The 72,089-nt window shown below is 47.2% G+C and overlaps 1 long non-coding RNA gene across 2 annotated transcripts; it reads right to left on the bottom strand.

Annotated features, from left to right (window-relative positions):
• Nucleotides 1-15,980: 15,980 nt before the first annotated feature.
• LOC141217695 (uncharacterized) lies at nt 15,981-60,488 on the bottom strand. Of its 2 annotated transcripts, none has more exons than XR_012286495.1 (6): nt 60,380-60,488; nt 17,224-17,354; nt 16,949-17,013; nt 16,548-16,733; nt 16,143-16,204; nt 15,981-16,062 (listed from the first exon to the last, which is right to left on the bottom strand). It is a non-coding gene; the product is annotated as an uncharacterized lncRNA (long non-coding RNA). The 2 variants fall into 2 exon arrangements; XR_012286494.1 differs by lacking the exon at nt 60,380-60,488 and adding an exon at nt 42,865-42,933.
• Nucleotides 60,489-72,089: the final 11,601 nt, after the last annotated feature.

Below are 72,089 nucleotides of genomic sequence, written 5' to 3' on the forward strand. Positions count from 1 at the left end.
AGACGTGGAGGTCCCAGTAGCTTAACAAGACGGTTTGAATGCCCCTTGGAAGAGACGTTGAGGTCCCAGTAGCTTAAAAAGACGGTTTTAATGCCCCTCGGAAAAGTGGTAGAGGTCACAGTAGCTTAACACGTCGCTTCTAATGCCCCTCAGAAGACAAGTGGAGGTCCCAGTAGCTTAACAAGACGGTTTGAATGCCCCTTGGAAGAGACGTGGAGGTCCCAGTAGCTTAACAAGACTGTTTTAATGCCCCTCGGAAAAGTGGTGGAGGTCGGAGTAGCTTAACAAGACGGTTTGAATGCCCCTTGGAAGAGACGTTTAGGTCTCAGTAGCTTAACAAGACGGTTTGAATGCCCCTTTGAAGAGACGTGGAGGTCCCAGTAGCTTAACAAGTCGGTTTTAATGCCCCTTGCCAAAGTGGTGGAGGTCGCAGTAGCTTAGCAAGACGGTCAGAATGCCCCTTGGAAGAGACGTGGAGGTCACAGTAGCTTAACAAAATGGTTTTAATGCTCCTCGGAAAAGTGGTGGAGGTCCCAGTAGCTTAACAAGATGGTTTTAATGCTCTTCGGAAAAGTGGTGGAGGTCCCAGTAGCTTAACAAGATGCTTTTAATGCCCCTCGGAAAAGAGGTGGAGGTCCCAGTAGCTTAACATGACGCTTTGAATGCCCCTTGGAAGAGACGTGGAGGTCCCAGTAGCTTAACAAGACTGTTTGAATGACCCTTGGAAGAGACGTGGAGGTCCCAGTAGCTTAACAAGACGGTTTGAATGCCCCTCGGAAAAGTGGTGGAGGTCACAGTAGCTTAACAAGATGCTATTAATGTCCTCAGAAGAGACGTGGAGGTCTAAGTAGCTTAACAAGACTGTTTGAATGCCCCTTGGAAGAGACGTGGAGGTCCCAGGAGCTTAACAAGACGGCTTGAATGCCCCTTGGAAGAGACGTGGAGGTCCCAGTAGCTTAACAAGACGGTTTTAATGCTTCTCGGAAAAGTGGTGGAGGACCCAGTAGCTTAATAAGACGCTTTTACTGCCCCTCGAAAAAGTGGTGGAGGTCGCAGTAGCTTAACAAGACGGTTTGAATGCCCCTTGGTAGAGACATGGAGGTCCCAGTAGCTTAACAAGACGGTTTGAATGCCCCTTGGAAGAGACGTTGAGGTCCCAGTAGCTTAACAAGACTGTTTTAATGCCCCTCGGAAAAGTGGTGGAGGTCACAGTAGCTTAACACGTCGCTTTTAATGCCCCTCAGAAGAGAAGTGGAGGTCCCAGTAGCTTAACAAGACGGTTTGAATGCCCCTTGGAAGAGACGTGGAGGTCCCAGTAGCTTAACAAGACTGTTTTAATGTCCCTCGGAAAAGTGGTGGAGGTCCCAGTAGCTTAACAAGACGGTTTTAATGCCCCTTTGAATAGTGGTGGAGGTCGCAGTAGCTTAACAAGACGGTTTGAATGCCCCTTGGAAGAGACGTTTAGGTCCCAGTAGCTTAACAAGACGGTTTGAATGCCCCTTTGAAGAGACGTGGAGGTCCCAGTAGCTTAACAAGTCGGTTTTAATGCCCCTCGCCAAAGTGGTGGAGGTCGCAGTAGCTTAGCAAGACGGTCAGAATGCTCCTTGGAAGAGAAGTGGAGGTCACAGTAGCTTAACAAGATGGTTTTAATGCTCCTCGGAAAAGTGGTGGAGGTCCCAGTAGCTTAACAAGATGGTTTTAATGCTCCTCGGAAAAGTGGTGGAGGTCCCAGTAGCTTAACAAGATGCTTTTAATGCCCCTCGGAAAAGTGGTGGAGGTCCCAGTAGCTTAACATGACGCTTTGAATGCCCCTTGGAAGAGACGTGGAGGTCCCAGTAGCTTAACAAGACTGTTTGAATGCCCCTTGGAAGAGACGTGGAGGTCCCAGTAGCTTAACAAGACAGTTTGAATGCCCCTCGGAAAAGTGGTGGAGGTCACAGTAGCTTAACAAGACGCTATTAATGTCCTCAGAAGAGACGTGGAGGTCTAAGTAGCTTAACAAGACTGTTTGAATGCCCCTTGGAAGAGACGTGGAGGTCCCAGTAGCTTAACAAGACGGTTTTAATGCTCCTCAGAAAAGTGGTGGAGGTCCCAATAGCTTAACAAGATGCTTTTAATGCCCCTCGGAAAAGTGGTGGAGGTCCCAGTAGCTTAACAAGACGGTTTTAATGCCCCTTGGAAAAGTGGTGGAGTTCGCAGTAGCTTAACAAGACTGTTTGAATGCCCCTTGGAAAAGTGCTGCAGGTCCCAGTAGCTTAACAAGACGGTTTGAATGCCCCTTGGAAGAGACGTGGAGGTACCAGTACCTTAAAAAGACGCTTTTAATGCCCCTTGGAAGAGACGTGGAGGTCCCAGTAGTTTAGCATGACGGTTTTAATGCTTCTCGGAAAAGTGGTGGAGGTCCCAGTAGCTTAATAAGACGCTTTTAATGCCACTCGAAAAAGAGGTGGAGGTCGCAGTAGCTTACCAAGACGGTTTGAATGCCCCTTGGAAGAGACGTGGATGTCCCAGTAGCTTAACAAGACAGTTTGAATTCCCCTTGGAAGAGACGTGGAGGTCCAACTAGCTTAACAAGACGTTTTTAATGCCCCTCGGAAAAGTGGTTGAGATCGCAGTAGCTTAACAAGACGGTTTGAATGCCCCTTGGAAGAGACGTGGAAGTCCCAGTAGATTAACAAGACGGTTTTAATGCTCCTCGGAAAAGTGGTGGACGTTCCAGTAGCTTAAGACGCTTTTAATGGCCCTCGGAAAAGTGGTGGAGGTCACAGTAGCTTAACAAGATGCTTTTCATGCTCCTCGGAATAGTGGTGGAGGTCGCAGTAGCTTAACAAGACGCTTTTAATGCCCCTTACAAGAGCCATACAGTACAGCATTTTAAATATATTATTCCCATTATTGGGGAGTGGGTCTCCCACAGTCTTTGCTTATGCCTTCCAAGCAAAAGCTGACAAAAATAAGGACTGAGGAACTTTCAATAATGGCAACACGGACCACGGTCACCCTGGTGGTATAGTGGTGGTGGAGGCTGAGGATAAGGAGAAGAACATAAAACAGCCGAAATGAGGAAGCGTATACCCATGTGTGGGTGTGAAGTGGTGCATTTGAATACACCTCCCGAAATAACACAGTGGATTTGACTTTATGTTACTCTGCTGTCATTTGGTGGTGATGAGAAGTCTGGCCCAATCCAGCTCTTGTTCATTTTGATAAGGGTCAGCTTGTCAGCATTGTCAGTTGACAGGCGAGTGCGCTTATCAGTTATAATTACCCCAGCAGCACTAAAAACACGCTCCGATAACACGCTAGCGGCAGGGCAGGCCAGGACCTCCAAGGTGTACAAAGTGATTTCATTCCAAGTGTCCAGCTTGGATACCCAATAATTAAAAGGCACAGAGGAATCACGGAGGACGCTGGTACGGTCGGCAAGGTACTCCCTCACCATCTTTTGAAACTTTCCACTCCTTGTGAGAGTACCCCGCGCCTCAGGGCCTGTAAGCTGGGCAGGTCTCAGAAAACTGTCCCAGAATGTTGACAGTGTTCCCCTGCCTCTGCTGGATTGGAGTTGCCTCTCTCTCGCTTGTACGCCTTGGTTGGTCAACGAACTCTGACCTCTGCCGCTAGTGTCTTCAGATGGGAATTTTTTTTTAACAGTTCTGCAGCAAGGGCCTTCTGGTACTGCCCCATTTTTGTAGACCTCTCCACCTCAGGAATAAGAGAGTGAACGTTCTCCTTGTAGCGGGGGTCTAAAAGTGTCACCAACCAGTAATGACTGTCACCCAACATTTTGACAACGCGAGGGTCACGGTTAAGGCAGAGTAAGAAAGTCAGCCATGCGCGCCAGACTGGTAACGGGCAAGACTTCCGTGTCCACACCAAGATGACGAATGACCATGCTCTCCTCCTCCTCCTCCCCCCTGTCCTCAGGCCACCCACGCTGAACCGACGGTATGACAGTTGTACAGGTACTACCGCCTACAGCGCATGATACAAGCTCCTGTTCTTCCTCCTCCTGCTCTCCCTCATTGTCCCCCAATGCACGTTGGGATGAGATGAGGCTGGGCTGTGTGTAATCGACCGCTACGGCTTCTTGATCCATCTCATCATACTCTGGCTGCAATGCCTCCTCTTTAATTCTCTGCAGAGAGCATTGCAAAAGACAGACAAGTGGAATGCTGACGCTAATGATGGAGTCATCGCCACTCACCATCTTGGTGGACTCCTCAAAGTTGGTCAAGATGGTACATACAGTACAGACCAAAAGTTTGGACACACCTTCTCATTTAAAGATTTTTCTGTATTTTCATGACTATGAAAATTGTACATTCACACTGAAGGCATCAAAACTATGAATTAACACATGTGGAATTATATACTTAACAAAAAAGTGTGAAACAACTGAAAATATGTCTTATATTCTAGATTCTTCAAAGTAGCCACCTTTTGCTTTGATGACTGCTTTGCACACACTTGAGAGACTGCCATAAAGACTGAGAGGAGGGGGCATCTTTGCATGCAGTATGGACAGGGGATTGCCATGCACACACAACAGGTGACACCTGCTGACACTGGTCGTGGACCCTGGGGTTCGCCCCACAAAGTCGGGTGCTTTACTGCCATGTGCCTGATCATGCTGGTGGTGGTCAGGCTGGTAGTTTTGTCACCCCTGCTGATGCTGGCATGGCAGGTGGTACAAATGGCCTTTTTGGGGTTATCAGCAGAGTCTTTAAAAAAATTCCAGACTCTGGAAGACCCACAGGTTGTACTGGCAACGTCCCTCGTGTTGGTGTTACGGGGAACTGTTGCCGGCCTTCTGTGTGCGGCCACCACACTGCTTCTTCCTGCCTGTTGGGGTACTCTGTCTCCCTCACCCGGTCTGCTGCTGGCCTTGCTCTGCATGTCCTCCTGCCACGTTGGGTCAGTTACTAGATCATCCACCACCTCCTCCTCTTCCACTTGCGCACCATGATCCTCCTCCTCACTTCTTGGCAATTGTGTTTCGTCATCGTCAACCTCTTGTGACAAATTGCCAGCGTTGACTTCCTGTGGCCGTGGCTGTTCAAATATTTGGGCATCTCTACATGGGATCTCCTCTTCCACCACTTCAAGCGGAGCAGGCGAGGGGCACAAATCTGGAAATGGACCAGTGAACAGCTCTTCAGAGTGTCCAAGTGTGGGATCAGTTGCTGTCTGACGATACTCGGCATGGTGGGAGGAAGGAGCATCAGGGTGAGGAGGAGTATGCGGTCGAGACTCACGGCTACTAAGAGTTGACCGTGTGGAAGACAGACCGGAAGTGGTGGTCTGCTATCCAATTAATAACCTGTTCACACTGATCAGTTCGCAATACTGGTGTTGTTCTGTGCTTCCCTAGTAATTCGGTCAAGAAGTGGGAGCGAGAAGATATGGCTGTTGGTTGTGGCACATTTTCACCTTGGCCACGGCCCCGTCCTCTGCATGTACCATCACCAGAACGTCCACTTCCATGTCCCTTGCCACGCGCCTTGCCCATTGTAAAGTAAGTAAAATAGCTTACACTCGCACTATCAATGGAAAAAGGGTAATAAAGTAGATTAGAACCGTGGAAGAGGAAAATCACAGTTCTATTTCTCTGGCCTACACCCGACTCTTTTAAACAATCAGAACAATCAGGGAGAAACTATTACTGTTTTTCTTTACGGAAAAAATACCAAAAGGTGAATAATAGAGATTTTTACCGTGGAATGGCAAAACCACAGTTATTGTTTACTGGGGTATACCAGAAAATTTTGAATAGATATATTTGCGGCTGAACAATGAGCGACACACTCAAACTGTTTATTTTTAGGTAAAAATGGCCCAAAAGTGGATAATACAAAGATTTGACCCGTGGAACTGCAAAACCACACTTGTATTTCTCGGGCCCACACCAGACTATTTTCAACAGATATATTTGTGTCTGAAAAATCAGGGAGACACTATTAGTTTTTTTTTACGGCAAAAAATGCCAAGATCAGGATAATAGAGAGTTTTACCGTGGAACAGCAAAACCACAGTTATAATTTAGTGGTGTATACCAGACTATTTTCAACAGATATATTTGTGTCTGAACAATCAGGAGACTCTATTAGTTTTTTTTTTAAGGTGACACATATTACTATAACTTGCACCCATAGTGCAAAAAAAAAAAAAACCCTAAAAAAACACAATGGGTTCAACCGTACTCAAATTGTTAACTAGGAGCAATGATTATTGTGAATAATATAATATTTTGATTGGAGATGATCCACCCTCTGGTTCCACCACTGATCCTGAGAATGAAGGAATGGGGAACCTATCAGCTTTTTTTTTCCTGCACAGCTGTGCTCCCAACCACCCACAGTGCAAAAAAAAACCCTAAAAAAACAATAGGTATAACCGTACTCAAATTGATAATTGGGAGCAACGATTAGTGTGAAGGATATAATATTGTGATTGGCGATGTTCCATCCACTGATTCTGAGAATGAAGAAATGGGGAACCTATCAGCTTTTTTTCCTGCACAGTTGTGCTCCCACCCATTGAGCAAAAGTACCCTAAAAAAAATACCCTAAAAAAATGCACGTACTCAAATTGTTAATTGTGAGCAATGATGAGTGTGAAGGGATATAATATCTTGATTGGCGATGGTCCGACCTGTGGTTCCACCACCGATCCCAAGAATGAAGGAATTGAGAACCTATAAGCTTTTTTTTTCCTGCACAGCTGTGCTCCCAACCACCCACCCATAGTGCAAAAAATAAAAAAACAATAGATCCAACTGTACTCAAATTGTTAAATTGGGAGCGCGAAAAAAATAATGCATCCACTTCTTTCTAAATTAGGCTGTCAGACCCCCAAGAATGACATCCTAGTAATATGCCATGACTTATACCTCTTTAAATGTATGCAAAGGATAAACCTGGATATCCAGGTATACGTTCTATTGATTGATTTCTATAAGGGCCTATTTACACATGTAAATGTGTATCTGCTACGGACATGAATGATCGGCTGCAGCCCTTCCACTTGGCCAGTCAATGGATCCGCAAATCACAACAAGTAATTCAAGGAAATGGAAAAGTAAAAAAAAAAATTCTAGTAACATTGCATAGCGTACCGGTGATTGCGCTATTTAACTTGCCATCAGTGATTGACGGCATATAAATGGTTAAACAGCAGTGATTGACGCTCCGCTCTGGCCGCTGCTGTTACAGCAAGATGTCAGCTGTGTAGGATGGGGGCTCTGCTCCTGAGCCCACCCGAAACAGCAATCCAATGGACGGTTTCACACACCACATTATCCAGTGGTGTTTAATTTGCTTTCCTATTTAGGAAACAAAACCGTTTTAATAACGTTTTCCTTCTCTGGTATCTAGGAGCCATTTCAGCTATTTGTAAAGGGAATCTGTCAGCAGGTTTTTCTTGGCTATTCTGAGAGCAGCATGATGGGGTGAGCGCCACACTAGGAGTAGGACCACCGAGCCCAGAGCTATTGCAAGACGTGCAGACAATATATACCAGGTATGAATGAATCCAATACAACATTATTGTTACTTGGGAATGAACCTACTTGGATATAATACATCCCTTGATATGTATATACCAAAAGGTCATTATCTTGGGAATGCCTATATTGGCTTTTATTATTTGGGATTATATCCTTTTACTATGTGACCTAGGATATACTATCAGTATGCATTAGCACAATTGGAGCTACTACTATTTAGCCCTGGTGTCTCTGCAATTCAAATATTTACATTATACCTCCTCACTATTATATGGTATTACTATATATATGTGTGTGTGTGCTCTTTTCTTTCCCGCCATGTACCCAAATTGTTATAATAAAGGTCTTTTTTAACACATTGACCCCTTGTCGGATGTACTATATATTGGTTGTTGTTGAGAGCAGCATGATGTAGAGACAAAGACCCTGATTCTAGGGACGTCTCACTTACAGGGCTGCTTGTTGTAGTTTTGATAAAAATCACACTTTTATTAGCAGAAGATTATCACTAGAGGACTAGTAAACCTGCAGCCAGGTAGTCCAACCACGCCCCCCACCACTGATTGGCAGTTTAAATACAGTGTACACAGAAAGCTGCCAATCAGTGGTGTGGGTGGGGTTATTATACAGAGCTCAGCATTCAAAGATCTGCATGAGAAAAAAAAAACTGCAATTTTATCAAAATAACACCAAGCAGCCCAGTAAGTGATACATCGTTGGAATCAGGGCCTCGGATTATGCTGCTCTCAAATGGGATAGCAAAAGCCTGCTGACATATTCCATTTAAAGGGGCAGCTGCTACTAAATCCAGACATGGTGCAAAATGTAAATTCTGCTGCAGATTTACTGCTGTAGATTTTTAATTCCTAAAAATCCCTGTAGATTCAGAGGATCTCAACCTTTTCAATGCAAATTATTTTCAAGACTTATTCACAGATATTATGAAATATTACAGTAGAAATAAAAAAAAAAAAAGCACAATACCTAAACCCCCTCCTTGGGAAAAACATACGGCAAGTATAAGAAAGACAAAAATTTATTCTGGAGTCATATTGAAGTCTAAATAGAATTGTAACCATACAATGTAAACAGCAGCGAATGTAAGTAGGATCCACTGGATCTATATAAGAGGAACGTTTTCCAAAGCTGATCTTCTGAGCCCACCGCTATGCTGGCTGGACCGGCATTGGTATCGTCAGCACCTGGAATATACGTCACGTTTTACTGCAGCTCATAGAACCAAATGATAAGACGCAGAGCAGTGCGAGGCTTGTGACTCGCTATACACAAAATATACGACATGTTTGATGAATGGCATAAAGGAAAGCCGATGCATTCAGATGTCTCTGGGCAACTATATGTTGTGATAGATAAGTTCCTGTCAGGGTGAGGGGCAGCATCCTATCTGCTCACTCATCATGACAGGTTTACAACATGTTGAGTCATGGACGTGATCAGTCAGTCAATCAATGACATAGATGCACGTTCTTGATTCCGACAGGTAGGTCAGAGAAGTCCGTCTCAAACAGTTTACCTTCACCCATCTAGGATGGATGGCTGCTGACATCGCTGGCCATTATGTCCATACGCAATTATTATCCCCTAATTGTGATGTACAGTACAAATTTATATTGTGGTACCGTGTTAGCCAGAAAATTTGATGGAAATAATTTTATGCCCAAAAATGGCAAAAGTATTTCTCAGAGTGATACCTTTATTGGCTAACTAGAAAAAAAAATATATATATGCAAACTTACAGAGCACAAAGGCTCCTTCTTCAGGCAAGAATTCATGTGTAATATTGCCTGAAGAAGGAGCCTCTGTGCTCTGAAAGCTTGCATATATATTTTTTTCTGGTTAGCCAATAAAGGTATCACTCCGAGAATACTTTTGCCATTTTTGGGCATAAAAGTATTCACATAGAATTATCCACTAATTAAAAGAATTTATTTTTGCTAAATAAATGTATACATTTTTTAAAATTTTATTTTATACATTTTCTCAGAGAACCTCTTTAAGAAGGAGATTTCAGAATGGGCTATAAGACATGTCCAGCTTTGCTTAATTGTCTCACCTTACTGTCCTTGTTGAACTGAGCTCCACTTTGTTCTTGGATGATATTGTAAGGAATGAAGACGTCTAGATGATACAAATCGGGACGTCTGACTATTCTGTCTTCACCCAAGTCCAACACAAGAGATCTAGCAGAAGACTGTAAAGAGAAGACCAGCGTGGTAACAACGCTTATGTCGCTGAATGCTTCTGTACGGGAAAGAAAGTTGTAACCAACAAGTGCACAAAAATCTAAACTTTTATCTTGATACGTGGCCAACTAGAAGTTACTGCGTAGCTCCACACGTCTCATACATTAAATCTGACACGTGGAGGAACTGCTCACAGAAAATGCTGAAAAATATTTTTTAGGATTCACACTGCATTAAAAGGGGTTGTCCACCACTTTAATACTAATGGAATATCCTTAGGATAGGTCATCAATATTAAAGTGCCAGGCAACCCCTTTAAGTGAGGCATAATGAATGGTACCAGAATTTCAGATAATGTAGCCTTCATTAGGCAGAAGGCCCACTCGGTTATATGAAGAAATCTGGGGTCCCCAAAAGCAAACCCCGTAATCACCAGATTCCCGTGTGGTGACTACTTAATCTGCTTTTTGGGAAGACCAGAACTGACCCCTATATTTAACCAAGTGGGTCCCCTCAAGCTACATTATCCTGTCTGATGAGGGACTTGCTTGCAGTTAGCTGGGAGGGTCTGTAGGAAAAAAATAAAGAACATAAAGGCATAATAGTTAAAACAAAAAAAAAAAAAACATGTCCACATTGTTCTTGCACCATAACAAGCCATTCTGCAACTTCCGCCATCTGTTGGGTATAACCCATCACCACGAGGAGTGGCGCTCCCCCATCTGTTGGGTATAACCCATCACCTCAAGGAGTGGCGCTCCCCCATCTGTTGGGTGTAACCCATCACCACAAGGAGTGGAGCTCCCCCATCTGTTGGGTGTAACCCATCACCACGAGGAGTGGCGCTCCCCCATCTGTTGGGTATAACCCATCACCACGAGTAGTGGCGCTGCTCCATCTGTTGGGTATAACCTATCACCAGGAGGAGTGGCGCTCGTCATACTTTGTGTCCCTAGGGCAAATGTGGTATTATAAGACATTCAATCAATTGAATGGCCGACCATGTACTGCATGGATGAGCGAGGAACATCAGAGAAGAAGCCGCCGATGCTCAACAGCAGCCTACTCTGTCGTCTTTTACAGACTGTATGTCATAGACTTGTACCTTAGAGTTGGGACTTACCCCATTATGTCCATTTCCTGAATCATCGGTTTTGATTTGGTTCTGATATTCTGTTCAAAAATGGATCCCAGGAACTTCCGATTTTTCAGCATTTTTCACTCTGAAGGGAAACCATAGATGATAAACAGGGTCGGACTGGAACTGAAACTCAGCCCTGGCATGTGAGAACACGCAGGCCCGCCCGACGCGCGTTGAATGTAAAATATTTTCGTGAATGATATGGGTATATGTCACAATAAAAATTGCTGCAAACTGCACTTTATCATCGATAGACAAAAACTGACATAATGTAAAATATAAACTTCCCTCCAGGAAAATGTTAATTTCTTTCAACTGGGGGGGTGGACATATTTGTAATATAGAGCTCCAAGTTCCCAAAAACGCTATGTTTGATAGTACCAGGAAAAGTGAATCCTTGCAGATTTGAAGCAGTTTCATGTCTATTCTTTCAGTATTTTTGCAGCGTTTCTAAAGAACGGGAAAAAAAAATCTCAAAAAACGCAATATCAAGGGGATTTTCCTGCCGAGCGACACGTTTTTTGTGCAGAAATGTTCTTCCCTTTCTTTTTTGTTTATATTTTGTGTTATACACCAGTGGCCAAAATTGAGGCAACACTTTCAGTTTTTCACCATCACCAATATTTAATGGAGGATTTCACTGACCTACTTACTTGTACACACGCCCTCTTCTGCGATATGTATTCTATGTTGGTTTATAGTGACCTGGGTGTGATTTAAGACAGATATTGTGCGATTAAAATGCGGTTTTTATATTTTAATGCCAGTTTGTCATCAGAAGGTAAGCAATTACATGTTTTCGTTCTCAAAGTGTGTAAGCGGTTTCAAGAGACTGGTTCGATAAAGAATAAAGCAGGTAGAGAAAGGAAGAAGGCTACAACTCCTCAGACTGATAGAAGAATTGTTAGAATCGCCCTAAATAACAGGAAATAAACGGCTGTTAACATCAACAAGGAGCTTGTCAACACCGGAGTGACAGTGTCCGATCGGACGGTTCGACGACGACTGGTAAACGCGGGGTTAAGAGCCAGAATACCAGGTAAAAAGCCATTTCTGAATGTCTCACAGCGTCAGAAACGTCTGCAGGGGCCAAAGAACATTGTAAATGGACCATTGAACAATGGAGAAATGTTGTATGGAGCGATGAGACACGCATATCCATCTTTGGCAGCGACGGTGTCTGCTACGTTCGACGACGACCTGGAGAGGACTGGTTGCCAGAGGGTACAGTACCCACCATGAAGCCTCCTCTGAGTGTTATGGTGGGGGGCTGCGTGTCCAGAGATGCAGGTGGTCGGCTGCAGGTAATTGAAGAAACAGTTAATGCTGAAAAGTACATCAAGGAAGTCCTTCAGCCTAAACTCATTCCTTCGGCACACGATGTATTTGGTGAAGGGACACCGTTTATTTTAAGATGGAGCCCCATGCCATACAGCTAAAAAATGTCTCTCTTGGTTCAAGGACAAAAATGTCCAGCTATTGAATTGGCCAGGAAACAGCCCAGATCTCAATCCTATTGAGAATCTCTGGGCTCGGCTCAAAAGAGCGGTGTCAAAACAGCGGGCTTCACACAAGCAGGAACTCATTGCAGCCATCATCACATCATGGCTTCATATCATCACACCATCTGATTTACACAAACTGGTAGATAGCATGCCAAGTAGATGCCAGGCAGTCATCAAGGCCGAGGGCTATCCAACTGAGCATTAACATTTAGTGTTAGATATGAAAATAGGACAAATCAATGGCTTCATATCATCACGCCATCTGATTTACACAAACTGGTAGATAGCATGCCAAGTAGATGCCAGGCAGTCATCAAGGCCGAGGGCTGTCCAACTGAGTATTAACATTTAGTGTTAGATATGAAAATAGGACAAATCAATGGCTTTTCTCCCACAGTCATCTGAGTGACAATAGTGTCCAATTTGTTGACAAATGAACAAATTTCCAGCAAATATTGAGTTTCTATATGAGATTTTATTTCTACTGAAAAACTTTACTGTGAAATCAAAAACATTCATGAAATTTGTATTTGTATTGGCAAAATGCTAAAAATTCATAAATCTTGGGGGTGTTGCCTCAATTTTGGCCACTAGTGTATAGAGTTCCTCAGTATATTTATATGTTGTCCCCCGTCACCTTTTTCATCTCTCCTTACAAGTATGCCTTGTATCTTAACTTAAACATGGTAGTAAGTAGCATATTAAACCCTTTTATAATGGGTAGTGTAGAATCGCTGCATATTTCAGGGTTATGCGCTCCTGAGGACTCATTAGTGCTGCGCTCCTCAGGCGAAACCTGGTTGTGATCTCGTATAATATGGGGCTAGCCGGTCTCACCTACCAGTTTGGGTCACAAACCCTTTTTCGTTTGCTTTGATGTTTTACTCATTGTTTATTACGTTTACACCCCAAATCTCTCCTAATCCTGGAGATCAAACCTATGAAAGCAATTTATGAATGATCGTAACACCTCTATAAAGGGTAATTATCATCTCCTTCATAAATATACATTTATATGTATAAATACATATGTGGTCAATGCATAGTACTGGCACATGACTTATCACTCTCCAGGACCTTACAAAGCACCAGGAACATTCATAACAAGCGGAGGTGAAGCGATTCTGGCAAATTAATAGGAAAGGATTCTTTACAGTTAGAGCAGTCAGACTGTGGAATGCCAACCACAAGATATAGTAATGGCAGATAGTATAACAGCATTTATAGAAGGGCTGGATACTTTTTTAACAAAACATGACATTGTGGGTTATAAATAATCTAGTAATAGAAAATGTATAACTTTGGAGATAGACCAAGGACATTAAAGTTAAAACTTTTTCAACCTATGTAACTATGCAAGTATGCAGAATGCACATTAGGAAAATGCTTGAAATGCAATTCCCTATAATATTATTTTACAAGTAATTTCCTCTTAATTTTCCGCTTTGTAAAGTGCTAGTTATAAGCCCAATCTATGGATCTAAAAAGTGCAAAACACTCCTGAAACACTTGTACGTATGTTCTATAATCTTTATTTCTTATGGTGCCTAAGGGAAGCCGTAATGATAAGACTCCTGCTTGGTAACAAGTGCAGTTATTTGCCTCCATAATGAAAGTGAATTACCAATGATGAAAGGGTTAATACTTGGACCCTGCATCAGTAATAGCCCTTGTAGTAACCATGACAACTATTGTGAGGGCATAAACAAGTGTCATAAAGAAGATTCCATAAAAGAATGCCGCGCTGCCATGATCAGCGCCATTACTGATGATGCGCCTGAGGACCTTGAGCTTGACCACCCCACGTAATGTGCCAATGTTGGTGTAATTTGGAGGTTCTAGCAGGGAAAGGGGTTGTCTTCTTAGACACCCCGGGGGGAAGGGAAGGTAACAGAGGGGGGGTCCCCAAAACAGGATCCCCTTCTGTTACTATGTACAAAGAGCTGCTCTTCTTTGGGAGTTCATGGATGGATCCTTGACTTTAATGGGTGATAAATTGGGAGGGGGAGGGGATACTCATCCTATTAGGGGTTATCCATAATGAGCAACCCCTGTAACCAAGTACCCAACATCTTGAGAGACGGAGCTGGATCTGTAAGGGAGAAGTGGTAGATCCACCTGGGAAATCAGATCAACTAAATTCGTTCCAGCAATAAATGTGGTGACAGATATCGCAGCCAGATCTCTCCCACATCCAGTTTATCACATTAATAGTCTATATTTGTTATGTCGTTCTCTGTAAATATGTAGAAATTCTAAAACTCCGTCATATATCGGCACTAACTCTCTAAGCCCAAGGGAAGGGCAGCCCTCCAGCCATGGTTCCCTAGAGGTTTCCTCCACAGGGGGTTTTCCTCTCCTGAGCGCTGGAGGGTGACTCTTCGTGAGTCGAGGGTTGTGCCATTTTCGGTGTCATGTAAATTTAAATAAAGTTGAGAACGTTTGACACCTAATTGCAATGATTTGTGTATTTATTTTGTATGTGTCTGATTCATTTTGTTTGGGAGTCGGGGTCCATCACACATCACTGAGTCATACATCTGGACATCTGTCGCCAGAAGCTTTGCTCCAGGGGTTGCCCCTGCTCTGGGGAGTTTGATGGAGCAGAGAAGACAAGAATTACAGAACTCATCCTCAGAATAAGGACTTCTATTACAGTACTACAAGCAGCTTCCTCGCCTCATTCACACAGTGAGTATTTTGGGCACTAATTTACATCAGTATTTGTAAGCTGAAAACCAGAGGGGAACAAACACAGTGAAAAATAGTAACTGAAACACTTTCACCTCTTCTGTTTTGGATCCACTCCTGGCGTCTGCTAACAAATACTGATGCAAAATATCGCCATGGAAGTTCCCTAAATTCTTACTGACTGATTTGACTGTTTGAGTAGCAGTCAAGCAACAGAGGTTGCAAGCGTTAAAGGAGTTTTCTGGTATCAAAAACCCCTGTCCCCCTTGCCATTTTTCTCTATCCTGAACCTGTGCTTCCTGCCCTGATCTCAGACTGTCTGACCTAGTCCTTGTCTTCGCTCTCCTGAGTCTGGTACCCTGGTACCTCCGGAATGCTGCTGCAGTCCCGGGAACTGCACTGAAGTGGTACCTGGTGTCTACCGGCGGCCCAGTCTATCCTCACCACCAGAGGTTCTAGTGGAGACCAGTAGACGCCTAGTCACAACCCTCCCGTGGGGCAGTGGGTCCATATCCACCAGGGTTACACCCACATAGCAAATGTGGTACCAATATTCAAGAAGGGGATAACATCTGAGCCTGGAATTTATAGGTCCGTAAGTTTAACTTGTACTGTGGGCAACAACTTTGAGGGTTTTCTAAGAGATACTAACCTGGAGCACCCCAATAAGAATAACCTAAACATATGATTATGAGGGATCTGTCCTGCAAACTAATCTGAAAAGATTCTATGGGGAGGTAAGTTCAGGTTGGACCAGGGAAACTTAGTGGATGTTGTCTATCTGGACTTTTCAAAGGCATTTGATACGGTGCCATACAACAGGCTGGTACATAAAAATGTTCAATATATTATATGGTAAACTTGCTCCACGAAAGAACAAGTCCTTGTGTGGTCGATGGAAAAATCAAGGAAAAGATCAGTGATGCGGTCGTTACCTCTTGACAGCTCCATTTCGTACTTGTTCTCTAGTCCCTCCATGGCCACGGTGATAAAAAATTCCCTGAAAAGCTCATTATTCTAATAAAAAAATACAAAGTAAGGAGCTGACACAAAGGAGAGCAGACAGCTCGTATGTCGGAATAAGCAATTGCAGTTACCGTAATTTTCTCAAAGAAGGTGCCATTAATCACTATGTCGTACGCCGAGCAGCCGCCTCCACCTGTAGGACAAAGTGCACCAGGACTTAGATACTTTGCGGTGCCGACTCAATCCATTGACCTTAGTAGGGCTGCTATGAATAAGTGGTATAAGTTCTTAAAGGGGAATCCAAGTAGTGGACAATCCCTCTAAGTCCCAAATCTAAACCAAAAAAGTTCAAAAGTCAACAACAAGATGTCAAACTTTTGTCCGCAGACTGGAAGTGGACCTACCAGAACCTGTGGAGATGGCACCTTTGACCATTGAGGATTAGTAAGTTGTAATACTTGCTATTTTAACCCCTTTAAGGATATCTCTGGACTATCCCTTTAAAAAGAGAAGCACTGTATTAAAAAAAAACGTACTATTATCAACTTCAACGTGGGGCTCTCCAAGGCTCATGGGGACTCGATAGCCGGAGGGATCATCAGATTCCAGGATGCTGACTAACTCCTGCTCCGTCAGGTCCGGGGCCGCTGGGATCTAGTTCGACTTGCAGATGTTAATAAAGATTTTGGTATTTTTGGATGTGCGAGTTTTAATGCTGAAACCTAACACAGAAATAAAAACAAAAAGTGAACAAAAACACAATAAAATCGGCAAAAGCCAAGCAGCATTTACATGTAATCAACTGCATAAGAAATTATGTGACCCCCCACGTTGGTTGCATCATGTGACCGTTGCAGTCAATAAGACCCCACTGTGGTATCTGTCACATAATATGCACAAAGTAATCTGGATAATAATCAGAGGACGCCCATCTCACCCGGCTGGGGTCTGATCTCTGCTTTCTGGTAAGTTCGGTATTCTGCTCTGCATCTCCTGTTTGGCCTGAAATGAGGCAACAAGTGAGAATCAGTGAGTAACATGAACAGGATGGTTCTGCAAACTGATTTTTCCTGCACCAAAATAGTACAACTGTGAGGGGTCTAAAGCCAACAATACACATTAGGTAAATGTTGGAGACTGCCGCGCCCCCAGCGGCTGACGGAGGAGACATTCACCCGGTGATTGCTGGCCTCTCCAATTCATCTTTCGTACCTTCATCAGCATCTGTTCATACAGCGCTTCCTCCATGTTTGTGTTCATTTCTGCAGACAGCAGCGACTTGTCAGACGCCATTTTTTCGGTCAAAGACAGAAGCTCATGAATCTTGTTTTATAAGAGAAAACCTGAAAAATGAAAATATGTATTAATCTTCTCCACAGACGACAAGGGGAGAGTGCGGGAGCCTGACAGCCGACGACATGAGGGGGTGCGGGAGCCTGACAGCCCTCGACACGAGGGGGTGCGGGAGCCTGGCAGCCCACGACAAGAGGGGGTGCGGGAGCCTGGCAGCCCACGACACGAGGGGGGGAGGCGCGGGAGCCCGACAGCCCACGGCACGAGGGGGTGCGGGAGCCTGGCAGCCCACGACAAGAGGGGGTGCGGGAGCCTGGCAGCCCACGACAAGAGGGGGTGCGGGAGCCTGGCAGCCCACGACAAGAGGGGGTGCGGGAGCCTGACAGCCCACGACACGAGGGGGTGCGGGAGCCTGACAGCCCACGACAAGACGGGGGGCGGGAGCCTGACAGCCCTCGACGCGAGGGGGTGCGGGAGCCTGGCAGCCCACGACACGAGGGGGTGCGGGAGCATGGCAGCCCACGACACGAGGGGGTGCGGGAGCCTGACAGCCCACGACACGAGGGGGTGCGGGAGCCCGACAGCCCACGACAGGAGGGGGTGCGGGAGCCTGGCAGCCCACGACACGAGGGGGTGCGGGACCCTGACAGGCCACGACACGAGGGGGTGCGGGAGCCTGGCAGCCCACGACACGAGGGGGTGCGGGAGCCTGAAAGCCCTCGACACGAGGGGGTGCGGGAGCCTGACAGCCCACGACACGAAGGGGTGCGGGAGCCTGGCAGCCCACGACACGAGGGGGTGCGGGAGCCTGCAGCCCACGACACCAGGGGGTGCGGGAGCCTGACAGCCCACGACACGAGGGGATGCGGGAGCCTGGCAGCCCACGACACGAGGGGGTGCGGGAGCCTGGCAGCCCACGACACGAGGGGGTGCGGGAGCCTGGCAGCCCACGACACGAGGGGGTGCGGGAGCCTGACAGCCCACGACATGAAGGGTGCGGGAGCCTGACAGCCCACGACACGAGGGGGCGCGGGAGCCCGACAGCCCACGACACGAGGGGTGCGGGAGCCAGACAGCCCACGACACGAGGGGGTGCGGGAGCCTGACAGCCCACGACATGAAGGGGTGCGGGAGCCTGACAGCCCACGACACGAGGGGGTGCGAGACCCTGACAATATTGGGAGTGGGATTCTGCACACCTACAGCTAGCTACTTATTGTACTGAATGTAGTAATCACCTTGGCACATTCCCATCTTCTTACCTGTAGTACAGACGCCAAACACCACTACTCTGACTGCAATCACCCAGCTACAGGGTCACCACGCCCCAGCAACAAGGGAGTGTCTAGATTGGAGTTGATTTCTTGAGGGGGAGGAGTGATTTCATGGAATCATGACGTCACCGGAAGGGGCGGGGCCTTCTCAGTCCAGTGGACACTATTCCACCTGCTGCTGCAGCAGTGCGCACATTGTGCCGGGACAGGAGGACTGGTGATGAGGAGCTCGTGTTCTGCGTTGTGCTGTGAGGACTGAGGCGGGGAGAACACAATATTAATTATAATAATTTTTTTAGGCTGTGTGCCCACTATGCTTTTTTTAAGCGTTTCCGTGGTGGCAATTCCGCTGCAGAAACGCTTAAAAACGCTTGATAGAAGGCCTGCCATGTTCCCCAATGATAATCCGCATGTGCTGTGCACATGCTGTGTAAATTTCCGCTGCGGATTATCATTGCGGAAAAATCCGCTGCACTACCAATTATTTTGCGGAAGCACGGCGCTTTCGCCGCCATTGACTTGCATTAGAACACATGGAATCCGAATCACTGCATCTGTACATGCAGAATCCATGCGCTTCAATGTGCGGATGGTACCCGGGTTTGGAGAAGAGGAGACTGTCCTCCGGACTCGGGTACCATAGAACCTGTAAAAAAAGAATAAAATAAAAAATAAATATTATACTTACCTTCTGATGGCCCCCGGTGTCTTTATCCGATGCGTCCTGGCTTGCCGGCAGCTCGCGATGGTCTGAAAAGGACCTGCCGTGACGTCATTTAGTCATGTGACGGGTCACGCGACCGCTGACGTCGGCAGGCCATCAGAATGTAATTATATATTTATTTTTTACCATTCTTTTATGGTCACACTATATAAATCCATGCCGGTTGCATGTATTTATATAGTGTGACCAAGTTGTCAAGCACTTTCCAAGTGATGCTAAAATCGCTTGGAAAGCGCTTGTCAACCCGCATGCGGAAATGCAAGTGAAGAACGCTTCACATCAGCAAGTCCCAGGCAGGAAAAAAGCATGTACAATCCGCATGCGTTTTTTCTGCCAGGTAGATGCGGAAACGCTCAAAAAAAATCCGGAGCATTTCTGCATCGTGGGCACATAGCCTTACATTAATTGCATGACTCAATATTGAGCACACGTAACCATCTATACACAGCTGGAGGCCGCACGTAGCCATCTATACACAGCAGGAGGCCGCACGTAGCCATCTATACACAGCGGGAGGCCGCGCGTGTAATGGGTCTGGGAGGCGGAACCTCTGAGCTACTATACAAGGGGGCGGTCCTTGTAAGGGAGCGGGTGGCGACCAGGGTAGACGGGCAGGCAGTCACAGCAGGTGACTGGGACAGTCTCTGAATGAACGGACAGGAGGTCACGGCAAGTGACCGGGGCAGTCTCTGGATGAACGGGCAGGAAGTCACGGCAAGTGACCGGGGCAGTCTCTGGGTAAAGGATTGGTATGACCTGTGGCGGCAGATGATAGACGTGAGCTCCCAGGTGAGCAGGCGAGAGTCACTGGATAATCGGGTGGTCACAGCATGTGACGGCGGAGCCTCCAGGAAGACCAACAGACAGGTAGCAGATGAGCGCTCCCAGGTGAGCGGGCAGGAGTCTCTGGACAGGCGGGTGGTCACAGCACGTGACGGCAGAGCCTCCTGGTAGGCTAGCAGACAGGCAGCAGATGAGCGCTCCCAGGTGAGCGGGCAAGCTGGTCCTTAGACAGACTGACAGGAGTTGGAAGGCAGACCGTCGGACCTCAGGCAAGCAGGCAGGTAGAAGATGTGCGCTCCCAGGTGAGCGGGCAAGCTGGTCCTTAGACAGACTGACAGAAGTTGGAAGGCAGACCGTCGGACCTCAGGCTAGCAGGCAGGTAGCAGGATATCAGGCAGGAATTAGACAGCAGACTGGCAGGAATCTGGCAGGTATCTGGCAGGTAACTGGCAACGGGACCTGAGGGCTGAAGCAGAGTAGTGAACAGTGCTACAACATTGCTCGGGCACCTCCATTTTGGAGGAGGTGCCTTATATATGGGAGGTCCTCCGGCAATTGGCCGGGGACTCCTTAGGACGGCGCGTGCGGTCCCTTTAAGAGAAGGGGAGCGCGCGCGCCCTAAGCACACTGCCGGGGAAGGAGCGCGTGCCGGAAGCAGCGGGGAGAGCAGCGCTGGAGGATGCCGCGCCAGGAGCGGGGAGGTGAGAGGGACGGCGTCTCTGCCTAGAACGGGGCAGAGACGCCGATGCTACAGTACCCCCCCCTTTAGGCCCCCTCTTTTTTTGGCCAGAAAGAAATTTCTCAAGGAGAAGCGGGGCGTTGATGTTCTCCCTGGGTTCCCAAGTTCTCTCCTCAGGACCAAACCCCTTCCAATCTACCAGAAAAAAGGTTTTTCCTCTTACCCTCTTGGAGGCCAGAATACTCTCTACCTCAAAGATGTCATCAGCGGAAACCGGAGCAGGAGGGGCACCTGGATTTTTGGAAAAAAAGTTAAAGACAACGGGTTTGAGGAGAGATACGTGGAAGGAGTTGGGGATCCGTAGGGTGGCCGGGAGTTTTAATTTGTAGGCCACAGGGTTAATTTGCCTGAGGACTTCGAAGGGGCCAATGAATCGAGGACCCAACTTGTAGGAGGGTACTTTGAGCCGCACATGTTTGGATGAGAGCCAAACCTTGTCTCCCGGACGGAATTGGGGCGGATCCAGACGTCTCTTATCAGCATATCTCTTCATCCGCTCAGAGGAGAGAAGAAGAGCGGACCTGGTGCTCTCCCAAATAGTAGAAAATTCGCTGACAAGAGACTCCGCAGCAGGGTTGTCCACAGAAACGGAGACAGGAAGTGGAATCCGGGGATGTTGGCCACCGACTATAAAGAACGGGGATTTGGAAGAGGACTCGCTCTCATGGTTGTTATAAGAGAACTCGGCCCATGGTAGGAGATCCACCCAGTCCGAGTGGTGAGCATCAACGAAGTGCCGGAGGTAGCTGGACAAGATCTGATTGATCCGCTCCACTTGACCATTGGACTGAGGGTGGTAAGCGGAGGAGAAATCCAGGGTAATGTCCAGCAGCTTACATGTGGCTCTCCAGAAGCGAGAGGTGAAGTGAACCCCACGATCCGACACGATGTGGAGGGGCAGACCATGGAGACGGAAGATGTGGCGGATAAAGTCTTTAGCCAGCTCGGGTGCAGACGGAAGACCAGGCAGGGGAATGAAGTGGGCCATCTTAGAAAAACGGTCAGCGACAACCCAAATGACAGTACAACCGGCAGAAACTGGAAGGTCGGTGATAAAGTCCATAGCGATGTGTTGCCAAGGAGCAGCAGGTACGGGAAGGGGCAGGAGATGGCCGGCAGGTAGATGTCGGGGAACTTTGTTACGGGCACAGGATGAACAGGCCGCGACGAAGTCTACCACGTCCTTACACAGGGTAGGCCACCAGTAATGCCGGGTAATAAGTTGAAAGGTCTTCTTTTGGCCAGCATGGCCAGCTAGTTTAGAAGAATGTCCCCAGCGACGAACCCTCTCCCGATCTGGCACAGCTACGAACGTCTTACCGGGTGGAAGACGAGTCAGATCCAAGGGGGCCACATTCATCACCTTGGAGGAGTCGATGATGTGCGTAGGTTCCTCCTCTTGATCGGAGGACAGGAAGGACCGGGACAAGGCATCAGCTTTGACGTTCTTGTCCGCCGAACGGAAATGAAGAATGAAGTCGAAGCGGGCAAAAAACAACGACCACCGGGCCTGGCGAGGATTGAGTCTCTGGGCATTTTGGAGATATGCCAGGTTTTTGTGATCCGTGTAGATAATTACCGGGTAGAGAGCCCCTTCAAGCAGATAGCGCCACTCTCCCAGTGCCAATTTGATGGCTAGCAATTCCCGGTCTCCAATGGAGTAGTTGCGCTCCGACGAGGAGAAGATTTTGGAGAAGAAGCCGCACGTTACCATTCTCCCAGTAGAAGACTTCTGGGTGAGCACCGCTCTGGCTCCGGAGGAGGAGGCATCAACCTCCAGGTAGAATTGTTTATTACAGTCTGGACGGTGCAGGACGGGAGTAGAGGCGAAGGCTTTCTTTAGGGAAAGGAAGGCCTCCTCGGCTTCAGGCGACCATGTCCTGGGGTTAGCCCCCTTACGGGTAAGTGCAGATATGGGAGCAGTCCGAGACGAGAAGTGTGGGATGAAAAGACGATAATAATTAGCGAAGCCCAGGAATCGCTGTATCGCCTTCAAACCTTCAGGACGAGGCCATTTTAGAACGGAAGAGAGCTTCTCGGGATCCATTTGCAGACCTGTTTGGGAGATGACATAGCCCAAGAACGGAAGGGAGGTCTGATTGAAGAGGCACTTCTCGTATTTGGCGTAAAGGTGGTTCTGCCGAAGCCTAAGCAGGACCTGACGAACATCCCTCCGGTGTGTGGGGAGATCCGGAGAGAAGACCAAGATATCGTCCAGGTATACCACTACGCAGGAGTACAGGAGGTCACGGAAGATGTCGTTGACTAGTTCCTGAAAGACAGCGGGAGCATTACAGAGACCGAAGGGCATCACAAGGTACTCGTAGTGACCGTCCCGGGTATTGAATGCTGTCTTCCACTCGTCTCCTTGATGGATACGGACCAGATTATACGCTCCTCGTAGATCCAGCTTGGAGAAGATCCTGGCGCCCTTGAGACGGTCAAACAATTCGGAGATGAGTGGCAGGGGATATTTGTTTTTTACCGTGATGAGATTGAGTCCTCTGTAGTCAATACAGGGACGTAGCGAGCCGTCTTTCTTTTTGACAAAGAAGAATCCGGCTCCAGCCGGGGAGGTAGATTTTCGGATAAATCCCCTAGCCAGATTCTCTTCAATGTACTCAGACATGGCTCGGGTCTCGGCTGCAGACAACGGGTAGATACGCCCACGGGGAGGAGTGGTGCCAGGTACCAGGTCGATCGGGCAATCGTATGGCCTATGGGGTGGCAACGTCTCAGCTTCCTTCTTACCGAAGACGTCCGCATAGGGCCAGTAGGGAGCCGGGAGACCAGGTAAGTTAGCTGGAGTAGGCTGAGGGCGAAGTGGACGGACCGGGACCAGGCAGGTCCTATGGCAGTCAGGACTCCATCGGAGTACTCCACCGGACCGCCAGTTCAATACGGGTTCATGTGTCTGGAGCCAAGGTAGACCTAGCAACAGGTAGTGAGAAAGTCCGGACAGCACATGGAATGAGATCTCCTCAGAGTGCAGCATTCCCACCTGCAGGGTTATGGGTTCGGTGACGAGCAGGATGGTCTCCGAGAGAAGTCTTCCATCCACGGAGGCGACTGACAATGGTTCAGCCAGGGACTTGGTGGGAATATGGTATCTCTCTACCAGAGACTGGGAGATGAGGTTTCCAGCAGCTCCAGAATCCAGATGGGCGAGTTCAAAGAGACGGTTTTCTCCCCAAGCAATAGAGACCGGTAAGGTCAGAGACGGAGAGGGCTTACTTTTGTCTAGGACGACCTCTCCGAGTGGTCCTAGACACTGGCGTTTCCCGGCTTTTCCGGGCAGGAACGGATGAAGTGCTTCATACTGCCACAATAGAAACAGCTTCCCTCGGCTCGGCGAGATTCTTGGCGAGAACCGACCATCTTGGTCTGGTCGACCTGCATAGGCTCAGGAGAGTGTAGCTGAGGAGAGACGGAGGGAGTGACGGGTTTCTGAAAAGTAGGAGCTAGACGTGGAAACCTCCTCTCACGGGTGACCTCTTTGGCACGCTCCTGGAACCGCAGGTCAATCCGGGTGGCAAGAGTTATTAGGTCATCGAGAGTGGTAGGAATATCCCGACCGGCAAGTTCATCTTTTATACGGCCGGACAGACCCTCCCAGAAGACGGAAACCAGAGCGTCATTATCCCAGGCCAGCTCCGAGGCAAGGGTACGGAACCGTATGGCATACTGGCCCACGGTGAGACTTCCCTGACGGAGGCGTAGCAGAGATGATGCGGATGAGGTCTTCCGTCCGGGTTCGTCGAAGACTTTCCGGAAAGCCGTGAGAAAGGCAGGCAAGTCGGACACCAGGGGGTCTCCTCTCTCCCATAGAGGATTTAGCCAGGCCAGGGCCTCTCCGGTGAGATGGGACATGATGAAGGCAATTTTGGCCCTGTCGGAGTTAAACTGGTGAGACAGGAGTTCAAAGTGCAGGGTGCACTGATTTATGAAGCCCCGAGCCTGGGCGGAGTCGTCTCCGAAACGAGGAGGTGCAGAAAGCCGGGGTCCGGGTGTAGGATACCATGTTATTAGTTGGCAGTGGAGCTGCCGGATTGCGAGTCATGGCACTGGCGGTGGTTGCAGGCAGAGCAGTCAGAGTGTCCAGGCGAGAATTGACATTCCGCAGGTGACCCAGGATGGACTCCTGTTGGGACCTCTGACGGGAAAGTTCATGACACAGGTCCGAGAGCGAGGGAGCTTGGGTGCCACCGGGTTCCATGGCCCGAGCAAACTGTAACGGGTCTGGGAGGCGGAACCTCTGAGCTACTATACAAGGGGGCGGTCCTTGTAAGGGAGCGGGTGGTGACCAGGGTAGACGGGCAGGCAGTCACAGCAGGTGACTGGGACAGTCTCTGAATGAACGGACAGGAGGTCACGGCAAGTGACCGGGGCAGTCTCTGGATGAACGGGCAGGAGGTCACGGCAAGTGACCGGGGCAGTCTCTGGGTAAAGGATTGGTACGACCTGTGGCGGCAGATGATAGACGTGAGCTCCCAGGTGAGCAGGCGAGAGTCTCTGGATAATCGGGTGGTCACAGCATGTGACGGCGGAGCCTCCAGGAAGACCAACAGACAGGTAGCAGATGAGCGCTCCCAGGTGAGCGGGCAGGAGTCTCTGAACAGGCGGGTGGTCACAGCACGTGACGGCAGAGCCTCCTGGTAGGCTAGCAGACAGGCAGCAGATGAGCGCTCCCAGGTGAGCGGGCAAGCTGGTCCTTAGACAGACTGACAGGAGTTGGAAGGCAGACCGTCGGACCTCAGGCAAGCAGGCAGGTAGAAGATGTGCGCTCCCAGGTGAGCGGGCAAGCTGGTCCTTAGACAGACTGACAGAAGTTGGAAGGCAGACCGTCGGACCTCAGGCTAGCAGGCAGGTAGCAGGATATCAGGCAGGAATTAGACAGCAGACTGGCAGGAATCTGGCAGGTATCTGGCAGGTAACTGGCAACGGGACCTGAGGGCTGAAGCAGAGTAGTGAACAGTGCTACAACATTGCTCGGGCACCTCCATTTTGGAGGAAGTGCCTTATATATGGGAGGTCCTCCGGCAATTGGCCGGGGACTCCTTAGGACGGCGCGCGCGGTCCCTTTAAGAGAGGGGGAGCGCGCGCGCGCGCGCCCTAAGCACACTACCGGGGAAGGAGCGCGTGCCGGAAGCAGCGGGGAGAGCAGCGCTGGAGGACGCCGCGCCAGGAGCGGGGAGGTGAGAGGGACGGCGTCTCTGCCTAGAACGGGGCAGAGACGCCGATGCTACAGCACGTAGCCATCTATACACAGCAGGAGGCCGCACGTAGCCATCTATACACAGCAGGAGGCCGCACGTAGCCATCTATACACAGCGGGAGGCCGCACGTAGCCATCTATACACAGCGGGAGGCCGCACGTAGCCATCTATACACAGCGGGAGGCCGCACATAGCCATCTATACACAGCGGGAGGCCGCACGTAGCCATCTATACACAGCGGGAGGCCGCACGGCGCCATCTATACACAGCGGGAGGCCGCACGGCGCCATCTATACACAGCGGGAGGCCGCACGGCGCCATCTATACACAGCGGGAGGCCGCACGGCGCCATCTATACACAGCGGGAGGCCACACGGCGCCACCTATACACAGCGGGAGGCCCACAGCGCCCCCCCCAGAGAGAGCAGGAGGCCGCACGGCGCAATCTATACACAGCAGGAGGCCGCACAGCGCCCCCCCCCACAGAGACAGCAGGAGGCCGCACGGCACCATCTATACTCAGCAGGAGGCTGCACGGCGCCCCCGACCCCAAAGACAGCAGGAGGCCGCAGGGCGCCATCTATACTCAGCAGGAGGCCGTACGGCGTCACCTATACACAGCGGGAGGCCACACGGCGCCACCTATACACAGCGGGAGGCCGCACGGCGCCACCTATACACAGCGGGAGGCCGCACGGCGCCACCTATACACAGCGGGAGGCAGCACGGCGCCACCTATACACAGCGGGAGGCCGCACGGCGCCACCTATACACAGCGGGAGGCGCCACCTATACACAGCGGGAGGCCGCACGGCGCCACCTATGCACAGCGGGCGGCGCCACCTATACACAGCGGGAGGCCGCACGGCGCCACCTATACACAGCGGGAGGCCCCACGGCGCCACCTATAAACAGCGGAAGGCCGCACGATGCCATCTATACACAGGGGGCCGCACAATGCCATCTATACACAGCGGGAGGCCGCACGGCGCCATCTATACACAGCGGGAGGCTGCACAGCGCCATATATACACAGCGGGAGGCTGCACGGCGCGCCCCCCCCCAGAGACAGCAGTAGGCCGCACGGCGCCATCTATACACAGCGGGAGGCCGCACGGCGCCCCCCCCCCCAAGACAGCAGGAGGCCGCACGGCGCCATCTATACACAGCGGGAGGCCGCACGGCGCCCCCCCAGAGACAGCAGGAGGCCGCACGGCGCCATCTATACTCAGCAGGAAGCCGCACGCAGTCACGCACACACAAACATATACAGACATATACATACACGCATAAACACATTTGAAGCACAAAAATACATATAAACAGACATCACACAATGACATCTGCCTGCACACACACACACATACATACATATACATACACACACACACACTCACCATCCCCCGACTCGGCTCCAGCTCTTTTCCGATGCAGCACTGCAGGCCGGGTGCGCACTGCGTGACGTCACAGCTAGGAGACACGGCCGCGCACAGGGCCGTGTCTCCTAGCAGTGACGCGGCCGGGCCAGCACAGGGAAGTTAACTGCTGCAGTGCTGGCCCGGCCGAAGAAGAAGCAGCGGCTGTGTGCCGCTGCTGGGGGAGCGATCCTGGGCCCCCCCCCCACTGCCTGCCGGTATGTGCCGTGGCGCAGCACATATAATGAGGACAATCTGGCCATAGACACCCCGGAGCCCCGGGCCCCCTGGAGGTTCGGGGCCCCGGGCGGTAGCCCAGATCGTCCTCATTATAATCCACCTATGGTTATATACATGTAACACTCACTACCCCCTATTCCTGTGTATTGCTGTAGTATATAACCTATACTCGTTATCCATCATTATAAATTAAGAAGATTTTCCACTTTATCCGATATATCTACACTCAATCAGTAGATTAGATGTCTGCTGAAGAGGCAATACACATGAACGTCTCCACATCATCCTCCCCGACTGTATCTATATGTGCCCCGTGACCCCCGATCAAGTGTCTCCATCACGTGCTCGCAGCATCACAGGTCACATAGTTTCCTCGTAGCGTTGGTGCGCGTTGTGTATCGCGCCGCGCCTCCTCAGCACCCATTGGTTGGTGGAGACATACCTCCATCCTGATTGGCTATAGTTGGCCGTTTAACTCTTAGCTCTTTCCGAATGATGCCACCCCCTGACGAAGACAAGAAGCCGAAACATACATCGGGTGGACGCCAATCAGGAGTGGGATCTGCATCTGCTATAGTGTGAGTACAATGCACATGTGGTCACCTTTTTTAAAAACGCTTAAAGTGGATACAAATACATATCTGTCAACAGCACATATGCCCAAGTCAGTGCACTACTCTCTACAGGATTCACACCGACATCCAAATAATAAGGGACCAGCCCTTGTATATATACATATACAGGTGCATCTCACTAAAATAGAATATCATCAAAAAGTTAATTTATTTCAGTTCTTCAATACAAAAAAGTGAAACTCGTATAGCCATAATCATCAGCATTAACAGAAATAAACAATAACTGTTTGATTATATTCTAATTTAGTGAGAAACACCTGTATTTGTTCACATATGAGATATATAATTTATGTAGATTTATTCTTTGGAGGCACTTGCACTTTATGTAAAGTTTATGATAATTAAACAATCATATGTACAGATATATCTAACTAATGATATGTATATATATTTTTATATACTGGATTAATTTGTGGCTTGATTCTCTGTATTATCCCTTTGCTGTTCTAATCATGATCCATTCCCACTGGTGTTAATTGTAATTCCTGTCTCGACGTCCCCTTTGCGTATAGTTTTTAATTCCCCCCTTTTTTTGCATTTCCTCCTCTTCCACCTGGTTATCAATATAATAATTATTAGCATCACCCACATGCCTGGACTCTTCTGGTCGATGTCTCCTTTCTGCTATACACTAGAGTGGTATACTATGTGCACAGATACATGGAGTGCCATATACTTCTCAGGAGGTGCGCAGCGTCCACCTCCTCACCGCACAGGCCCACAAGCTCCTCTCCGGCAGGAAGAAGATGCATTCAGGCGGCTCCTACCACTGCAGCAGACGGCAGTGCACAAGTATACAGGGTGCAGTGTGGATGTGTCTGCACCACTGGGATGTGGCCGACCTGCATGTATACATATGCCCCTCTGCAGGGCGGACTGGCCCACCGGAGGATCGGGAAAACCCCCGGGTCCTGATGGCCCCGCCCCCTAACCCCTCTGGGCCCTGTACAGAGAACAGAGGACCACCCGGTTCGCAGCACTGCCGATATGATTAGTGATGGGCCCTCTGCCTCCTCTGCGCAGCGACACTGCCGGCGCGTGCGCAGGAGGTCAGTCTCAGGGTGATGACGTCATTGCCCTGGGACTGCTTCCTGTGCGCGCTGTGGAGTACGGACCCTGCGTCGCTCCAGGCAGCGGCTGCAGCTCATCTCGACGCGTCAGTATGAAACGGGGAGGGGAGGGAGGAAGGGATAGGGGGGAGGGGTGACTGGGAGGACCCCTGGCCGGGGCTGGCAGTAAATACTGCTGGACAATGGGCATGATTATCATCATGCCCATTGCCTAGCATGTCCTGCTGCCAGCCTCTGGTTACTGGTACTATGCCCAGCAGCATGTACTACCACCAGTGGCTGGCAGGACATAGTGGGTGGGCATGATAGTACCAAGGAGGCTGGCAGGACATACTAGGCATGAATCATGCCCAGCATGTCCTGCCAGCCACTGGTGGTACCATCATGCATGCCCATTGCCCAGCCACTGGTGGTGTGGTACTATCATGCTACTACTAACACCAGTGGCTGGCTGGCAGGACATGCCATGTGAGCTTGAATGCTAATACCACAGAGGCTGGCAGTACATACTGGGCAATGGGCATGATAGTACCAGCAGTAGACTGACTAGGCGGTCTCCAGGGCTCCGTCTCCCCTTCTCGCTGCTGTTAGGCTGGGTTAACATTGCGTTTATGCTGTGCGTTACAACGCATCCGTTGTAAATCAGCGCAGACGCAATGTACCGTAGACTTGCATTGCAAAAATAGGCATGTGTTTGAAAGTATGCATTATTTGCAACGCACAGCAAAACATCGTCGGCGGCTGGAGGCCAGCTGAGCACTTCTCTGACAACTGGGTTCTAGTGTCATTCTGTGCCTGCTCATCTCTGTCAGCCGGCATATTTGTCTGATGGCAAAGATGTAGCTCAGCTGGAGACAGAAGATCTGTGAATTACGTCAGAGCAAGGGTTTTGTTTTTAATTAAAGATGGAGTCCCTACATGTGTTTTGTGTTTTATTTTTATTAAAAAAAAATTCTGTGTTGTGTTTTTTTCTGTTTACTAGAAATTCATGGTGGCCATGTCTAGTTTGGCGTGACGCCATGAATTTCAGGCTTAGTGCCAGCTGATAATACAAAGCTGGTATTAACTCCATTATTACCCAGCGTGCCACCCCCCACCAGGGCCGTTGGAAGAGCCGGATAAAGTGCCTGGAAATGGCGCTACGATGAATGCGCCAATTCCAGGGGTGTCTGCAGGCTGCCATTTTCAGCGTGGGGGGCCCAGAATGCTTGGGCCTTACCATGCTGAGAATCCCAGCCCCCAGCCCCCCCGATCAAAATATGGCGGGAGCCCACGCATTTTTTTTTTTAATTATTTTTTTAAATAATTTAAAAAAACCATTGGGCTTTCCTGACTTTTGATCGCCAGTCAAGGTAAAACCAGGCAGATAAAGCAGACAGCTACGGGCTGCCACCTCTATCTGCGCTGAGAATCAAAAATTCTGCAGAGCGCTATGTCATTTTTGTTTTATTATTTATTTATTTTCACACTTCTATATGTGTGACTGTCCCAACAGCTAATCACAGACGCTGACACAGAGAATGGGCGTCTGTGACTGGCTGCTTGAGTAACCTGAAAGCTGCCCATACATAGTACCATACTAGAATGTATGGGCTGATTGTACATTACTCAAACAGCCAATCACAGAAGCCCATCCTCTTTGACAGCATCTGCGATTGACTGTTGGGTCTGTCACATATGAAAGTGTGAAAAGAAAATTTTAAAAATGAATTTTTGATTCTCACCGCAGATAAAGCAGACAGCTACGTACTGCCACCCCCAGCTGCCTGGCTTTACCTTGGCTGGCGATCAAAAGAGAGAGAAGCCGAATATTTGTTTTAAACTTAACTTTTTTTTTTCCCGCCATATGTTGATCGCCAGCCAGATAAAACAAGGCAGCTGGAGGCTGGGATTCGCAGCATGGTAAGGCCCAAGCGTTCTTGGCCCTCCACGCTGAAAATCGCAGCCCACAGCCACCCCTGAAAATGGCGCATTCATCATGGCACCATTTCCAGGTGCTTTACCCGGCTCTTCCAGCGGCCCTGGGGGTGAGTGGCACCCTGGGTAAAAATAGGGTTAGTACCAGGCCAGCTTTGCCTTATCAGCTGGTACTAAGCCCGAAATTCATGGTTTCACGCCAAATTAGACATAACCACCATCAATTTCTAGTAAACAGAAAAAAAAAGACAGAATTTTTTTTTTTTTTATTATTATTAAAAATAAAACACATTTAGGGACTACATCTTTAATAAAGAAAAATCCTCACTCCCAACGGAATCCATAGGTCTTCTGTCTTCATCTCTCTTAGATCTTTGCCATCAGACAAATATGTCTGCTGACAGATGAGCAGGCACAGAATGACACTGGAGCACTGTTACTGTGTAGTGCAGTGCTATGTTTCTTTTTTGTCATTTCATGCAGTGTAGAAATCTTGGGAAAAGTGTGGATTGTGCTCTGGAAGTGATCAGTTATAGCTAACTATGTTATTTTCTGCAGAGATAAGTCCTGTATAGAAGATGTGATATATCGGTCTGCAGTTAAAGAACTTCACCTAGAGACATCACTGGTGAGTATGTGTATTACCTATACACACACACACTGACACTATATACAGAGCTCCTGTGCATAATGTCACTGGTGATCACTGTATTACCTGTACACTGACACTATATACAGAGCTCCTGTGTATAATGTCACTGGTGATCACTGTATTACCTGTACACTGACACTATATACAGAGCTCCTGTGTATAATGTCACTGGTGATCCCTGTATTACCTATACACACACACACTGATACTATATACAGAGCTCCTGTGCATAATGTCACTGGTGATCACTGTATTACCTGTACACTGACACTATATACAGAGCTCCTGTGTATAATGTCACTGGTGATCCCTGTATTTCCTATACACACACACACTGACACTATATACAAAGCTGTGCATAATGTCACTGGTGATCCCTGTATTACCTGTACACTGACACCATACACAGAGCTCCTGTGTATAATGTCACTGGTGATCACTATATTACCTGTACACTGACACTATATACAGAGCTCCTGTGTATAATGTCACTGGTGATCACTATATTACCTGTACACTCACACTATATACAGAGCTCCTGTGCATAATGTCACTGGTGATCACTATATTACCTGTACACTGACACTATATACAGAGCTCCTATGCATAATGTCACTGGTGATCACTATATTACCTGTACACTGACACTATATACAGAGCTCCTATGCATAATGTCACTGGTGATCACTATATTACCTGTACACTGACACTATATACAGAGCTCCTGTGTATAATGTCACTGGTGATCCCTGTATTTCCTGTACACTGACACTATATACAGAGCTCCTATGTATAATGTCACTGGTGATCACTGTATTACCTGTACACTGACACTATATACAGAGCTCCTGTGTATAATGTCACTGATGATCACTGTATTACCTCTACACTGACACTATACACAGAGCTCCTGTGTATAATGTCACTGATAATCTCTATATTATCTGTACACTGACTCTATATACAGAGCTTTTTTACATTTTCATTATCAGTCACTATCTGGTGCCATTATGTGCCATGGTCATGGCGTGGCGGTATTTGTCCCTTGTATGTGGTATTATTCAGACAGTCACTATGTTGTGCTAATATGTGGTCTTCTCATGGTGTGGCAGTATATATACCTTGTACTTGGTAGTATTTGATCACTATGTGGTGGTATGTGTTCTGGTCATGGTGTGGCGGTATTTCTCTCTTCTATATGGTATTATTAGTCTAGGTAAAGTGGATAGTTGTCAGTCATTTGTTTTTTCGGATATTAAGAATGGAAACATTCTTTATTTGCAATACATATTAAATACTTGGATGTTTAACCTCTCCCTGTGTTGTGACTACTACACAGCAGCAGAGATTTATTGGTTAATAAAGTTGATTCATTTTGAAAGAGTTTGTGGACTTATGTTATTCCTATATACGGTAACTGCATGGTGCTGGTGGGCCCCAAGATTGATTTTTTCCTGGTGGGCCCCAGGTACTCCAGTCCGGCGCTGGTCCCAGTTACCTCCTCATCTGTCCTGCTGTCGGCTGGGAGTCCTGTACAGTGCAGCATGTAGTGTGATGTGAATGCCACACTATGGAGATGCTGCTCCTACTACTGCCAAGTGAGGCTCTCACCTCCCCAGTATGGTGCCCTCAGGAGCTCCCACAGGGCATCACAGGCCTTAGTATGAAGCAATTCCACAAGTCTTCTAGTATTGCTTCATACTAAGGCCTTTGATGCCCTGTGAGAGCTCCCTGAGGAGGTGAGAGCCTCACCTCATAGGGCCCCATGATCTCTATGTACGATCCCTGACTGGGCCCCATGATCTCTATGTACGCCGCTGACTCGGCCCCATGATCTCTATGTACGCCGCTGACTGGGCCCCATGATCTCTATGTACGCCGCTGACTGGGCCCCATGATCTCTATGTGCACCGCTGACTGGGCCCCATGATCTCTATGTACACCGCTGACTGGGCCCCATGATCTCTATGTACGCCGCTGACTGGGCCCCATGATCTCTATGTACGCCGCTGACTGGACCCCATGATCTCTATGTACGCCGCTGACTAGGCCCCATGATCTCTATGTACTCCGCTGACTAGGCCCCATGATCTCTATGTACTCCGCTGACTGGGTCCCATGATCTCTATGTACGCCGCTGAGGGGGCCCCATGATCTCTATGTACACCCCTAACCTGATTGGCCCCATGATCTCTATGTACGCCGCTGACTGGGCCCCATGATCTCTATGCACGGCTCTGACTGGGCCCCATAATCTCTGATCTCTCATGATGTTTTTTTTTTATTAAAGATGGAGTCCCTAAATGTATTTTGTGTTTTATTTTTACTGTGTAGTGCGGCACTATGTTGCATTTTGTCATTTCATGCAGTGTAGAAATCTTGGGAAAAGTGTGGCTTGTGCTCTGGAAGTGATCAGTTATAGCTAACTATGTTATTTTCTGCAGCGATAAGTCCTGCATAGAAGATGTGATATATCGGTCTGCAGATAAAGAACTTCACCTAGAGACATCACTGGTGAGTATGTGTATTACCTATACACACACACTGACACTATATACAGAGCTCCTGTGCATAATGTCACTGGTGATCACTGTATTACCTGTACACTGACACTATATACAGAGCTCCTGTGTATTATGTCACTGGTGATCACTGTATTACCTGTACACTATATACAGAGCTCCTGTGTATAATATCAATGGTCATCATTGCATTACCTGTACACTGACACTATATACAGAGCTTCTGTGTATAATGTCACTGGTGATGACTGTATAACCTGTACACTATATACAGAGCTCCTGTGCATAATGTCACTGGTGATCACTGTATAACCTGTACACTGACCCAATATACTGAGCTTTTTTACATTTTTATTATTTTAGCATTATTTGTCACTATGTGGTGGCATTATGTGCTTTGGTCATGACATGACGATATTTGTCCCTTCTATGTGGTATTATTCAGTCACTATGTGGTGGTAATATGTGGTCTCATGGTGTGTCAGTATTTATACCTTGTATCTGGTAGCATTTGATCACTATGTGGTGGTATTATGTGCTTTGGTCATGGTGTGGCGGTATTTGTGCCTTGTATGTGGCATTATTTGGGCACTATGTGGTGGTAACATGTGATCTGGTCACGGTGTGGTGGTATTTCTGCCTTCTATCTGGTAATATTGGTCTTGGTAGAGTGGATTGTGGTTGGTCATTTGTTTTATCTGATATCAATAAGGGGAAACCTCTTTATTTCCAATAGATATTAAATACTTAGATGTTTAACCCCTCCCTGCCCTGTGACTATTACACAGCAGCAGAGATGCAGTTACAGAGGTTCACCAGAGAAAGCAAGTTGGCATTTGGTGAGATTTTCACCTCTGTATTTATAAGACAAAACCAGGAGTGGGTGAGCAATGCATAAAACATGACCTCGGATTGCTCCACTCCTGGTTTTGTCTTATAAATACAGAGGTAAAAATCTCACCAAATACTCAAAGTGCCACAATTCTTCTGACAGTGCGGATTCCACCAATAAATAAGTGATCCCCTTCCCAACCTGTGCATCGCTGATAACTTGTTTTCACCAATAAAAACCCTTTAATGCAAACTACAGTAATTGTACATCGCAGTTCTGGTGAGGGCACAGTGATGGGCAGGAGCCGCCAATATAATGGGTATAACGGCTAACAGGTATTTGCAAATAGCTGAAGGGTGGGTGGGCCCGTGTGGGCCCCTGGAGTAAATGTCCCTGGTGGGCCCCAGACACCCCAGCCCCTGATTTGTCATGCACGGACCCGAAGCGACTGTGCACTGCGATACACACATCCTGTTGAAATTTCTGCTGGCGTTTACAAGCCCCAACCCCCCCTGGGCCCGGTCGCAGTGACTGCCACTGCGACCGCGGACATTACGCCCCTGGCTACGTGAATCATATGTCCCATTTTGGTGCTCCTCACCATTTGCATGGCACAGTCATGCATGCTTCTCTATCACCATAGCATGCTGCAAACAATCAGGATGGCTTCTGCTACATCTCTATATAAAAAGATAGTACATCTGTATTTCTATGATACGTAGAGTGGATGGAAATCATACATCTTGCTAATATTTATTATATTACATTCATCTGATGCTCTGTAGTAACAATGTAAATTAAATTGGCGACTTAGTGCAGTACTATTACTATTAGTAAATGTGGGACCTTGTGTTCCACAGAATATCTGAATATTACCTGAATATTTAATCTCAGCTAATTTTCATTTATCTCTTAAATATCATTGGTCAGATGCTGATCACATGACCAGTGGTGGTGCATGCATGATGATTCCATATGAAGTGCACTGAGTGACAGTTGGAAGTGACAGTTGGAATTGACCAACAACAGTGGAGGAGATGTCGGCTAACTCTAAGCAAAGCAATAATATGGATACAAAAGAGGAGGAGATTGTGGTGAGCAGAGAAAGAGTGAAGACACGAAGACCTTCCCATGACACATCTGATGATGAGAGGAAGTCTTCAGTCAACAGGACAAAACAACCTGTCCAGAAGAAAGAAGAAGAAGTGGAAGAAAAGGAGAAGATAGAAAGTCAGAAGATGGGAGCCAAGAAGAGAGGAGCCATCTTCATCTCATCAGGGGACAAAAAGGAGAAGAAAAGAAGAAGAATTACATTAGGACAGAAACCCATGGATCTAAAGCAGAAGGCTGAAGAAGCTGAAGGAAGCAGCGGTGTTCGGCCAACTAGCTCCAAAAGCACAGTCTCTGATACCATCAAGAGGAGATTATTATTCCATCAAGTGCTTGGCCGGGGATGCTATGGAACGGTCCTGCTGGCGGAAGATTCATCTACCCGCAAACATTTTGCTGTTAAGATCATCGGCAAAAGAGCCCTGCTTGCTGACGGTGATGAGCGTGTGATGGTGGAGCGACGGGTTTTACAGCTGGCATCTGGGAGCCCCTTCCTTGTCCACGCAGACTTTGCATTCCAGACCAAGGTACAGTATTGATTGCTCGATATTAGGAAATGTCACACGTACCACACACTGCTCTGCCTCATGGACCCCACTGATATCATCTTCTTACATCTCAATGTAGCATGTCCCAAGGTAACCGCAGACAATAAGATGAATGTGATGACTATACACATGGGATATTGTGGCCCCTACTGTAATCAATAACATTTATGGCGGGGCTTGGTACATTGGGAATCATTTATTAAAACAGCCTTTTTACTTATCCCAGCCAATCACAGAACAGCTTTTACTTTTCCAGGTCAGTTAAAACAACCTTAGCTGAGCTCTAATTGGTTAGTATGGGCAACTAGTTTTCTAGTGAGCAGATTTATTAATGAGGCCCAATGTACCCCGCTCTATAAATGATTGAAAATATTAGATGTCATCATAGAGGTCAATGAACTGTAGAAAATCACTTGCCCGGACCTCATGTGTCTAATTGGGTGACTGGTAATATTTGTATCATTTACAGCATTAGCTGGGCATTATCTTGTTGGAGGCATCATCGCCATGTAGTAGTCTCTAGCTCATTTCTTTGACACTGTAGAATTTTACATATTATTATCTTGTATAGACATGGGATTTCAGAATAGATTAAATGTATTTGTTATTTTTTGTTATTTCCTGGATGACATTGTATTTTGTGTATACCATGTGGGGGGACCCTGTGTACACTATATGTCAGGGCTATTGACTTTTGTGCACTTTATATACAATTTGAAAATGTGTTAATATTTTTGTATACAAGTATTATCTGTATCTTAAAGGTTTTTTTTAATTAATGTTGGGACATTTTTATGCACGTGCATCTACTTGTTTTTCATTGCCATGTTTTCTGTGTATAAATATACTGGAATAAAGTACAAAATCCACTGTCTTGGAGTGAAATTTCTTCTAACCTCACCAACTAATGAAAAAGATGGTATCATATTGACCAGGGGCGAGGTGGGCCAGAGGGGCACATGCCCTCCAGGCCGGTGGCCAAGCAGCTGCTTCTTTACAGACTGCAGGGCGGCCCTGTATCTTTCATTGTGTACATGTGCCAGCTGGGCATCTGCAGCCCAGAACAGCCGGCACAGGCCACGTTCTTATGCCTGCCGGAGAGAAGCTTCAGCCGCTGAGCAGTACGAGAGGGCAGACATCTTTGATTCTTGTAAGGCCACGACCCCACTATCAGTATTTGGTCAGTATTCGGTCAGTATTTTTTCACAGGAGTGGGAGACAAAACCAGGAGTTGGTGATAAATGCAGAATTGGTGACTTGTTTCTATTATACCTTTTCTCTGATTGTTACTGACCTGGTTTTGGTTCCCACTCCTGAGAAAATATACTGACCAAATACTGATAGTGGGGCCGTGGCCTTAGCCTGAGCTCCGGATAGTGGTCAGGACAGGAGATTTATACTTTTTGTAGAGTGTGGAAGTGGCAGGATGCTGCTCACCTCCTGACAAGTCCAGGGCCAGATCCTGAATGTTATCTATGGTCGCTCTGCTGAGGATCAGAAAGATTTATTGTAGCAGATGGACCCTTCAAGCAGGTTGGGGTCGTGCTGTCAGTGTGAGATCATCAGCTCTCGATCTGTATGAATGTTCAAATCACATCGGACCTGAGATCGAGACACTTCAGACCTTACTATACAGACCCCTGCCCCAGACTGATCCTGCACCAGCTACAGGGCCAGAGCCGGCATAACCACCCATTGCACCAGGGCAAGTGCCAGGGCCCTGGGCAAGAGGGGGGGGGGGGGCACTCACAGTTGGGGACACTGGAACGCTATTGGGCCTGTGAGTTGGGGGGGCCCGGTGTAACCACCCCCCCCCCGTGCTTTACGGTGTTTGAAATACTCACCTCTCGTCATACCCTGCTGGCCGCAGGTCCAGTCTCCTCTGCGTCTTCTGACTCTGTGACGTCTCAGTGTTGAAGAGACAGGACCTGTAGCCAGCAGGGTATGAGGAGAGGTGAGTATTTTATTTATTTTTTTATGTATGGAGCCCATTCTCTATGGAGCATTATATGGGGCCCATTCTCTATGGAGCATTATATGGGGCCCATTCTCTATGGAGCATTATATGGGGCCCATTCTCTATGGAGCATTATATGGGGCCCATTCTCTATGGAGCATTATATGGGGCCCATTATTCTGTATGGCATATTACATGACGCCCATTATTCTGCATGGAGTAATATATGGGGTCAATTATGGTGTAATGAGCATTATATGGGGTTCATTATTCTGTATAGAGCATTATATGGGGCCTATTATTCTGTATGGAACATTATATGGGGTCCATTATTCAGTATGGAGCCCATTCTGTATAGAGGACTATGTGGTGCCCATAATACTGTATGGAGGACTATGTAGTGCCCATAATACTGTTTGGAGGACTATAATGTACAGTCTAAAATGAAAACTTTTGAATCCCCCCTTGACACGCCCCATGCACTGTGAGGATTCGCCGGTTTCTGAGCTATTATAGAATTTACAATAGATATCACTCATGAAATGTAAGAAGTACCGTATTTTTCGGACTATAAGATGCACCTAGGTTTTAGAGGAGGAAAATAATAAAAAAAAAATTTAAGCCAAAAATGTGTTCATGATGCACTTTTAAGGGGGAGGGGGTCTTCTGCTGACACTGGTATAGGGGTAATGTCCCCCAATTCTGACAATATCCCCCATCCTGGTATATATGCCCCCCCTTTTATACGTGGTCCCCATCCCCATCCTGGTATGCATGGCACCCCTCATCCCTATCCCGGTATGCATGGCACCCCTCATCCCTATCCCGGTATGCATGGCACCCCTCATCCCTATCCCGGTATGCATGGCACCCCTCATCCCTATCCCGGTATGCATGGCACCCCTCATCCCTATCCCGGTATGCATGGCACCCCTCATCCCTATCCCGGTATGCATGGCACCCCTCATCCCTATCCCGGTATGCATGGCACCCCTCATCCCTGTCCCGGTATGCATGGCACCCCTCATCCCTGTCCCGGTATGCATGGCACCCCTCATCCCTGTCCCGGTATGCATGGCACCCCTCATCCTTACCCTGTGTGACAGTGTCACTGGTTTTATATGTGAGGGGAGGTATGTGTCACTCAGGATGCTCTCCTGTGTGAACTAAGACCGACTTTATTTTTCTGCCAGCGTGTTATATGCTGGTAGGCTTACTTTGTTAAAGGGTGTGCGGTTTTATGGGAATGGCAAAGAGGGCGGGACGCCATTCCCCCTACCTCCCCTCAGGGTGTGGCTGAGCAATGTGTAAAAGCTCAGTCCCTTTTTTTTTTTCTCTGGAGTGTGGTCTGGGAGAGGGAAGTCTCCAGACAGTATTGTGGAAGCTGCAGAGCTTTTCACATGGACTTTAGCAGTGCAGTTTATGCTACCGAGAGCGGGCGGAACCCGCTCATCTATGGACTGAGTTATACTTTGTTTTGTTTTTTTCGTTTAACCCAGAGGGGTCATGTTTGTTTTTCCTGTGAAACCTGCATGAGTTTATGGCTGATATTAAACCAGCAGAAAGGAAAACCTGAGAACGTGTGTCCTGAGTCTGCCTCCAGGAGAGCCGAGCAAGTCGACTTGCCACACCTGGTATAGTGGTATGCATGGCACCCCTCATCCCTGTCCTGGTATGCATGGCACCCCTCATCCCTGTCCTGGTATGGATGGCACCTCTAATCCCCATCATGCTGCACATGGCCCCCTCAGCGTTACCCTGGTATGTATGGCCCCCTCAGCGTTACCCTGGTATGTATGGCCCCCTCAGCGTTACCCTGGTATGTATGGCCCCCTCAGCGTTACCCTGGTATGCATGGTCCCCCTAATCCTTATCCTGGTATGCATGGTCCCCCTAATCCTTATCCTGGTATGCATGGTCCCCCTAATCCTTATCCTGGTATGCATGGTCCCCCTAATCCTTATCCTGGTATGCATGGTCCCCCTAATCCTTATCCTGGTATGCATGGTCCCCCTAATCCCCATCATGCTGCACATAAAAAAAACAAAAACCACTGATACTCACCTTTCTTCTCTCCTCCAGCGCTGCGTCCTGTCTGCCCGCACTGATCTCTCCATGTGAGCCGCGCATGACATCACTGCCATGCGTGGCTCACAAGGAGAGATCAGCTGCCAGAAGTCACTGCTCCCCATGCCGGGACTGTGTGCGCGGGGAGCAGTGACTTCACTCTCCTTCATAGCCGGCACACAGCGTAGCTAACATTTTGGAGGGAAAAAAGTGCGTCTTTATAGTCCGAAAAATACGGTAAGTGAAATCTTTGGCATTGTACTATATCTATATTTCTCCGCCTTATCTGTGCATCATGAATTGTGGTATGTGTTAAAGGGGCCCACTGAGACTCTTTTGAGCCTACGAAAACCTGGAGCCGGCCCTGTACAGGACATCACAGATTATATCTATACTGCCATCTATACAATGTGATGTCTGGTAGTCGGTGCAGGATCAGTCCAGGGCATATATGATCTAATGTCAGTGCACAATAAAGTACATACTGTACATTGCTGACATACTGTGACTACAGACATCAGATCTTATACAGTATATATATGCTGTATGTATATACATGTATATGACTGTAGATACCACCAAAATGGAACAATAGGTGCTTATTGATGCTAAAATAAACATTGCAAAAATTAAAAGACAATTCTACAGAGTATAACATTGGAGGACCCCAAGTCACCAACACATGAGTATCACATATATAGAGACAGTAGTGAATATATATATATATATACTAGATGGTGTGCGGATTCAAACGCATCGGGTATTCTAGAATATGAATGCGGTACACCGGGCACAATCAGCACAGCGGTGTTTAAATTTGGCGCCAATATCGCTTATTGGTCCCGGCCGCGACCAATCAGCGAATTGTATTAGTGAGGACCGGGGAGCGGCGCTGCGGGAGATGACCGGCTGCTCGCAGCAGAAGTATCCCGACTGGCGGCGCCGCTCCTCCCTTCACACTTACCGTCGGGAGATCAGCGGTCCTAGCCGCTGATCTCCCGACGGTAGCCGCATGGAGGTCAGCGGCGCCGCCGGTCATCTCCCGGCTGCATCCCTGCTGACCTCCGTGCGGCAGATGAGCCGCTAACGGCCGCCATCTTTTTTCTGAAATCCCGCGTCGCTGATTGGCCGCGGCCGGACCAATCAGCGACGCGGGATTTTCTGGACAGACAGACAGACGGGATAAGACAATTATATATATTAGATATATGCCTATAACTTGCCAAAAAAAATCCTAATGATTGCACGCATATGTAGCACAATGTGAATGTTAATCTATATAGTTGACAATAACCAAGGGGAAATGTAAGTGTCTTTAGAACTACTAAGAAGATAGCTTCTTACACTCACAAGCCCAAGTGAGTACACATATATAGTATATAATATTAAACTCTGTAAAGAATCTCCTATAAAATAATACATTCAAAATGGAGGAGCAGTAGTTACAAGGCAACTTAAATGTCCAAGTGAGTAAATGTGGGATGTGGTCCTATGTGCACCAATGTACCTTTCGTCCTTGCTTCATCAGGGGCCCCCAAAACATCCATTTTGGATGTTTTATTTTATAGGAGATTCCTTATAGAGCTTAATATTATATACTATATATGAGTACCCACTTGGGCTTGTGAGTCTATTGTGGTATAGCGACAAGCTCGGCTGTATGCGTAGGTAAAATACAAGATACTGTCTCTTTAAATTCTCATGTTAGTTTATTTAGCAGTCATAAACTACCCTTGAGTCCATAAATAAAAACACAGCCCATTCAGCTAAAGAGACAAAACAAAATGCTAAACTTTCAGAACTTTCAGCAGAGTCCTTATCTCGGCCAAGGTCTGGCCACTCACAATTAGCTACACACAGGTTCATCACAGCATGTGCTAGCTCCTTCCTAGAACAAAGTTTCCCCAGGTACTGAACACACCTGAGTGTCAGGGCTGACTATTTAAAGCCCAGACACTCCCCTGATTGGAATGAAGGTGGATAAGGTTCCTCCCTACACTTTCATTATCCACTGAAAACATTCCATTGTAAATGTGGTTCTATTAACTCTCTCTGCACCTACTGCATGAGAACTTGCATGTTTTCACATCACTGAGTCTAAGAGTCTCAGCGACACATACCTCCCTTCTGACACACTACCAGAGACTTTGTCACACTATGAAGATATCCTTTTAGTAGTTCTACAGACGCTTACATTTCCCCTTAGTTAATGTCAATTATATAGATTAACATTCACATTGTGCTACGTATCTGTGCAATCACTAGGATTTTTTATTTTTGGCAACCATATTATAAATATATATATATATACACACACACAAACACACACACACACACACACACACACACACACACACACACACACACACTAGCTATTGAACCTGTTCTACGCTCGGGTGGCGAGCATTTTTATTGGTATATGGTCTCCCATGCTGGTATGTGCTGCCCCCCACTGGTATTTGTGCTGCCCCCATCCTGTCCCCTCTCCCCAATCCGGGTATGCATGGCACCCCCTCATCCCAATCCGGTATGCATGGCACCCCATCTCTCATCCTGGTATGTATGGCACCGATCATTCCCAAACCTGGTATGTATGGCACTCAATCCCTCTTCCTGATGTGCATGGCACCCCATCCCTCATCTTGGTATTTATGGCACACCTCATCCCTATCCTGTTATGTATGTTACCCCTCATCCTGGTATGCATGGCAACCCATCCCTCATCCTGGTATGCATGGTACCCCTCATTCCTATTCTGGTATTTATGGTACCCCTCATCTTGGTATACATGGCACCCCTCATCCCAATCCGGGTATGTATGGCACCCCTCATCCCCCAATCCTGGTATGTATGGCCTCCTCATCCCCCATCCTGGTATGCATGGCTCTCTCATCCCCAATCCTGGTATGCATGACTCTCTCATCCCCAATCCTGGTATGTATGGCCTCCTCATCCCCCAATCCTCGTATGCATGGTCCCCTCATCCCCCAATCCTGGTATGCATGGTCCCCTCATCCCCCAATCCTGGTATGCATGGTACCCCTCATCCCTATTCTGGTATGCATGGAACCCCACTTTCCTATCCTGGTATGCATGGCACCCCTCACCCCCCAATCCTGGTATGTATGGCACCCCTCACCCCCCAATCCTGGTTTTCATGGTTCAGTCACCCCCCAAATCCTGGTATGCATTGTACCCCTCATCCCCCAATCCTGGTATGCATGGTCCCCTCACACCCCTTTCCTGGTATGTATGGTACCCCTCATACCCCTTTCCTGGTATGTATGGTACCCGTCACACCCCATTCCTGGTATGTATGGCACCCCTCATCCCTTTCACGGTGCACACATACAAAAAAATAAACACATACTCACCTTTCTTCCCTGTGCTCCAGTGCTACTGTATCCTGTTCTGCCGGGGGAGCAGTGCGGCGCCAGAATACGCACGTGCCCATACCGTGCTGTTCAACGGCATTTTGCTGAAGACACACTGCAAATATGTCTTCAGTAAAATGGCGCCGGATAGAGTTATGCACATGTGCCGATTCCAACACCTTCACTCCTGCCCTGGTCTCCGGCGAGAAGAGAAGCACCGCTGCAACGCTCCTCCCGGTCAGGTAAGTATGGCGCCGGAGATCGCGGTATGTGTTCAGTGTCTACGCATACCGCAATCTCCGGCGCCATACACTCCTCTTACCTGTAACGTAATAGGTTCTTCTGTCTAGAGCCAGACTGCGCAGGCATGTAGCACTTGCCAAGTCTTTAAAGGCTTCAGACAGAGGGAGGCTTGTAGCATTATATTATATATACAGTACAGACCAAAAGTTTATTTAAAGATTTTTCTGCATTTTCATGACTATGAAAATTGTACATTCACACTAAAGGCATCAAAAGTATGAATTAACACATGTGGAATTATATACTTAACAAAAAAGTGTGAAACAACTGAAAATATTATATTATATTCTAGGTTCTTTCAAGTAGCCACCTTTTGCTTTGATGACTGCTTTGCACACTCTTGGCATTCTCTTGATGAGCTTCAAGAGGTACAGTAGTCACGGGAAATGGTCTTCTAACAATCTTGAAGGAGTTCCCAGAGATGCTTAGCACTTGTTGGCCCTTTTGCCTTCACTCTGCGGTCCAGCTCACCCCAAACCATCTCGATTGGGTTCAGGTCTGGTGACTGTGGAGGCCAGGTCATCTGGCGTAGCACCCCATCACTCTCCTCCTTGGTCAAATAGCCCTTACACAGCCTGGAGGTGTGTTTGGGGTCATTGTCCTGTTGAAAAATAAATGATGGTCCAACTAAACGCAAACCGGTTGGAATAGCATGCCGCTGCAAGATGCTGTGGTAGCCATGCTGGTTCAGTATGCCTTCAATTTTGAATAAATCCCCAACAGTGTCACCAGCAAAGCACCCCCACACCATCACACCTCCTCCTCCATGCTTCACGGTGGGAACCAGGCATGTAGAGTCCATCCGTTCACCTTTTCTGCGTCGCACAAAGTCACAGTGGTTGGAACAAAAGATCTCAAATTTGGACTTATCAGTAGTGTTGAGCGATACCTTCCGATATCAGGAAATATCGTATCGGATTGGATCGGACCGATACCCAAAAAGTATCGAATATCGCCGATTCCGATACCGGAAACCAATGCAAGTCAATGGGACACAAATATCGGAATGAAAATAAACCCTTTCTTTCCTTGTAGGTTAATTCTACATGAAGTAAAACAACTAAGAATAATGTAGAATGTATTACGCGAAAAGCCGGCAATTCAGCAGCGGCATACACCTTTACCCGACAATTTACAACAGAAAAAATAGAGCTTCACACATAGATTAGATAGATAGAAACATGTCAGTCACATATATATGGAGTACAGTGACAGTGTTGCTTACTGTACTTGTCATTTAGTGTAAAGGATTTATTTTAAAAAATAATAGTGTTTTCATGCACCGTCTCTTTAAAAAAGTCGGCCGGCAATTCAGCAGCGGTACCCGACAATTTGTAACAGACAGAATAGAGCTTCACACATAGATTAGATAGATAGAAACATGTCAGTCACATATATATGAAGTACAGTGACAGTGTTGATTACTGTACTTGTCATTTAGTGTTAAAATAAAGGATTTATTTAAAAAAAAATTGGCGTGGGGTTCCCCTTAATTTTAGTCTCTAGCGGAGGTTAAGCAGACGGCTGGGGCAGATGTTTGAAGCCTGGGAAGGGGGTAATACCCACGGAGCTTCCCAGGCTACTAATATGAGCCCCCAGCTGAATACCTAGCCTTTACTAGCTATTAAAATGGGGGACCCCCTCAAAAAAATGACGTGGGGTCCCCCCTAATTTAATAGCTAGCAAAGGCTAGGCAGACAGCTGGGGGCTGATATTAATATCGCAGGAAGGGTGCCATGAATATTGGCCCCCTCCCAGGCTAGAAACACCAGCCGACAGCCGCCCCAGAAATGGCGCATCCATAGGATGCGCCAATTCTGGCACTTAGCCTCGCTCTTCCCACTGCCCTGTAGCGGTGGCAGTGGAGTAATAGGGTTGGGGTTGATGTCAGCTTATAATGCCAGCTGACATCAAGCCCAGGTTAGTAATGGAGAGGCGTCTATAAGACACCCCCATTACTAACCCCATAGTCAAAGTTAAAAAAAAAAACACAAACACCCAGAATAAAGTCCTTTAATTGAAATAAACACACAATTCTTTATTGTTCTAAATTAAACTCTACTTACCATCACGCCCATTCCAGCTGAAGCCAACGATCTCCTGCAGTAAAAAAAAATAATAAAGCAACCTCATCCTTACCTTTCCATGGTTCCCAGGACAGCTTCAGCTCTGCTACATCGAGATGACAGGCTGGACCGCAGCAGAACGCTGCCATCCAGCCTGTCATCCCGCAGACACTGAGAAGCGCAGGCATGCTTGCGCTCTTCAGTGTCTCTCTGTGACGGCATCCAGATGAGCCGAGGTCATGTCCAATGAACTCAGCTCACCTCATGCACGTCACTGACAGCGTGGGAGAATTCTCCTGCACTCAGCGCTTCAGCGTGAGAATTTTCCCACGCTGTCAGTGACGTGCATGAGGTGAGCTGAGTTCATTGGACATGACCTCACCTCATTCACGTCACTGACAGCGTGGGAAAATTCTCAGCTGAAGCGCTGAGTGCAGGAGAATTTTCCCACGCTGTCAGTGACGTGCATGAGGTGAGCTGAGTTCATTGGACATGACCTCGGCTCATCTTTATGCCGTCACAGAGAGACACTGAGGAGCGCAAGCATGCCTGCGCTTCTCAGTGTCTGCGGGATGAGTAAGTATAGTTTAATTTAGAACAATAAAGAATTGTGTGTTTATTTCAATTAAAGGACTTTTTTCTGGGTGTTGTGTTTTTTTTAAATACTTTACTAGAAATTCATGGTGGTCATGTCTAATATTGGCGTGACCCCATGAATTTCGGGCTTAGGGCCAGCTGATAATGCCAAGCTGGCCCTAACCCCTTTATTACCCAGTGAGCCACCGCACCAGGGCCCTGGATGAGTTGGGTACAGCGCCAGAAGATGGCGCTTCTATGAACGCGCCATTTTCCGGGGTGGCTGTGGACTGCAATTTGCAGCGGGGGGGGGGGGGCAGAAAGCTTGGGCCTCCCTGCGCTGCGGATTCCAGCCCCCAGCTGCATAGTTGTACCTGGCTGGACACAAAAATAGGGCAAAGCCCCACGTATTTTTTTTTTTAATTATTTCATGAAATTCATGAAATAATTAAGAAAAAAAGGGCTTCCCTATATTGTTGTGTCCCGCCAGGTACAAATAGGCAGCTGGTGGTTGGGGGCAGCCCGTTCCTGCCTGCTGTACCTGACTGGACACAAATATAGGGCGAAGCCCCACATCATTTTTTTTTTAATAATTTCATGAATTTCCTGAAATAATTAAAAAAAATTGACGTGGGGCTTCGCCCTATATTTGTGTCCAGTCAGGTACAGCAGGCAGGAACGGGCTGCCCCCAACCACCAGCTGCCTATTTGTACCTGGCGGGACACAACAATATAGGGAAGCCCTTTTTTTCTTAATTATTTCATGAATTTCATGAAATAATTAAAAAAAAAAATACGTGGGGCTTCGCCCTATTTTTGTGTCCAGCCAGGTACTGCAGGCAGGAACGGGCTGCCCCCAACCACCAGCTGCCTATTTGTACCTGGCCGGACACAACAATATAGGGAAGCCCTTTTTTTCTTTATTATTTCATGAATTTCTTGAAATAATTTAAAAAAACAATACGTGGGGCTTCTCCCTATTTGTGTGTCCAGCCAGGTACAACTAGGCAGCTGGGGGCAGGAATCTGCAGCGCAGGGAGGCCCAAGCTTTCTGCCCCCCCCGGTGCAAATTGCAGTCCGCAGCCGCCCTGGAAAATGGCGCGTTCATAGAAGCTGGATGCTGTACCTGGCTGGCATACAAAAATATGGCAAAGCCCACGTCAAAATTTTTGGGAAAAATTAATTAAAAAATAAATAATAATTTAGGGACTGCATCTTTATTAACTCCTCAAATGTCATTTAGTGTTAAAATAAAGGATTTATTTAAAATAAAATTGGCGTGGGATCCCCCATAATTTTAGGCTCTAGCGGAGGTTAAGCAGACGGCTGGGGCAGATGTTTGAAGCCTGGGAAGTGGGTAATACCCACGGAGCTTCCCAGACTACTAATATCAGCCCCCAGCTGAATACCTAGCCTTTACTAGCTATTAAAATGGGGGACCCCCCCCAAAAAAATGACATGGCTTACCCCCTATTTAATAGCTAGCAAAGGCTAGGCAGACAGCTGGGGGCTGATATTAATAGCCCAGGAAGGGTGCCATGAATATTGGCCCCCTCCCAGGCTAGAAACACCAGCCGTCAGCCGCCCCAGAAATGGCGCATCCATAGGATGCGACAACTCTGGCACTTAGCCTCGCTCTTCCACGTTGCCCTGGTGCGGTGGCAGGGGGTAATAGTGGTGGGGTTCATGTCAGCGCCAGCTGCCATGAAGCCCAGGTTAGTAATGATGGGCGTCTATAAGACACCCCCATTACTAACCTACAAAGTGTTAAAAAGAAAAAACACACACTACACCCAGAAAAAATAATTTATTTGAAATAAAACACACAATTTTATTTAATTCTTAGTTTACTAAAAAAAAAGAGTTACCTGTCCACGTTCCTGCGCTGATCTCCCATGCACAGCTGTCACATCTGGAGATGGTGACAGCTGTGCATGGCTGCTGTAAGCTCGCACTGCCGGGAACACGTCCGCTCCCGGCAGCGGGAGCCACTGACTGAGGTCACCGGAGTGCATTCAGGCAGCGCAGCTCCGGAGACCTCCTTTACGGCAGTGCTGTACCGTGGGAATTTCTTACGATACAGCAGGGCCGTAAAGGAGCTAACCGGAGCAGCGCTGCCTGAACTCCGGCGAACCCGCTTATGCAATGACGGGGCTGCTTTACGGCCCCGTCATTCTAGCGGCGGCTGCTTTACGGCCCCGTCATTCTAGCGGCGGCAGCGGTTTAGAGCGGTCACATTCTATGTGGCTGCTCTAAACTGGAGATCATCGTGGGACACTCGTGGACTACTACGGAGGGGTAAGGATAAGGTTGTGGTTTATTATTTTATATTTTATTACAGGAGATCGATGGCTTCGGGGAATTAGGTGTCTAGGTGAGTATAGGTGTAGTTTTTTATTTTTTACTTTATTTTAGGTGGCGATCGGCGGGGACAGGTAATGTATGAACTAATTTATTGTAGGCTACCACTGGCCACCAATGACATGTATTTAAAATTTATTGGGGACACAGTAGGGCAATTTAAATAGCAGGATCAGGCTGATGGGAACTACTGCTCCCATCGAGCTGATCCTGCTGGCACGAGTGGACGGGGGACAGACATAGGCCGATGGGAGTAGTAGTGTCACATCGGCCTATGTCTGCCTGCACGCACACACCCGCAGACATCGCACAGACACCGCACACACCCGCAGACATCGCACAGACACCGCACACACCCGCAGACATCGCACAGAAACCGCACACACTCGCAGACATCGCACAGACACCGCAGACATCGCACAGACACCGCGCACACCCGCACACATCGCACAGACACCGCACACACCCGCAGACATCGCACAGACACCCCGCACACACTCGCAGACACACGCACAGACACCCACACACACCAGTCATGACGGGCTGATCGTCTGGGAGGTGAGGCTGACCTGTGCGACCGTGGGAAAGTTCATGTGAGTTCATACAATGCAGTCAAGCATGAACTCACATGAACCCTCTGAGGGCACCGCGGCTACTTCAAATGAACAGCTGATCAGCATCACCTGATACCTCAGCTGTTCATTTGAAATAACCGGCGGGAAAGCGCAGCACAGAACGGGAAAGCCGGCGGTGAAGTCTTTTCACTGCCGACTTCCCCGCCCGGGTCCTTCACTCCCCGCTCCTTGGTGCTGCGCTCCCCGCCCGGTCCTAACTTACGATCGGGATGGGATGTGGCGAGGGGAGCGGAGGATCGGGGTGGGAGGCTGCAGGGAAGCAGTATGGGGCTGTGTGATTGTTTAAAAGCCGGCGGCTTTTTACCGCCCGCCGGCTTTTAAACGATCAGTAGAATTCTCCCACGCTGGGATGGCATTCTGATGACAGGCTGGATCTCAGCTGAGCGCTGCCATCCAGCTTGTGATCCTTCAGAGACACTGCAGAGCGCAGGCATTATGGGAACTTCCGATTCCGGTATTCGATATTGTAAAAGTATCGGAATTAAGTATCGGAATTCCGATACCGCGAATATCGGCTGATACCCGATATTACAGTATCGGAATGCTCAACACTAGTGATGAAAAAAATTTGAACATTTGTAAATAAAAAACCATTGGGTTTGTGCGTCCATTTTCTAAGACCTGCAAATGTTTTATTCTTTTTTTGTGAGGTGGGGAGATGTTTTGATCACATTTTATTGCCTTTTGTTAGGAAAGTGTGTCGGCCAAAAACACACTTAATTGAATATTTTGATAATAATATAATTATTTTTTTTTATACTTAATAAAGGAAAAGGGTTGATTCAAATTATTATAAGTTTTTATTTGGTTTATATTTTTAACACGTTTTTATATATGTTTACTTTATTTTTTCAGTCCTCTTATGGAATTTAAAGGGTTTTTCATCAAACAAAGTACATTTTAACTAATAGATCTTGGAGTAAAAATAAGTTCTACAATTGGATGTGTTAAAAACATGTTCCTGTGCTGAGATAATCTTATAAATGTGCCCCTGGTTTGTACTGTGTAATGGATGTGTCTGACCTTACAGGGCCATGGTCTGATCATACCACAGCTCCTGGGCAGGGGGGGAGACAAAAGAGTATACAGACATTACAACACGGGATCACAGCTGATTCATTTTGTGAGGCAAAACATTTTGCTGTCTGTTTTTAAGCAATATTTTTCCTGAAAGAAATAATCATTTGTGATCCTGTCTGTATCCTCTTTTGCTTCCTCCTGCCCAGGAGCTGTGGTATGATCAGACCATTTTCCAGCACGGTCAGACACGGCCATTACACAGTACACAGCAGGGGCACATTTATAAGATTATCTCAGCACAGGAACATTTATTTTTACACTCATCCTAGTAGTTCTCATAGTCAGCTGCCATGATAACCCATCCGCAGCCAGTGATCAGTGTAACAGCAGCGATCAGAACAATCTCTGATGGCTGCGGTTACAGATGCCGGCTGTGTACAGGCATCTCCCTGTAGAACCGCGAGCAGAACGCCTGTGGGTGGAGGTCACACAGCCCTACCCCGCTCGTGCCATACTGCCTCTGGATTTGGCTAATCCCATCTTTATTTCTTCATTATATCCTGATATTTATTCTTATGTTGGCCAATGACTTTTGCACTATGTACATTATTACGGCCATATATTCAAGTTATGTGTCACAAGAATTATATGAGATTTTTCCTATTTATTATATTAGATGTACTGTTTTTCTCTTTGATGTTATTCTGGTATATACATATATATATCTGCACATGCACTTTATGTATTTAATATATCGATGGTGTTAATTTACTTGTATTCATGTATTTACTGGATGAAATCCAATATATGTGCATCCTAGGGAGAACCACTATTCAATACATAGGCTGTGTCTCTACACCCCACGTGTGTTTTAATGTATAGTTGTCAATTACATGTTTTTTAACGTATTTTTCATGTCTGATCACTGATTTATCCAAATAAAGAATTTACTCCATTATGTCTGCTGTATTATTTAATCCTTACTGGATTGTTGTAGGTCATTTCATACTTGAATTGTGGTCCAGTGGACCTTAATGATTCTACACATCTATTTTTTTTCCTGAATGTGTAGCTATACCCCATTCATTGTCGGTGTTATGTGTACAGGCATCTGCCCAGTATGATGCGGGCTCAGCTCCTGAACCTGCTCCATACATAGAGACCTGACATTGGAGGAGCCATTACATCATATGTCGGCAAACGCTTTTCTGCGTCCTTTAAAAGTTAGCAGTGGGAGAGCATGATAAAAAGGCTTACCTACCCCCTGAGACCGACTTTAGCTCTTAGGCCACGGCCCCACTATCAGTATTTGGTCAGTATTCAGTCAGTATTTTTCTCAGGAGTGGGAGCCAAGACCAGGAGTGGGTGATAAATGCAGAGTTGGTGACTTGTTTCTATTATACCTTTTTCTGATTGTTCCTCACCTGGTTTTGGCTTTGGGGTGACAGCTAATATTTTAACAATAGTAGGGGTAACATTAGGCCTTATTCAGAAATACTGTCTGTTATTAAAATTGGCTTTGTTATCAATAGTAATAAAACCTCAATTTTTTTATTTTTTTTATTTTATTTTTAAAAAGCAGATTTATCAGCCATCACCCCAAGATTCCCATGATTCTTTAGGTCATGTTACTCTTTGGATGACAGCTAATATGTCTAGAGTTTACAGTAGGACGCACTGGTCCATGTTTATAGACGTCACAATGATTTAGTAACGTGCGGCATTGTACTCATTACACTGAGCTCTGACTTCTTGGGATGGGTAACAAGGACATTTTTGGGGTAAATGAGGCCCAATATACCCCTTACTATAGATTATTACATTTTTCGCAGTGTTCCCTCATCTGTATAATAACATCTTAGGTCCTGATGCTCCTAGTGAAACCACTAATATTAGGATAATTTGGAAAAAAACAGAGAAACTAGGAGTTTCTTATGCAAAAATATGACAAAATCTTTATTAAATACACATGTATACATAATAGCAAATAGACAATAAAGACAAAAACAGTGTGCATAGGGGTAAGTGTAAGGAAAGCCCCCCAGGGGAAAACCAATCAGAGATTATATATAGCTCTATGCAAGGTATAGGCTGGGAAAAGCGGGGTGTTTTAGGCTAGTGGTAACAGGTTGACCCAGGTAATCTATATAGGGCAAGTGGTGAGAGTATAAGCACTAAGTGTGCCACTAAAATACCAACTCCCAGGGCCACCATCAGCAAATGTATAAGTATCAGAATAATGGACCAAAGGGCCTATGACCGCTTACCCTAAATTGTAGTATCCCAAGGACCCTCAGACCGGTGGCTAGGGTGGTTTAGCTTCTTCCCAGGGAAACCACTAATATTAGTATTATTTACAGTATGGGGTAAATTATCACATGAATGTAAGCATCAAATCCATTTAGTAGCCCTTGGACATTGAAGACCATCTCTGAGACCAGCACAGTTGTAATATGTGATATGTCTGTTTACATGTATTTTTCTGTATGTCTTCAAATATGTTTATGTCTGTATGTGTCTTTGTATATGTCTGTATATGTTTGTGTGCGCACATTTCTGCGACCCGTATATGTGCAAGTCTGCATGTGTATACGTGACTCCGTGTGCGTATATGCGTGACTGCATGTGCATGACCGTGTGTGTATGACCATGTGTGCGCATGCCTGCTGGTGTCTGACTGTGTGCATGACCGCGTGAGTGTATGTGACTGCGTGTGTATGACTGCTTGTGTAAAAGACTGCATGTGTGTGCAAGACTACGTGTGTGCGTGACTGAGTGTTGACTGCATGTGTGTGTATGTGCATGACTGCGCGTGTGTGTCTGTGTGTGACTGCATGTGTGTATGTGCGTGACTGCGTGTGTGTGTATGTGTGACTGCATGTGTGTGTATGTGCGTGACTGCATGTGTGTGTATGTGCGTGACTGCATGTGTGTGTATGTGCGTGACTGCATGTGTGTGTATGTGTGTGACTGCGTATGTGTGTGTATGTGTGTGACTGCATGTGTGTGTATGTGCGTGACTGCATGTGTGTGTATGTGCGTGACTGCATGTGTGTGTATGTGCGTGACTGCATGTGTGTGTATGTGTGTGACTGCGTGTGTGTGTATGTGCGTGACTGCGTGTGTGTGTATGTGCATGACTGCGCGTGTGTATGTGCGTGACTGCATGTGTGTGTATGTGCGTGACTGCATGTGTGTGTATGTTCGTGACTGCATGTGTGTGTATGTGCGTGACTGCATGTGTGTGTATGTGCATGACTGCGCGTGTGTGTCTGTGTGTGACTGCATGTGTGTATGTGCGTGACTGCGTGTTTGTGTATGTGTGTGACTGCATGTGTGTATGTGTGTGACTGCATATGTGTGTGTATGTGTGTGACTGCATGTGTGTGTATGTGTGTGACTGCATGTGTGTGTATGTGCGTGACTGCATGTGTGTATGTGCGTGACTGCATGTGTGTGTATGTGTGTGACTGCGTGTGTGTGTATGTGCGTGACTGCGTGTGCGTGTATGTGCGTGACTGCGTGTGTGTGTATGTGCGTGACTGCGTGTGTGTGTATGTGCGTGACTGCGTGTGTGTGTATGTGCGTAACTGCATGTGTGTGTATGTGCGTGACTGCGTGTGTGTGTGTATGTGCGTGACTGCATGTGTGTGTATGTGCGTGACTGCATGTGTGTGTATGTGCCTGACTGCATGTGTGTGTATGTGCGTGACTGCATGTGTGTGTATGTGCGTGACTGCATGTGTGTGTATGTGTGTGACTGCATGTGTGTGTATGTGTGTGACTGCATGTGTGTGTATGTGCGTGACTGCATGTGTGTGTATGTGCATGACTGCATGTGTGTGTATGTGCGTGACTGCATGTGTGTGTATGTGCGTGACTGCATGTGTGTGTATGTGCGTGACTGCGTGTGTGTGTGTATGTGTGTGACTGCGTGTGTGTGTATGTGTGTGACTGCCTGTGTGTGTATGACTGCATGTGTGTGTATGTGCGTGACTGCATGCATGTGTATGTGTGTGACTGCATGTGTGTGTATGTGTGTGACTGCATGTGTGTGTATGTGCGTGACTGCGTGTGTGTGTGTATGTGTGTGACTGCGTGTGTGTGTATGTGTGTGACTGCGTGTGTGTGTATGTGTGTGACTGCATGTGTGTGTATGTGCGTGACTGCATGTGTGTGTGTATGTGCGTGACTGCATGCATGTGTATGTGTGTGACTGCATGCGTGTGTATGTGTGTGACTGCATGTGTGTGTATGTGCGTGACTGCGTATGTGTGTGTATGTGCGTGACTGCATGTGTGTATGTGCGTGACTGCATGTGTGTGTATGTGTGTGACTGCATATGTGTGTGTATGTGCGTGACTGCATGTGTGTGTATGTGTGTGTATGTGCATGACTGCATGTGTGTGTATGTGCGTGACTGCATGTGTGTGTGTATGTGTGTGACTGCGTGTGTGTTTGTGCATGACTGCCTGTGTGTGTGTCTACATGTGCGTGTGGACCAGTGTACAAAAAACTGATGTATATCTGAGGATTAGTAATAACTAGCTAACAAATTTATCCATTTAAAAATTAAAAATGTATTCAATTTAGATTAATACCAAAAAGCTATGCAGGGGCTCATACTGTATCTAGGAGGCTATGTGGGGTCTCATACTGTATCTAGGAGGCTATGTGGGGTCTCATACTGTATCTAGGAGGCTATGTGGGGGCTCATACTGTATCTAGGAGGCTATGTGGGGTCTCATACTGTATCTAGGAGGCTATGTGGGGTCTCATACTGTATCTAGGAGGCTATGCAGGGGCTCATACTGTATCTAGGAGGCTATGTGGGGTCTCATACTGTATCTAGGAGGCTATGCGGGGTCTCATACTGTATCTAGGAGGCTATGTGGGGTCTCATACTGTATCTAGGAGGCTATGTGGGGTCTCATACTGTTTCTAGGAGGCTATGCGGGGTGTCATACTGTATCTAGGAGTCTATGCGGGGGCTCATACTGTATCTAGGAGGCTATGTGGGGTCTCATACTGTATCTAGGAGGCTATGTGGGGGCTCATACTGTATCTAGGAGGCTATGTGGGGGCTCATACTGTATCTAGGAGGCTATGTGGGGTCTCATACTGTATCTAGGAGGCTATGTGGGGTCTCATACTGTATCTAGGAGGCTATGCAGGGGCTCATACTGTATCTAGGAGGCTATGTGGGGTCTCATACTGTATCTAGGAGGCTATGCGGGGTCTCATACTGTATCTAGGAGGCTATGTGGGGTCTCATACTGTATCTAGGAGGCTATGTGGGGTCTCATACTGTTTCTAGGAGGCTATGCGGGGTGTCATACTGTATCTAGGAGTCTATGCGGGGGCTCATACTGTATCTTGGGAGCTATGCACGGGGCTCATACTGTATCTAGGAGGCTATGCGGGGTCTCATACTGTATCTAGGAGTCTATGCGGGGTCTCATACTGTATCTTGGGAGCTATGCACGGGGCTCATACTGTATCTATGGAGCTATGCGGGGGCTCATACTGTATCTACTGTATCTAGGGAGCTATGCGAGGGTTCATACTGTATCTACTGTGTCTAGGGAGCTATGCGAGGGTTCATACTGTATCTACTGTATCCTGGGAGCTATGCGAGGGTTCATACTGTATCTACTGTGTCTAGGGAGCTATGCGAGGGTTCATACTGTATCCTGGGAGCTATGCGAGGGTTCATACTGTATCTACTGTGTCTAGGGATCTATGCGAGGGTTCATACTGTATCTACTGTGTCTAGGGATCTATGCGAGGGTTCATACTGTATCTACTGTGTCTAGGGAGCTATGCGAGGGTTCATACTGTATCTACTGTGTCTAGGGAGCTATGCGAGGGTTCATACTGTATCTACTGTGTCTAGGGATCTATGCGAGGGTTCATACTGTATCTACTGTGTCTAGGGAGCTATGCGAGGGTTCATACTGTATCTACTGTGTCTAGGGAGCTATGCGAGGGTTCATACTGTATCTACTGTATCCTGGGAGCTATGCGAGGGTTCATACTGTATCTACTGTATCTAGGGAGCTATGCGAGGGTTCATACTGTATCTAGAGAGCTATATGGGGGCTCATACTGTATCTAGGGAGCTATGCGCAAGGCTCATACTGTATATGGGAGGCTATGTGGAGGCTCATACTGTATATAGGAGGCTATATGGAGGCTCATACTGTATCTAAGGCGCTATCTGGGGGCTCACACTGTATATAAGGAGCTATGTGGGGCTCTTACTGTATGTAGGGGGCTATGTGGTGGCTCATACTGTATGTAGGGGGTGATGTGGGAGGGCTCATACTGTATATAGGGGGATGTCAGCATACTTAATTGTGCTCAATATTAAGTTATTATTATTTATTATTATTAAATATTATATTATAAAAAATAATTATAATTAATATGTTAATATTAACATTGAGCAGAATTAATTTCAGCCTATTGGTTTGGTCTCCACAACAATCATGGTCTCTCATGTGGCCCCTTGGGAAAATTAATCTCCCACCCCTGCTCTATTTTATATAGCGCCATTTTATGTATGGTGCTGTACATAAGGGTGAACTTTGCGCTGCGCGCTGTGTGCACCGCTGTCTTTGTCCATCTACAGATGTGTACAAGCGCACCTATGTGTTACTTTTCTTGGTCATGCCCTCAGCACTCTCTTAAGGCTGTGTGCCCACGTAGCATTTTTCAAGCGTATATGCTGCGGAATTTCCGCAGCGTAAACGCTTGAAAAACGCATGTATATCCGCACCCCATGGTCCCCAATGGCATTCCGCAATGTCAATGCCCATGCTGCGGATTTTTCCGCAGCGTTTATGCTGCGTTCAAAAATCCGCAGCATGTCATTTAATTTTGCGTTTCCGCATGCAGAATTGCCTTTGTCCAATGCATAAAAAACGCAAGGCAATTCCGCATGTGGAAAACGCGTGATAAACGCGCGAAAAATGCGCGATAAACGCGTGCGGAATTCCGCATGCGTTTTTCCGGGAGAGGACTTGCATTTATGAAGCAGAAATTTTCTGCTTCATAAATGCAACGTGGGCACATAGCCTAAAGGAGTTATTTGACGAGCCCCACGTGAATGGCGCAGCAGTGCGCATCATCAACCACAGCTCCATTTATCTTTTCACAGTTCCGTTTCTCTGGATCATGGTGGTCCCAGTGGTTAGGTCCGCAGTGATCAGAAAGTCATCCCCTATCTATAAGAAGGGGGATAACTTCCAAACTTGGGATAACCCATTTAAACAGGATTTCAAAATGTATTTTTATTTGCCCATAGGAATGTAGAAAATGATAAACCAATAATGACTCTACCTAACTGTAATACAGCCTCTCCAAGAATAGGACCGAGGAAATGGCACTGTGCAGTCTATATGTATACAGAATAATCCAAATACTGAAAATTACACTCCGTATACAGGACAGGAGAAGTGGTACTGTGCAGTCTATATACAGTATATACACAGAATAATACAAATACTGAAAATTAAAACCAGTATACAAGACGGGAGAAGTAGTACTGTGCAGTGTATATATACAGATTACTACAGATACTGAGAATATTGCAGTCAATTTATATACACAGAATAATACAGATACTAAGATTTACATCAGTATACAGGGCAGGAGAAGTGGTACTGTGCAGTGTATATATACAGAATAATAAAGATACTGAGAATTACACCCAGTATACAGGGCAGGAGAAGTGGTACTGTGCAGTGTAAATATGCAGAATAATACAGATACTGAGACTTAGGCCACAGCCTCACTATCAGTATTTGGTCAGTATTATTTCCGCAGTATCTGTATTATTCTGTACATACAGTATACACTGCACAGTACCACTTCTGTCTGTATGCTGATTGCAATTGTCAGTATCCGTATTATTCTGTATATATACAGTACACTGCAAAGTACCACTTCTCATGTCCTATATATACTGTGTGTAAGGCCACGGCCCCACTATCAGTATTTGGTCAGTATTTTTTCTTAGGAGTGGGAGCCAAAACCAGGTGAGGAACAATCAGAGAAAAGGTATAATAGAAACAAGTCACCAATTCTGGATTTATCACCCACTCCTGGTTTTGCCTCCAACTCCTGAGAAAAAATACTGACCGAATACTGACCAAATACTGATAGTGGGGCCGTGGCCATAGGGAGAATTATACACAGCATACATAGCTCCAAAATATATGCTACAAACATCTAAATATATATATATATATATATATATATATATATATATATATATATATATATATATATACCCACACAAACACTGGGACCATTGTATATACATGTAGTAAATATTATAGTATATATATTATAGTATGAACTATGGAGCTGTGTATATAGTTATTTAGTGTGGTGCTGTGCCTGAGTACATAACTTTTAGTGGGAAGTCCACACCATATACAGAGCTCCACACTATATACTGGGTTATAAAACATGGTATGGAGCTGTGTGTATACTATATAGTGTAGAGATGTGCCTTTTATATAAAATGTGCAGCCCACACTATATGCTATACACACATATTATATTCACATCACATCTACACTATATATTACACACAGCACCTCACTACATGCTATATACACAGGTCCACACTATATACAGTACTTAATTATGCTGTTTACATCAGATAGTATAATCTGGGGCCGATGCATATACATTACATAGGATACACTGGGGATGATATGTATACATTACATAGGATACAATGGGGCCGATGTATATACTTCTGAGGGGATGTGCTGGGGGCGATCTATATACATCACATAGGATACACTGGGGCCGATGTATATACATCAGATGGGATACGCTGGGAACGATGTATATACATCACATGGGATACACTGGGGCTGATGTATATACGGATTATAATGAGGGCAATTTGGGCTACCGCCCGGGGCCCGAGGCTTCAGGGGAACCCATGGCCAGATTGCCCTCATTATAATGTTTTGTGCGGAGGCAGGGGTAGGTTTGGCAGGGGGACCGCACTGTACCTTTTAGACGCCGGCCACATCACAGGGAGGCAGACACGCACCCTGCGCGCTGTGTGCTGCATCTCCAGGACTGACATCACACAGCAGCGCCTGGAGCTTCTTTATCCTGCGGGAGAGGAGCTGGTGGATCAGGTCAGTGAATGGCGGTAAATATGAGGTCTGGAGAAGATGTCTGGAGTGAGGAGGGGGCTGCAGGATGCTGCTCCCTTCCTGATGAGTTTCCATAAGATTCCATAGTGTCAGTTCAGCGGCCGCTCTGATAGGGCTCTGTATAAGTTATTGCAGGACTTTCATCGTTGCTGCAGATCAGGTCACTCTGGGTCATCGGCTCCAGCATCACCAGATCTGCAGGAAAATTCAGAGTCCTGTAATAAATCCCACTGAGCCCCAGCAGAGCGACCACAGACATTGCATAGAGGATCCTGCACTGACTGATCAACCCTGAACCTGCAGGACATCACATACTGTACTGATCCATATATGATATGTGAGGTCCTGTAGGCAGGTGTGATCAGTACAGTGTATATCCCTGTACAAAATGTCACATCCAGTAAACAGATTAGTGTATATTATACTGTGGTACAGACATCAGACGGGATATAACAATGTGTATAGTATAACATCTAATGTCTGTATCACAGTATATTATACTAGCTATTGAACCCGTTTTACACCCTGGTCACAAGCATTTTTAGTGGTACATTTCTGGCGCCATTTTTTTTAAGACACTGTGTCTGCGAATTCTCATAAACACTTCAATAAAATGGCGCTGGATAGCGTGGTAAGCGCATGCACTGACTCCGGCACCATTTCATTGAAGTAATGTGCTACAAAATTAAAGGGTTCCCTTCATCGGAAATAACGCTATTAACCTGCGTTCAGGTAAACAGCGTTTTTATACTGCCCAGTAGCTGAATGCAGTGGGGAGAAAATGATCTTTATTCTACTCGCCAGCATTTGGTGTCAGTCATGAGGGCAGTGCCGGTTCGGTCACCACTCTGAGTATACAGAGCGTCCTCTGCAACCGAGCCCCCGGCCCTGACTGACACTGACTCTACATTGAGACCGGCTGTCAGTCAGGGCCAGGATTACAGGGGTTGCTCTGTATACTCAAAGTAATGACTGAACCGGTGCCGGGCCAGACCCCATTACTAAAACCAAATGCTCCCCCATCCTGGTATATGCTCCCTCCCCATCCTGGTATATGCTCCCTCCCCATCCTTATCCCCCATCCTGGTATATGTTCCCCCATCTTGCCTGCTCTGATGTTCTTCCATCCATACAAAAAAAAAACCACTCCTACTCGCCTTTTCCCCTCTCGCTTGCAGCGCATCCTCGAACACCGGCAACCCTGGAGGAGTGTGGCGCCAGAGTTCGCACCTGCGCATGCATGAACCACAACGCCACACTCCTCCAACCTCGCCGGACATCAAGGTATGTGTCCTAATGGCGCCGAAGATGGCAGTATGACGTGATCTCCGTCATTACAATCCTTTATCCTCGTCCTCCTCCCTGTCACCTGTAACATCTGATGTGTTCTTCTGTCTCCGGCCAGACTGTACAGGCGCATTGCGTGCACAGTCTATAGAGGCTTCGGACAGACGGACACATCCCTGATTATATTATAGATAGTCATGTATTCTCATATAGACTCTACAGGGCCGTACCTAGGGGAAGAGGAGGGGCATGTGACCTGGGTACAGCCGTCAGGGGGGTGCCTTCGGCCCACCTCATGCGGTGGTCAGAGGTGTCTCCCAGGCAGCTGCAATTTGCCGCCCCCAGAGTGGGAATCGACCATTCTCTGAGCTTGCTGTGGAACCGACAGTCGATCAGAGAAGGGAGCTATGTGCGGGCTCATACTGTATATAGGGAGCTATGTGCGGGCTCATACTGTATATAGGGAGCTATGTGCGGGCTCATACTTTATATAGGGAGCTATGTGCGGGCTCATACTGTATATAGGGAGCTATGTGCGGGCTCATACTGTATATAGGGAGCTATGTGCGGGCTCATACTTTATATAGGGAGCTATGTGCGGGCTCATATTGTATATAGGAAGCTATGTGCGGGCTCATACTGTATATAGGGAGCTATGTGCGGGCTCATACTGTATATAGGGAGCTATGTGCGGGCTCATACTGTATATAGGGAGCTATGTGCGGGCTCATACTGTATATAGGGAGCTATGTGCGGGCTCATACTGTATATAGGGGCTATGTGCAGACTCATATTGTATCTAAGTAACTATGTAGGGGCTCATACTGTATGTAGGTGGCAGTGTGTGGGCTCATACTATATGTACAGGGCTATGCGGGGGCTCATACTGTATGTAGGGGGTTGTGTGGGGGCTCATACTATATGTACAGGGCTCTGCGGGGGCTCATACTGTATCTAGACCGCTATGTGCAGGCTCATACTGTATATAGGGAGCTATGTGCAGGCTCATACTGTATATAGGGAGCTATGTGCGGGCTCATATTGTATATAAGGAGCTATGTGCGGGCTCACACTGTATATAGGGAGCTATGTGCAGGCTCATATTGTATATAAGGAGCTATGTGCGGGCTCATACTGTATATAGGGGCTATGTGCAGACTCATTTTGTATCTAAATAACTATGTAGGGGCTCATACTGTATGTAGGTGGCAGTGTGTGGGCTCATACTGTATGTACAGGGCTATGTGGGGGCTCATACTGTATGTAGGGGGCTGTGTGGGGGCTCATACTATATGTACAGGGCTCTGCAGGGGCTCATACTGTATCTAGGGAGCTATGCGGGGCTCATACTGTATATAGGAGGCTATGTGGGGGCTCATACTGTATATAGAGGGGCTATGCGGGGGCTCATACTGTATCTAGGGAGCTATGCGGGGGCTCATACTGTATCTAGGGAGCTATGCGGGGGCTCATACTGTATATAGAGGGATGTCAGCATACTTAATTCTGCTCAATATTAAGTCATACAATTAATATAATTTTTTTAATTATTTTGTTAATATTAATATGGAGCAGAATTAATTTCAGCCTATTGGATCGGCCTCCATAACAGTCACGATCTCTCATGTGGCCCCTCCGGAAAATTAATCTGCCACCCTGATCTACTATATATAGTGCTATGTTATGGAAATTTTTTTTCCTCATTCTCTGTCTATAGATGTGATCAGAACATCTGTGTGTTGATCACATGTCCAATCACATGATCTATCAAAGGGGATCATGTGACATGTCACGTGATACATCCGTTACCTGCGGGGGGGGGGGGCACACCTTTTAAACTGCCCGGGGCCCTGGCTACTCTTAATCCACCCCTGTGTATATACATCATATAGGATACGTTGGGGACAATGTATATACATCACATAGGATACGTTGGGGACGATGTATATACATCACATGGGATACACTGGGGCCGATGTATATATAGGTGCATCTCACTAAATTATAATATCATCAAGAAGTTAATTTATTTCAGTTCTTCAATACAAAAAGTGAAACTCATATATTATATAGAGTCATTAATATAATTGTCTGATCCCGTCCGTCTGTCTGCCTGTCCTTCTGTTCAGGAAATCCCGCGTCGCTGATTGGTCTGGCGCGGCCAATCAGCAACGCGGCATTTCAGAAAAAGATGGCGGCCGTTAGCGGCTCATCTGCCGCACGGAGGTCAGCGGCGATGCAGCCAGGAGATGCAGCCGGCTGCTCGCAGCATAAGTCCCCTGACCGGAGGCGCCGCTGACCTCCATGCAGCTACCGTCAGGAGATCAGCGACTACGGCCGCTTATCTCCCGACGGCAAGTGTGACGCCCCCCCTCCCCTCTCCTCTCCTCTCCTCTCCGCTCCTCTCCCCTCTCCCCCCCCCCGCTTGCTCAGGGCCCCAGCACCCGGCGCCATACTTACCCCTCCCTGTGCCTCCGCAGCAGCTCCTGTGTCTTCCACTGCCGTTCTGTGACGTCTCAGGTCAGAGGGCTTGGTGACGTCTTTACACTGCACTCTCTCCTGAGCGGTCACAGAGCGCAGCGGGAAGATGCCGGCTACGCTGGAGTCCGGAGCAGCAGCTGAGAATTGAGGTGAGTATTGGATTTTTTTTTATTGTATGGGGGCATAGGGCATTAAATGGTGGGGTGGGGGTGTGTGACATCGTGGAGGGGCCTTATAAGCGAGGGGGGGTGTGATATCCTGCATGGGCCACTATGGGGGGGATGTGACATCCTGCATGGGGTATTATATAGGGGGGATGTGACTTCCTGCATGGGGCATTATAAGGGAGGGGGGGATGTGACTTCCTCCATGGGGCATTATATAGGGGGGATGTCACTTCCTGCATGGTGCATTATAAGGGAGGGGGGATGAGACTTCCTCCATGGGGCATTATAAGGGGGGTGGTGACATCCTGCATGGGGCATTTATATGGTGGGGGGGAGTGACATCCTGCATGGGGCATTATAAGGGTGGGGTGAATGTGACATCCTGCATGGGGCACTATGGAGGGGATGTGACTTCCTCCATGGGGCATTATATAGGGGGGATGTGACTTCCTGCATGGGGTATTATATAGGGTGGATGTGACTTCCTGCATGGGGCATTCTATAGGAGGGATGTGACTTCCTGAATGGGGCATTATAAAGAAGGGGGGGATGTGACATCCTGCATGGGGCATTATACAGGGGGATGTGACATCCTGCAAGGGGTATTATAAGGGAGGGGGGATGTGACATCCTGCATGGGGCATTATCCTGCATGGGCCATTATATGGGGGGGATGTGACATCCTTCTTGGGGCATTATAAGGGAGGGGGGATGTGACATCCTGCATGGGGCATTATAAAGGAGGGGGGATGTGACATCCTGCATGGGGTATTATATGGGGGGGAGTGACATCCTGCATGGGGCATTATAAGGGAGGGGGGGTGACATCCTGCATGGGGCATTATAAGGGAGGGGGCGATGTGACATCCTGCATGGGGCATTATATGGGGGAGGGGGAAGTGACAACCTGCATGGGGCATTATAAGGCAGGTGGATGCTCCCCGGTCCTCACTAACACGGTTCGCTGATTGGTCGCAGCCACCGGCCGCGACCAATCAGCTATTTCAGCGCCAAATTTAAACACCGCTCTGCTGATTGCTCGCGGCCGCCCGCGGCGACCAATCTGCGATTGTGGCGCCAAATTTAAACACGGTCTCCGGCCAATTGGCGGCAGATTTAAAATAAGTACGCCACCGTCGGGAGACATATTCTAGAATACCCGATGCGTTAGAATCGGGCCACCATCTAGTATATTATATAGAGTCATTACAAACAGAGTGATCTATTTCACGTGTTTATTTCTGTTAATGTTGATGATTATGGCTTACAGCCAATGAAAACACAAAAGCCATTATCTCAGTGAATTAAAATAATTAACAAAAAAACACCTGCAAAGGCTTCCTAAGCATTTAAAAGGTCCCTTAGTCTGTTTCAGAAGGCTCCACAATCATAGGGAAGACTGCTGACATGACAGATGTCCAGAAGGCAGTCATTGACACACTCCACAAGGTCCCAGAGTTCCAATTTTCATTTGGAAATCAAGGTCCCAGAGTCTGGAGGAAGAGTGGAGAGGCCACAATCCAAGCTGCTTGAGGTCTAGTGTGAAGTCTCCACAATCGGTGATGGTTTGGGGAGCCATGTCATCTGCTGGCGTAGGTCCACTGTGTTTTATCAAGACCAAAGTCAGCACAGCCGTCTACCAGGAAATTTTAGAGCACTTCATGCTTCCCTCTGCCGACAAGCTTTTTGGAGATGGAAATTTCATTCTCCAGCAGGACTTGACACTAGTGTTGAGCGAGTATGTTCTATTAACCCTTTCGCCGACTATGCTCGGGCCGAGCTCCGAGTATTTACAGCTGCTCGGTGATAAGGTTAAATCGCTCCTGTGTGCATGATTTGCAACTGTTTGACAGCTTTATTACATGTGAGGAATGTCTATTTCTTACACATTCCTCACATGTAATAAAGCAGTCAAACAGTTGCAAATCATGCACACGGGAGCGATTTAACCTCATCACCGAGCAGCTGTAAATACTCGGAGCTCGGCCCGAGCATACTCGGTCAGAACATACTCGCTCAACCCTACTTGGCACCTGTCCACACTGCCAAAAATACCAATACCTGGTTTAAAAACAACAGTATCACTGAGCTTGATTGGCCAGAGAATCTATCGGGTATTGTCAAGAGGAAGATGAGAGACACCAGACCCAACAATGCAGACGAGCTGATGGCTGCTATCAAAGCAACCTGGGCTTCCATAACACCTCAGCAGTGTCACAGGCTGATCGCCTCCATGCCACATTGCCGCATTGATGCAGTAATTGATGCAAAAGGAGCCCCGACCAAGTATTGAGTGCATTTAATGAACATACATTTCAGTAGGCCAACATTTCGGATTTTAAAAACATTTTTCAAGCTGTTGTTGCTGTAAAGTATTCTAATTTACTGAGATAATGACTTTTGTTCATTGGCTGTAAGCTATAATCATCAACATTAACAGAAATAAACACTTGAAATAGATCACTCTGTGTGTAATGACTCTATATAATATATGAATTTCACTTTTTGCATTGAAGAACTGAAATAAATTAACTTTTGATGATATTCTAATTTAGTGAGATGCACCTGTACATCATATAGGATGCTGGGGCTGATCAGTATACATAATATAAGATACACTGGGGCTGATGTATATACGTCATGTAGGATACACTGGTGATGATGTACATACATTACATAGGATATGCTGGAGACTATGTATATACATCATATAGGATATGCTTGTGCCAGTGTATATGCATCATATAGGATACCTTGGGAGCGATGTACATAGATCATATAGGGTACGCTGGGGCCGATATATATACATCATATAGAATACACTGGGGCTGTGTCATGGTGTGACTGTGGGATAGCAAGTGTGCTCCTATTCTGACCCTCAGGCTCGGGGTCCCTAGCTATTTCTGATCCCAGGATTACTCCTGAATGTGGAGATGCCCGAGCCTCGTTCCTTACTATGCTCCTAAGCAGCACTAGTTTGTACAGTGTATGGGGGGAATACAAAACAAGATAGGACAGAACTGAAGCACAGTCACACAACACGCTCTCAGGGAAATACACAAAGGAATATAAAGTCTAAAACCTGAGAGGCAACAAAGTAATATAAAGACACCTAGGGAAAAAGGAAAGGGTTACCAAACAACGCTTGCAACAACTTTAGCAATAACCACTAAACCAGTATGTGTTCACCTTTCCAGAACAGGATAGAGAAAAACTATACTGGCATTGCCAGCAAAGCACAGCCGGCTTAAATGGAGAAACAGCAGACACGACTGGTTCTCCTCTAGCATGTGATCAAAGGCAGTCAACAACCTCAGCCCAGCAAAGACTAACTTTTGCTCACCTGCCAAGGAGCTGCAGCTCTAAGAGTCGATGCCCTAGTCACCCTGCACTGACCATAGCTATCAATGGAGTTACAAGGAGCAGTATATGAATCTGTGGAATCCACAGACTTGGACGCCGCCATCACAGTTTGTGATGTTAGAGAAAACCTCCTTGTGACATGCTGATGTGCAAACATCATATAGGATACACTAGGGCTGATGTATATATAGTACATCTTAAAGGATATACGGGTGCTAATGTAGAGTATATACACCATATAGGATACACTGGGGCTGATGTATATACATCGTATAGGATACACTAGGGCTGATGTATATATATCATATAAGAGATACTGGAGCTAATGTACAGTATATACATCGTATAGGATACACTGGGGCTGATGTATATACATCATATAGGATATACAGGTGCTGATGTACAGTATGTACATCACATAGGATACACTGGGGCTGATGTATACACATCATATACAGTAGGATACACTAGGGCTGATGTATATATATCATATAAGAGATACTGGAGCTAATGTACAGTATATACATCGTATAGGATACACTGGGGCTGATGTATATACATCATATAGGATATACAGGTGCTGATGTACAGTATGTACATCACATAGGATACACTGGGGCTGATGTATACACATCATATAGAATACACTAGGGCTGATGTATATATAGTACATCTTAAAGGATATACGGGTGCTAATGTAGAGTATATACATCATATAGGATACACTGGGGCTGATGTATATACATCGTATAGGATACACTAGGGCTGATGTATATATATCATATAAGAGATACTGGTGCTAATGTACAGTATATACATCGTATAGGATACACTGGGGCTGATGTATATACATCGTATAGGATATACAGGTGCTGATGTACAGTATGTACATCACATAGGATACACTGGGGCTGATGTATACACATCATATACAGTAGGATACACTGGGGCTGATGTACATACATTACATGGCCTCTGCTTGTTAACTCATTCATAGCCTGGAGATGAATCAGTGTAGCATGCAGCCCTCCCAGAGCTTGAAGATGAGCCTGCAGGAAAGTAAGGAGCCGGCGCGCAGAGAGCGGTAGCCCCTCCTACCAAGAACATCCTGATAACACTATCTGGCACTAGGCCTGGCAAAGAGTACGCCACTGCGGTGTACTGAACGCTGTGCGTGTGCGTCGTGCATGGGCGCGCATGGGCGGGTACACACGACATGGACATGAAAAAATATTAAAAGGCCAGCAGCTGCAAAACCACGTCCGATGGCCCACAATGTAGGTGAGGGCTGCAGCCCAGTGAGCATGTGCCTGTTGGGCTTGTAGTAGTGGCATGGTTCTAGAGGTCAATATATCTTTGAACATAAGTATGAGATATACAACCAATACCATTTTAATGGCAACTCTCGTATACATATATATATATATAGATAGATAGTGTCGGACTGGGGTGTCTGGAGCCCACAGGAGGAATTGATCCTCAGGGCCCACCCTACAGCTATATGTAAATACCTGATAGCCGATATCCCCGTTATAGTGGAGCGTCTGCTGTCAATCACAGGCGGCTCCTGCACATCTACTGTGCACATGCTATAACTAGGATGTACAATTACGGTAGTTTGCATTAAAGGGCTTCTTTGGTTAAAACAAGTTATCACCGATCCAAGGGCTCCACGGGATAGGTGATAACTGACTGATCGTTTGGGTCCGAACATTGGAAACCGCACCGATCAGAAGAATGGGGAAGTTTTATCCCTGTCAGGATACTTATCCCCATTTTAAAATGCAGCGGCAGGTGGGACGTCTGACTGCAGCTCCCTTCATTCTCTTTGGGGTTTCCAGAAAAAAAACAAAAACAGCCACTGAGGGAATGAATGGATCAGTGGTCAAGTCGCACATGAGCTCCAGTCTAATGGGGAGAAAAGCTCCACATTCTACCAATCGGTGCAGGTCCCAGCATTCAGACCCCCACTAGTCAATAACTTATCACTTATCCTGTGGAGAGGTGATTACTTGTTTTCATCGGAGAACCCCTGTAAGTGCATCTTGTTCCAAGTATTTAATTAATCACTAATGGAAACAAAGAATCTTCTCCTAATTAATATCAGAGAGAACAGATGACTGCCATACACAACACAATCCACTGTACCAACACAAACAGTACCACATACAAGGGAGAAATACTGCCACACCATGACTGGACTACATATTACCACCACATAGAGACCGAATAATACTACATACAAGGGAGAAATACCACCACACCATGACCAGACCACATATTACCACCACATAGTGACCGAATAATACCACATACAAGGGAGAAATACCACTAAACCATGACCAGACCACATATTACCACCACATAGTGACCGAATAATACTACATACAAGGTAGAAATATCACCACACCTTGACCAGACCAGATATTACCACCCCATAGTGACCGAATATTACTACATACAAGGGAGAAATACCACCATGCCATGACCAGACCAGATATTAACAGCAAATAGCGTCCAAATAATTCCCCATCATTTCTCTCTCCTACCTCCATAATTGCTCTTCCCCATCCCAATCATTGCTCTCCCCCACCTTCTCCAACATTGTCATATCTGCCCAACCTTCTCCATCATTGCCATATCTCCCCCCACCACCTCCACCATCATTGCCATATCTCCCCCCACCGGCTCCGTCATCATTGCCATATCTCCCCCACCTGCTCTGTCATCATTGCCATATCTCCCCCAACCTGTGCCGTCATCATTGCCATATCTCCCCCCACCTACTCCATCATCATTGCCATTTCTCCCCCACCTGCTCCACCATCATTGCCATATGTCCCCCACCTCCTCTATTACTAATGCCATGTCATATCTCCCCCTACCTCCTCCATCACCATGCCATGCATATCTCCCCCCACCTCCCCCATTGCCATGCCATATATCCCCCACCATGTCATATCTCCCCCCACCTCCTCAATCACCATTGCTCTCCCTCAAAAAACCCCAAAACTTATCTCTCAGCGCGCTCCCCCGCAGCACTGTCCTCTGCTTCCTGCCCGGCATCTTTCTCCCTGACACAGGCCCATGCTGCATGATGACGTCATCAAGCAGCGCGAGCCTGTGTGAGGGAGGAAACGCCGGGCAGAAAGCAGAGGTGAGGACGGATCCCTGCAGCTATGCTGCCATTTTCCTCCTGTCGGCAGTGGAGCTGGAGGGATCGCTCCTTGCCTGCCGCACAGGATGAGGGCAATCTGCCCATGGGACCGAGAAGCAGGCCAGATTGCCTTCATCAGCCGCACTGCAAGGGCCCCCCTGACCCTCCAGGCCCTTGCAGTGCGGAGCACCGGCGGCCATGTTAACCAGGGGCACCCGTGTGTCCTGCTCGGGGGCCCGCTGAGGACCCGGGCCCACCGGAGAATTCTCCGGTGTCCCGGTGCCCCAGTCCGACCCTGTATATAGACACACTTACACATTGGTGTGTACATACAGTACATGTGCATGTGTGTGAGTATATACTGTATGTGTATATGTGTATAGTGGCATTGCTTGAAGTTTATAGGCCCTGTAAGGCAGCGCTAGTCATCATGCTGGGGGACACTCGCTGCATCGGGTCAATTAAAGCACACCAGCCACGTTTTCCAGTATTTCACAATCCAGCAGTTTATTACACTTCACTACTGCTTATCACCGAGTCCAACTCAGTGGCTCGCCGACATACACATATAATGTCCAGGAGCCTTTCAAGTGGCAGACAGGCCCACTTGGCTCCAGTTACAGCCATCAGCAAAGTCACTTATATCAACGTCCATATAATGCAGTGCTTTACCTTTGCCGGGTTTTAGCTGCTTCAGTCAGATTTGTTCTGCCACCACTGTGGCTTTACAGCTGCCCAGATGGGGGTCTCCAGCCCTCGTTCCTTCAAAGGCTACTGGTATGTTTTCTCACCTAACATCCAGCCTCTGCCTTCCAGGACTCTTGCCTTCCAAGCCTCTGGCCCTCCAAGGCTACTGGTATCGCTTGCACGTAAGGATCCAGCCTCTGCCTTTCAGGCTTCACTAGGCCTCACTAAGCCTCTCCAGGCTAACGGTGTCCCACACACGGGAACAGGCCTCACGCCTTTCACACCTGTCTCAAATCTACCAGGGTTTATATATCCTCTAGTGCACACACAGGACCTGTGCTGATGTCACAGTCATGTGATCAGACCTTCTGTATGCACAGGACCTGTGCGATGTCACAGTCATGTGATCAGTCACCTC

Source organism: Phyllobates terribilis, unplaced genomic scaffold (genome assembly GCF_046119375.1).
Source record: "Phyllobates terribilis strain yellow unplaced genomic scaffold, ASM4611937v1 Scaffold_243__1_contigs__length_2969482, whole genome shotgun sequence".
Classification (NCBI taxonomy): domain Eukaryota; kingdom Metazoa; phylum Chordata; class Amphibia; order Anura; family Dendrobatidae; genus Phyllobates; species Phyllobates terribilis.